Source organism: Phascolarctos cinereus, unplaced genomic scaffold (genome assembly GCF_003287225.1).
Source record: "Phascolarctos cinereus isolate Bilbo 61053 unplaced genomic scaffold, phaCin_HiC Scaffold_4;HRSCAF=312, whole genome shotgun sequence".
NCBI classification, from domain to species: Eukaryota; Metazoa; Chordata; class Mammalia; order Diprotodontia; family Phascolarctidae; genus Phascolarctos; species Phascolarctos cinereus.
Genome location: NW_027555847.1, coordinates 52,164,829 through 52,226,022, shown reverse-complemented (window position 1 = coordinate 52,226,022; position 61,194 = coordinate 52,164,829). Strand labels below are relative to the sequence as shown.

The window sequence follows — 61,194 nt, the reverse complement described above, 5'->3', positions numbered from 1 at the left end:
GTGAAGCTGGAAAATAGGGAGGCCAGAAGCAATCGGCCTGGTCTAGGGCATTTCCCACCCGGTCCCAGCCAGCACAAGGTAGTAAGCAAGGAGAAATAAGAGAGGAGAGGGGAGATTTTAATTTGAACCTTTATTCCCTACACTACATATGTCTGTATCTGTATGTATGCATGTATATAAATATTTTAGCAACCCCAAACGCTAAGAACAAAAAGGGGACAGAGGAAAGGGGGTGTGCCAGTACCCTAATGATGATAGACCATAGATTTAGTGAGAGCACAGGCCTGCAGGCCTAGACAAGAACCAGAAGCCTAAGGCATTATGGGAGTATTTCTTTGTCTATGGTTTTCCTGCTAGGATCCATTTTGATTGAGATTGAGACTTTGAGAGGGCAAGATTCAAAAAAGGACTGGCCTCGGCAGGAATCAATGAGTCAAGAGAGAATGCCGCCCATAGGCATCCAGATGCTAGCCACTTAAGCTACTTAGTTCAAGCTCTATGCTACCTCTGACACCATCAAAAGCAATGGTCCAAGCTTTGTTCCATACCTTGATGTTTGGGGGGTAAGAATCACAACTTCGCATTGATCTGTGCCATGGAGTTCACAGGTTCATAGAATCATAAAGTTAGAGTTGGAAGATCACTTACACACCATTGGTTCTGACTACTTCATTTTGTAGATGAGAGAACTAAGCCTTATGGATGTTAAGTGACTTGCCTAGGGTCACACAGCTAGTAAGAGTCTGAGGCAGAATTTGAATTCAGGTCTTTTGGACTCTATCCACTGCACCCCCTAAGTACCATCAAAAAACCATCATGAGTGCGATTGAGCCACCATCTTTCAATTAACAGCTGATTGCCCCACAAAGACATTTTTGCTAGAGTTCCAAACTAAGTTTTAGAAGATGGAAAAGGTGTGGAAACTTACAACCAATGCATCTCTTGACTGAGAGATGAATGAGTGAAAGCCCACTTCTTAGTTATAGTCACAGACTTAGAGATCATATGATTTTTAAAAAATTGTATTGATACCTTTTGTTTGTACATCACCTTCATTTCCCAGTGTATCCCCTACCCTCTCCTTCCAGGGAGCCATCCTTTATGATTTGCAGAGACAAGCACTTAGCATAGGATTTGTGCTTCTCTGCTCCCCTCTTCAAAAATTCTGAAAGCTGCTGCTAATGCAGTGGCAGCTGCCCTGGGGAGCAATGGAATGGAGTGGGGAGGGAATAAAGAATTTTTTAAAAGGAAAAAAAAAGTTCAACAAAATTGACCAACATATTGAAGAAGTCTAACATTGTTCCATACCCATAGCAGCCCACCTCCATAAAGAAGGGGTAGGGGAGGTTCTTTCTTACATCTTTTCTTTGGCCAAAACTTACTTATTACAATCTTGCAAGATTCATTTTCAGTTGTACTGTTGCTGTTCTTTTCATTTACATTGCTATATGGTTGTTGTGTATATTGTTTTCTTGATTCTACTTATATCACTTTGGATCAATTCATTTAAGTCTTCCCATGTTTCTCAGTCTTCATTGTAATTATAATTTCTTACATCCCAGCAATATTCCATTACATGCATGTAGCACAATTTCTTTATCCATTCTGCAATTTATGGACATCTGCTGAATGGAGCTGGAGGAGATGATGAATTCCTGTTGACTGGATTCACTGTGAATTTATGTCACAAAATTTCAACTGGGACCTCACTTTGTTGTTCAGTCATTCCCAACTCTTCATGGCCCCATCTGAGGTTTTCTTGGCAGAGATACTGGAGTGGTTTGCCATTTCCTTCTCCAGCTCATTTTACAGATGATGAAACTGAGGTAAACAGGGTTAAGTGACTCATCCAGGGTCACACAGCTAGTAAGTATCTGAAGCCAGATTTGAACTCAGGAAGATGAGCCTTCCTGATTCTAAATCCAGCGTTCCATCCACTGTACCACCTAGTTGCCCCGGCACCTCATTGAAGCAAGGCAATTCTTTTGTGCCTTCCTAATCAGTTCACCATCCCACTCACCATAGCACCTCATCCAGACATTCTCATCTCTCCTCAAGTCCCCCATAGTACCCTCTCCCTCCCCCTCTCATCTGACAGCTTTGCTGCATACTTGACCAAAACAAAACACCAAAACCAAATCAATGCCATTCATGGAGAAATACTTATTCTCCCTTCCATTAGTCAGACATCTCCCACCCTTCCATCTCCTTCACACCTGTCTGAGCACTGGGCAAGCTCTTCTATCTGCACCTTTGATCCTATCCCCTTTCAATTCTCTAGCAGGCCATCTACTACATTATCCCCCTACTTTCTATAGTTTTTCAGTCTCTGCTGTTGCTTCCCTGCTCCCTACAGACTTGTCTATGTTTCCCTCAACCTAAAAGAAACTGTCACTTGATCCAACTATCTCTGCCAGCTACTGTCCTATAGCTTTCCTTCCGAAGGTAGCTAGGTGGTGCAATTACTACAGAGCTAGGCCTGGAGTCAGGAAAACCTGAGTTCAAATCAGACACTTACTAGTTGTCTGCCTTAGTTTCCTCAATTGTAAAATGAGGATAATAACAGCACCTGCCTCCTAGGGTTGTTATCAGGATTGAGAGATGGCATTTGTAAAGCACTTAGCACAGTGCCTGGGGGCACACAGTAGGCACTTCCTTCTCTTCTCAACTAATCTCTATGAGGTAAACCACCCACATTAGGGGCTTATATTTCTCTTCTTCTTCTCCTTCTTCTCCTTCTTCTTCTTCTTCTTCTCCTCTCCTCCTTCTGTCAGGTTTAAGTGACTTGCCCAGGAGTCACACACCTAGGAAATGTCTGAGGCTGGATTTGAACTCAGGTCCTCCTGACTCCAGGGCCAGTGCTCGTCACCTAGTTGCCCCACTTTCATTTACTTTTAAACTCTCTGCAATCTGCTTTCTAAGCTCATGATTTACTAGAAACTGCTCTCTCCAAAGTTATCAGTCATCTCTTAATTGCCAAATCTAACAGCCTTTCCTCAATCCTTATCATTCTTGACCTTTCTGCAGCATTTGACACTGTCGATCACCCTCTCCTGGATGTTTTTCCTAGATCTTCTTTCTAGGTTTCTCAACTTTGCTTTCTCCTCCTACATGCCAGATCATTCTTTCTTAGTTGCCTTTTTTGGTTCATCTAGCTCACAACCACTAATTATAAGTGTCCCCCAGTAGTCTATCCTAAGTCCTTTCCTCTTCTATCCCCTATATTCACTCTCAGTGATCTCATCAGCTCTCATGAGTTCAATGATTTCTATTCCAGTGATTCCCAGTCCTGCATATCGACCCCCTAGTCTATCCTCTGCCTTTCAGTCTTGCACCTCTGTCTGCCCATTGGACAGCTCAAACTGGGATGCCCCATAGACATCTTAATCTACATATGTCCAAAACAAAACTCATTGTTCCTTCCTGCTCCTGCCAAACCCTCCCCTCTTTCCAACTTTTCTTTACTGTCAAGGTCACCACCATTTTCCCAGTCAGCCAGGTTTATAACCTCAGTGGCCATCTACATTCACTCACATATCCAATCTCTTGCCAAGCCTTACTGTTTTTACTTTCCCAACATGTCTGGTGCATATATCCCCTTCTGTCCTCTCACACTCTGATGCAGACCATTATCATCTCATGCCTGGACTATTGAAATAATCTTCTGCTTGGATGCCTTGTCTCAAGTTTCTCCCCTCTCCAATCCATCCTTTGCTCAGCTGCCAAAGGGGTTTTCCTAAAGTACAGGCCCGACTTTGTCACCCCATTGATTCCCTATGCTTCAGTGGCTCCTTATTACATCCATGGTCAAATAGAAAACACCTTGTCACTTAAAGGTCTTCACAACCTGGTCCCTTCCTCCTTCTCCAGTCTCCTCTCCCTTAACTCCTCTCCATGCACTCAACAATCCAGTTACATTGGCATACTTGTTCCTTGCACAGGGCAATTTATCTCACATCTCTGTTGCTTTTTTTCTCACTGCCCCCATGCTTGAAATTCTCTCCAACTTCATGTTTGCATCAGTTTCCCTAGCTTCCTTCAAGGCTCAGCTCAAATCTTACCTTCTGCAAAGGGCTTTTACCATTCTCCCATTGCTAGTGTCTTCTCCCTGAGATCTCTTTCCATTTACTTTGTGTGTGTGTGTGTGTGTGTGTGTGTGTGTGTGCATTGTATATGCATAGTTTTTTGCACATTGTCTCCCCCATTAGAGTGCTAGCCACTTAAAGGCAGAGGCAATGTTTTTGTCTTTGTATACCTAGTACTCAGCACAGTGCCTGGCAAATAGTAGGTTCTTAAAATGTTTGATTGACTGACATCTACTTTTTCCATTCATTTTTTTCCATTATAAAAATGCTGCTATAAATATTTTTATGTATGTGGACCCTTTCTTTTTGTCAAAGCAATGGTATGATGACTGAATGTCCTACCCTGCTCCAGCCAGGAATCGTGCCCTGCCGCAAAATTTTGTTGCCCAAGGAAAACACAAGATAATAGACTGGTGAGGAGCTATGCTATATTAAGTAGATGAAGGATTAAGTAATCTGCCATGCTACAGATAGCACTAGAGAATGGTTGGGAACCCTTCAAAGACGACATATGGTAACCACCTGATGCCTAGATAACCAGAGCAATAGAAAGTCAAGGAAGTGGGTTCCAAGAAGGGTACTCTTTCCTGTTGTGGGCAGAGGCTAATAATGGCCTCTAGGGAGATCTATTTATATAGTGGTTTAGATGGTGAGAAAACTATAATTTAGCACCCTTTTAAACCTGCCAAGATTGCCTGAACTGAGGAGGATCTTTAATCAGGAGAGGGCAAGATGGAAGGATTTTCCCTTCTTGCCTAAAATTATACTGATGTGCAGCTAAGTAGTGCAGTAGATAGAGTGCTGGGTCTGGAGTCAGGAAGACCTGAGTTCAAATCCAGCCTCAGACACCAGCTGTGTGACCCTAAGTCATTTAAACTTGTTTGCCTCAGTTTCTTCATCTGTAAAATGATCTGGAGAAGAAAATGGCAAACTTCCAGTATCTTTGCCAAGAATACCCTAAATGGGGTCATGAAGAGTCAGATACAACTGAAATGACTGAACATACATATATCAATGGGAGTCTCAAAAGAAAGGAGGACACCCATAGAACCTGATTTACTAGGGGCTAGAAACTATAATAGTCAGCCTGGGCTCAAGATTGGGACTGTAAACCAGTGGGGCCTAAGGATATTGAGATGACAGAATGGAGAGTGGGATCACCACAGAAGTGTCAGGACTTGGGTCAGTGACAGGCTGAAACCTTGAGCTATGCCTATAATGGGAGAAGAGGTTACAAAAACAGCCAGAAGACGTCTATTGCTGGAGTGTACATGTAGACTTTGTATGTGTGGAGCTGCACAGCCATGTACAAGTTCCTCAAGCCTGTTTGAGTTCACCATCATTGAACCACTGCTCACAGGTAAACCTCTCCAACCAGACAGAATTTATTATATGATGTCGTAGCAATACAAAAACATTTTTACTTAACATCGAATGCTCTATATGTAACAAGAAATAAGCATCAAGCAAACAACATGGCACCTGCTCTTTTCCTGAACCCTGATCTTCCAGGCTTCCAGGGATTGTTAGGTTGTGAGTCCTTTTTGCTTCCATTCCTGTGTCAGTTTTCCATCCTGGCACTGAAAAGCCATGAAAGGAAAAACAGGTTTTATAAATTCACTCTCTCCACATTCCCTAGTTCCTCTGCCTACAGGCATGGCAGGCAGGATCTTAGTGTAATGCTCCCAACAGTAGCATTGGATACACCACATGTCTCAGCATAGGAACCTGACTGACCATGGAATCTGTAGGTTGTGCCCTCACTGTGATCAACGAGGTCTAAACGTGGTCATGGCAATCCCATTTCTGGAGAGGGCTTGGGAACAAGAGGCTCAGGATGTTGAATCAGATCTTCGTCTCCTTTCATCTCTCTTCACCACTTCCCTCCATCTTTCCCTACCTCACCATTCAAACCAATTGGACTTAACAATGACATCAGAGGGTGATGTCTTGACTTGCAATTGTTTCTGTTCTGGCCAGAAATTCTGAGGGTCTTCCTGCCCACATTGATTCTTTTGTGAAGGCAAACTAGGCCATCTTTTGTCTCAATTCTTACCTTTAACTACTGAGTGGGTACAGCCTCAGACAAACTGAGACCTGGGAAAGACCTTAGCTTAAAAAGGCCAGGGTCTCCAACTGCATCTGGGGCTATTGCCATTTGTCCTGACCTATGTCTTTACACATTGATTCTGATGACTCCGGAGTTGTTGAAAAACTGATGACCTTGCACAATGTTGACTCACTTAAATCCAATTCACTTGCAAGTGAAGACGTCACCCTCCTGATGTCCTTGGTCCTCTTTGAGAATGAAGGACGAGCAATAACAACTCAAATGAACCTACTTCACTTCTTCTAGGAATTTTTTAATACATTTATTTGTTTAGGGCAATTGTGGTTAAGTGACTTGCCCAGGGTCACACAGCTAGTAAGTGTCAAGTGTTTGGTCTGAGGCTGGATTTGAACTCAGCTCCTCCTGACTTCAGGGCCAGTGCTCTATCCACTGCACCACCTAACTGCCCCTTCACTTTTCTATCAAGACTTCGGTCTACCTCCTTACTGGGATGTTGAAATTACTCATCCCCCAGTCATCTATGAGATACCAAAGAGTCCCTTTATACACCAAGCCCTAACATATTCTGTACTGCATATAACTTTTGCTCTTCAACCCTAATATGTGATGCTATATTTTACAAATTGCATATAGTATTTACAACTCTAAATTGGATATAATATTCTGCAGTTAACCTATGGATCTGGGGTAGCTGCCTGTGATTATGCTATACACACATTAATAACTAGTTTATGATGTCTGCTGATAGATGTTATTGCGCACTGGGGGAGACTTTTTAGGTTTCTTAGGCAACTAAGGAAATTACTTTAATAAGTCAAATCTTAGTTCCTGGAAGCTTCCGAGATGGTTTCTTTGCTTTTTAAGGAAGCTTAGGGCACAAGTGGTGAATTTCCAGTCATGTAATGGGGTCCACTGTCATGGTTCCTGACCATATTGAGAACAGATAGTACTCCTACCACAGAAGCCCAAAGACATCAGAACTTCTGACTAATGTCTAAATGGAAGAATTGTGACAGAAGATGTGGGAACAATAGAAGAGAATCAGAGAGAGGAAGTGTTCATGGCAAGACCCAGCAGATGATGGTGGGAGTGGGGAGGGAAGGAGAAGGAATAAACCATCTATGTATTTGACTTTTTAGCAGTCAAGAGTAAACTGAGGGACAGGCACAGTGATACACTGTTGGTGAAGCTGTGAATTGATGCAACCATTCTGGAAAGCAGTTTGGAATTTTGCTAAGAAAATGACTATCCTTTGGTCCAGAAATGATACTACTAGGACTATACCTACAATGAAGCCAATAAGAGAAAGAAAGGTTCCATGTGCACACAAATATTCACAGTAGCAGAAACAAAGTAGATAGCTATTGATTGGGAAATGATTAAAGAAATGGTGGTACATGAATGGAATGGAAAATTACTGCTCCATAAGAAATGATGAATATGAAGAAATCAGAGAATGTGGGAAGATGTAAAGATCAATACGGAGTGAAGTAAACAGAACCTGGAAACAACGTAAAAGATGACTACAACAACATAAAGAGAAAGAACAAAAGCACCAACAAAAACCAGATGTTGGGTAATTATGATGAACAAGAGAAATGAGAAAATGTATCTCCTTTTTTTCTTTGGAGAGGTGGAGAGCTATAGGTGTGGAACATCACGTATGCCGTCAGATTTGGTCAACATCATCGTTAATTTTGCTAATACTCCCTCCCCCTCCAACTTTTTTTATCCTATTGCGAGGGATGGTTTGTTGGATAAGGTGTGTGTGTGTGTGTGTGAGAAAAGAGATACTTTATGGAATGTAATTGATGCAAAAATAAGAGATATCAATAATAATTTAAAATTAAAAGCAGATTAAACTGAGGGAGCTAAGATAAACTGAGATGACCTCCTGCTATACCTAGGAATGGAATTTTGGCTGAAGTAAAAAGGAAGAGATACTGCATGGATGAGTCAGTAATGGCATCCCAGCGGATCTAGTAGCATCCTGACAACCCTAGAGCCAGCGAAGCAAATGACAGCTTCCAAGAGGAATTTTCATACTAGTTACAAAGACAAAGTTGGGAGGAGAGAGGAAACTATTCCTTCCTCACTTCATATGTGCCACACATCTCCATGGCAATTTCCCACCAGTGTCTATGGGGCATTGCATCTATTTTTTTGCATGGGTGTGAGGGAGGGGGCTGCGAATCATTCTGTTGCCCATTTATTTTTCCTGTTAATTATTTTGTTATTCTGTATCAATTTAGTACTTTTCTCTTTGATTTAGGGTTCCTGTGTAGTTTGTGAATAAGGAATATACACTGAAATAAGGGCTTGAGTTGTATTTGCATAATTAGTATTGTCCAACACCTCCCTGGCATGCTTAACCTGGAGTTATTTAGGGACCCTAGAACAGGAGGAGGAAGGTTGTAAAAGAAAGGGATTGAGGAGGCGTAGGGTTGATGCCTTTGTGTAATTCTGCCTCACTTAAATTCAATTCATGCTCAAACCAAGATATCATCTGTGATGTCACTGGTCCTCTTCAAAAATGAAAGATGAACAACAATCAGGAGAAAACGCAGGGTAAAAGACTTGGGATTTGTAGGCGTGTTTGCTAGCAATAGAAGAGAGGAAGTAATGGTTGGGGGTCCCACTCTCCAGTGTCCTTTAATAATAATAATAGCTAAATGTATATACTACATTAAGGTTTGTAAAGTGCTTCACATAAATTATTTTATTTGATCCTTGAAACAACTCTCTGAGGTAAGTGTTATTACTATCTCTGTTCTGCAGATGAGGAAACTTTTCCAGGGTCACATAACTACTAAGTGTCTGAGGCAGGATTTGAATTAAGTTCTTTCGAATTTCAAGGCTAGCACTACCTAGCTGGTCCTCTTCCCTGGCTCTATACACAAAATAATAGTAATAACAATAATGGCTAGTTTACATAGTACTTTATGGTTTCCAAAGAGCTGTACCAACGTTATCTCATTTGATAATGGGTACAAGTAGCAGCAGCATGCGCCATGCAGATACTAGGGAGCCAACAGTAGGGGCATCAGATAGTTCAGGCTGGGTTTCTGGCTCAGTAAATATTTAGTGGCCAGATGTTCAAAGGCTGAACTTTATCCCTACATGGCACAACTTTGTAGCCTTATCAGAAGATGGCTGGTTAGGAATCATACACAGGATATAGCCCCCATGTGAAGTCCATACATAGCTCTCCAATGAGTCGAGGCCATGGGGGTCCATATGACACTAGGTATGGTGGTAAAGTCCTAGGTCTGTTGTTTGAGGTCCCAAGACCCTGTTATAATTCTGACAACTATGGAAAGCGGTAAAATTCTTATCTGTCTGTGAATTAGAGGAAACTGTGAGACTAATAAAAATAGACCAAGTTGATTATATAAAAATGAAAGGCTCTTATATACTTAAAAGGAAGATATCCAGAAGAAGAAGGAAAGATCCAGATTAGGAAGAAAAAACTTTCACATTAAACATTCTGATAAAAGTTTCACATCTAAAATTTATAAGGCATTGATTCAAGTGAGAGCCATTTGCCAAAAGATAAGTGGGCAAAAGCTATGAATAAGCAGTTTTCAGAAGAAAGACAAACTATCTGCAGCCACTGAAAAAATATTCAAGATCACTAATAACCAGAGAAATGAAATAAATGAAAACAGAAACCGACGACAACAACTCTGAAATATAACTTGGCATCCGTAAAAGTGGTAAAGACAGTAAAAGACTGTGAAATTCAGTACTGGTATGCCTGTGGTAAAATAGGTACACAAGTAAAATGCTGTTGGTATTGTGAATTGGTTCAGTATTTCTGGAAAGCAATATGGAGCTATACAGTGAGTGTAGCATGGTTCATGGGGGAGAGGGGAAGGTTCTGTTCAATGTGATGAGTTTCCCTAATCAATTAATGAGATTTACAGGGCATCTCCCATGGAGGTTGATGTGTGTCTTAGCCCCTTACGGAGATATACATCTGTTTACGAAAGGACCACTGAAGAAATAAATAAATATTAAGTGGATAAAGACTTGGCGGGCCAAAGAACAAAACAGAAATAATAGATAATTTAATTAAAGATAACAATGAGGCAACCAGAATTTTGGGGATGTAGTCAAACCAGTACTTAGTGGAAAAGTTATATTTCAAAACAATTTCATTGACAAAAGAGAGAAAGAATAGATAAATAGAACATATATTTAAAAAACCCCACAAATCTAGAAAAACAACAAAATTTTAAAACCGCAATTAAACTCCAAATAGAAATTTTGAAAATCAGAGAAGAAATTAACAAAATTGAAAGCAGAGAACACATTGATTAGAAACTATTGGACATTGCCATTCTTCCATATTAACTGTTGTCAACACTTGTTCAGACAGTGCAAGTTGAATAGGAAATATTTGTTCAGCATTCCCACAAAGGATCTTTACCTTCTGGAACTGTATGATGAGTATAATAGTTTATTTGAGTATCTTATGTTTAAGTGTTATATTCTGGTTAGTTAAGGAAATTCGGCTGTACTCTGCAGGCTTTTTATAAAACCAGCAAGGCATTTCACATCCAGGCACATTTGGTAGCTTAGTGGTAAGGCATGCAGTGGTAAATGTTTAACAACTGACTCTGGGGGAAAATGTATGTATGACAAAACTTTAAGTTTAATTTGCATTGTTAACATTTCTCCTCCTTAGTTTCTTAAATCTAGAAATCAACAAATTAAGCCTTGATTTGTAGTGTTTGTCAATTTCTGAAGTATAAATATTCACCACATTTAAAATTAAGTTGGCCCTAGCATAACATCACTTCCCTCCCCTCCTTTTCTTTTTTTTGGCCAGGCAATGGGGTTAAGTGACTTGCTTAGAGTCACACAGCTAGTGTTATATGTCTGAGGCTGGATTTGAACTCAGGTCCTCCTGACTCCTTGTAAGGCCGGTGCTCTATCCTCTGTGCCACCTAGCTGCCCCCCTCCCTTCCCTTTTTCCCTAGAGAAGGATCTTATGAATTTAAAAGGATCTGAAAGATTTTGGACTTTCCATTAGCATTCTAGCACTATCCCAGAGCTCCTGATGATGGTCAGGAGTCAAGGACAAATTATATACAAAGGAGATGAAGTTTCAAGACTCTACAAGGAATCTAGCCAAAAGTGATACCATAAGGGACTCCAGAAAAAGGACTTCCAGGAGCTATGAGCTCCTCTTCTTTTGCTCCATGTAGTCTAAGCTTGAGACGGTTTTTCCCTGGACTTTGTATATATTTGTGGAAGAGTGGGTCACGTACCTTGGGAGGATGTATTTTGTACCAAGTGTTCTTGCCATATCACCTTAGTAAATAACCCTAATGAAATCTCGATAATTGCTATCAGCTGATAATCAATGAAGGCAACCCTTTTGGGAGGTGAGGGGTGAGGTGGTTGTGAGTTATAGTATTAGAAAAACATTTCTCAATCCCTAGAAAGCTGAGGAGAGAAGTAGCAGCCACCTTCTAGGGCTCTGGTCTGCCAGTGCAAATGGAGGTTTGGAGAGTTTACCCCAGAACAGGTGCTAGCTACCTCTGTATTTGTTCAGGTGTGTCTGTGAGTTCTCAGTATTTCATGCAATTTCCATGGCGGCAGAAATGAAAAGTCAGATGTTTGTATTACACATTGAGTACCTTTGTGGGAGTGGACCCTGTTACCTAGCCAGACACGAGTTCCACCTAAGCTTTGTGGCAGAGGCAGAGAAGGAAGCTGGCCCCTTTAGGCTCCAGAACCCCAGGACTGGACCTGGGTCTGTGTGAACACAGAGTCCCTTGTGGGCATTGCTGGGACTCAAGGTGCACTCTACCAACTGGAGAAGGGGAGGGAAAATGTAGCTGATATTTAATGTATATTGAAGTTGATAAAAGTCTCGATCTCATCCTCACCATGTTAAGGGTTTACTGTGTATTCACGAGCTCTGTGCCAGTAAAACTCAAGTCTGGCAGGTGGTACTAAGCTGGAAAGACTTTCAGTAGGGACCCAGGGGGGAATGGGGAAGGGAACAAGAATTTATAAAGAACCTGCTGTGTGCCAGACACTGTGCTAAGTGCTTTACGAATATTATTTAAATTGATTCTTACAACCACCCTAGGAGGTAAATACTATTATTATCCTCATTTTACAGATGAAGAAACTAAGGCAGATAGAAGTTAAGTGACTTGCCCATGGGCATACAGCTAGTAAGTGGTTGAGACAGGATTTGAATTCAGGTCTTCCTGACTCTAGGCACAATACTCTGAACACCTGGCTGCCAGTGTCCATCATCAAGATGGAGGGATGACGGTGTTGCTGGTGGTGGTGGTGCACTTATCAATTGATCAGAGAGACTAGTCTAAGCAACCCTTCCAAATACAAGATACAAAAATGTTTGCACTCAATGACCTCACTACTAGGACCACACCCAAAGATTTTATTTGAGAGAGGGGGCAAAAAAAGACCTATCTGTACAAAAATACTCCTAGCAGCACCATTTCTAATAGGAAAAAAAAAGGGAACAAACTAGGTGCTCAACAACTGGGGAATGGTTGAATAAGTGATGGTATATGGATGTAATGGAATATTACTGTGCCATAAGAAATTATCAATATGAATAATTCAAAGAGATACAAGGAAATTTTTATGAAGAAGATAACAGAGGCAGTGACTGCAACTATGTAAATAAAGAGAACATTGAAAAACAAAATTAGTGCTAGGCACAGGGCAACTTTGTTACTCTCTTGTTAAAGTTGAGAGGCTCTGTTTTGGGGTCTTACAACAAGTAATAAATAATAGACATGTATGGTTACATAGACAATCGTTTACAATCCCTTTCTTGGTATTGTTTTGTTTGGTTGGGTTTTTTTTTAATTTGTTTTGTTTTTACTTGTATTTTGGAGGCTTATGTTCAGACAATAAAATAAAGTTTATTACGGACAGTAAGGAAGTCCCTGTGGGAGATCAATACATGTCTCTAATACTGTGTAGTGTGAATGAGTTTATCGGATGCAATTGAGAATCCAGGGCTGGGAGAAGGAGATGGAAGGGAACAGAAAAGGGCCTCTGGGGAAACCCTGAAGACCAGCTGCCAGCCTTGACTGCTTCTCATTTCCCTAACCCTTGTGACCCTTGTGATTTTTCTATATTGCCCAAGTTCTGATGCTTCATTGGCTAATTCTTCCCCGCCCCTCCAACACCTGGAAATCATTGAGCACATGTCAATAAATAACAATCAACAAAAAAGTGTTTACATGGTACTTGCTGTGTACAAAGCTCTGGGCCAGAGGCTACGGAGGATGCAGAAGAAATTTAAGGCAAAGTATTTGCCCTCAAGGAGTTTACAGTCTAGTTGAGAGGAAAGAGAAAGGAAGGGAATAAGTTTTATATGTTGTTGCTATTCAGTTATATAAATCATATCTGACTTTCCGGCCCTCTATTTTTTTTTTTTGGCAAAGATACTGGAGTGGTTTGACATTTTCTTCTCCAGATCATTTTACAGATGAGGAAAATGAGACAAATATGGTTAAGTGACTTGTCCAGGGTCACACAGGTAGTAAATCTGGTCTGAGGCCAGATTTAAACTCAAGAAGATGAGTCTTCCTGACTCCAGACCTGGTACTCTACCCACTGTGTGACCTAGCTACCAAGTTTTATAGAGCACCTACTATGTCCCAGCAAGCACGTCACAAATATTATCTCTTTTGGTCCTCATAACAACTCACCAAAGTAGGTTCTTTATTATCTGAATTTTACAGTTAAGGAAACTGAGACAAACAGAGGCTTGCCATTTCCTTCTTCAGCTCATTTTATAGATGAGGAAACTGAGGCAAACAGGGTTAAGTAACTTGCCCAGGATTTGAACTCAGATCTTAGGGCTGTATTCACTGCACCACTTAGCTGCCTCAAGTTGGGAAACTGAGAATAAAAACTTAAAAAGATAACTTTTTAAAAGGCAGCTAGGTGGCACAGTGGATTATTTGCTGCCCCTGGAGTCAGGAAGACTCGTATTCAAATCCTGCCTTAGATATTTGCTAGCAGTATGATCCTGGGAAAGTCACTTAAACTCTCTGGGCCTCACTTTCTTCATTTATAAAATGATGGGACTGAGCTTGATAACCTCAAAGTTTCCTTCAAGCTCTAAATCTATGATACTAAAAATATAACAATCATTTACTTTTATGTAGCAATGCATATCCTTCCCAATAACCCTACAAAGTAGGTAATTCAAATGTATTATCCCCATTTAATAGATGAGAAAACTGATGCTCAGAGAGATTAAATAATCTGCCTGAAGCTATTAAGGGGGCAGAATGAACCTGGGTTTTCTTATTTGAAGTCCACTGTTGTTGTTTTTTTCCCCCCCTTGTATAACGGATGCCTCATACTTGGCAGTTTGTACCAAATGTCAAATGAAAATTACAGAAAGTGATTTAGGAGTTAGAAGGAGGGAGTATTCATTATGGAGAAGGTGGAGGCATTTGGATAGACAAAGAAAAGAAGATAGTAGTGGACGTTCCAGATGAGGAGAGTATGAACAAAGACTAGGAGGCAGGAAGGAGAAGGGAGAAGTTGGAGGATTCTGGGAGAAGATACATCTAGTGGAATCAATGGGTTCTTAGCAGAAAGTGCCCCAAAATAAGTCTGAAAAGCTATGTCAGGACCTGAATGCCAAGGGTCTTGAATTAAAGACAACTCAAGCACCAACTTATACCCAAGGCCTTTCCTGATCCCTCCAGTTTCTAGTGTATTTCTTCACAAACTGCCTTGTCTTTATTTCATATATAGTAAATATACATATATGCATACATATGTACTAATACATAATACCTTACCTGTAAATGTGCACATATATTAAATGCGTAGAGACACACACATGTACATTCAGACATGTATATCTTGTCTTTTTTTTCAGAATATAAACTGTGAGGGCAGAGATGTTTTGCATCCTTACTGCTTATCACAGTTCCTAGCACATAGGAGGTACTTAATACATTTTGTTTGTTTACTAGAATTTCATCAAAGGGCCCAAGTTGTCAGTGTTGAGGAGACCCCAGTGAAGAAAAGCAAGGGGAGTGAAGAATGCCCCACAGGCTAATTGGTAAATTTTCCAGAGGATTCAACAAGAGTTAGCAGCATTTTCCATGTGACCTGAGGAAAATAACTTACTTTTTTTTTTCTTTTGGCTAGGCAATGGGGCTAAGTGACTTGCCCAGGGTCACACAGCTAGTAACTGTTATGTGTCTGAGGCTGGATTTGAACTCAGGTCCTCCTGAATCCAGGGCTAGTGCTCTATCCACTGTACCACCTAGCTGCCCCTAACTTACCTTTTTTTTGAATCTCAGTGTGCTCATCTATAAAATGGGTTCATTGATACCTGTAGTACCTACCTCATCGAGTTGTAGTGATGACAATTCTATTCAACAAGCATTTTAAAAGTATTTGCTATGTATACATCACTTTACTAAATGACAGAGTTGCAAAGGCAAAAAGCAAAACAATTTCTACCTTCAAATAGCATATTCTACTGGTAGGAATATGATGTATCTCTAGATAATTAAATGTAAAGCTTATATAAAGTGACAGAATAATTTCAAGAAAGAGAAAGTGAAAAAAATGTAAGGGGGGAGTGGGGCAGGAATCAGGAAAAGCAGCCTGGAAGAGATGTCTTCTGAGCCGTGCTTTCAAAGATGCAAGGGATTCTATGAGGTAAAGGTAAGGAATAAATTCCAAACCTAGGGGACCACCTGTACAAAGGCATAACTGCTGGAAATAGATTGCTGTGATGGGAACCAGTTCTCCAGCAGTTTAACCAGGAGAGGGAACACATAAAGAGTAGTAATATGAAACAAGATTGGAAAAGCAGGTAGGAATCATATTTTGAAGGGCCTTAAATGCTAGGCCAGGGATTTCATGTTTTATTCTGGGAGCAATAGGGAGCCATTAAGGATTTTTGAATAGGTGGATGACATGGTCAGATTTATGTCTTATTAATATTAACCTGGCAGTTAAGCAGACAGTGGATTGGAGAGGGAAGAGATTGGAAACAGGAAGACAAATTAGGAGACCGTTATAATAGTCTGTGTAAGAGGTCCTGAAGGCCTGAATGGCTAGAGAGAATGGGACAGATTGAGTGATTCTGTGGAAATAGGATCAACAAGATTGGGCCCCTGATTTGGATATACAGAGTGAGGCAGAGGGAAGAGTCAAGGAGAGATTGCCACCAAAATGGCAAATCTGAGTGACTATGAAGATGATGGTGCCCTCAACAAAAATGAGGAAGTTTGTGGAAGGGATGAGACCTTTCTTGGGAAGGATAAAATAGGATGAATTTCATTTTGATGAGTTTGAGGTATTGATGGAATACCCAGTTGGAGAGGTCCAGCAGGCAGCTGGTTTTGCAAGACTGAAGTTTAGGAGAGAGATTAGGGCTGGATACTCACACTCACTCACACACATATACACACACTCACTCACTCACATACTCACACATACATATTCAAGACTCATCTATGTAGAAACATTAATTGAACCCATGGGAACAGATAAGATCACTGAGAGAGCATGGAGAGAGAGAAGAGGAAAAGGTCTAGGATGGAATTTTAGGAGAGAATCATAACGATCTCTCAAAGGAGACTAAGAAAGAATAGTCAGCAGGTAGGAGGAGAAACCAGTAGAAAGTAGCTTTATAGAAGTTGGGGAGGACAGAATGTCCAAGAAGTGGGTGTGGGCAACAAAACTTCAGAGAGGTCAAACAGAATAAAAACTGAGAATAGATCATTGGATTTGGTACTCAAAAGAGCATTGGTAACCTTAAAAAGAGTAGTTTCAGTAGATCAGTGAGGTTAGAAGCTAGATTAAGAGAGGCTGAGAAGTGAGTATGAGTTAAGAAATGAAAGCAACAAACAGATAAGCTTTTTGTTTTTTGGAGTTTGACTGTGAATGGGAGATAAAAAGAAAGCTGGAGGGGAGAAAGGTCAAATGAGGACTGGGGAACTTGGGGATGACTGTAGGTAGCAGGTAAGGAATCAATGTGAAAGGAGACATTGAAGATGAAAAAAAGAAAGGAAATAATTTGGAGGCAAACTTCCAAAGGAGGTGAGAGGAGATAGTCCTTAGCAGGTTGAAGGACCATCTTTGCTTCAGAGACTCAGAGGAGAGAATGGGGGATATTGATGAGACGTTTAGAGATGTAGAACAGAAAAAAGATGGTGATCATGGCAGGTGGTCTCTATCTTCTTAGAAAAGTAGAGGACAAGTTCTCCTGAGAGGGAAAGGTTGGTAGTGGTGGTGTAGGTGGTTTGAGGAATGGAGAAGTTTTAAGAATACCTTCTGTGGAGAATGTGACAGACTTAGAGAAGAATAAAAGAATTATCATGTAGCAAGGGTCTAGTTGAAACTATATAGGTGAATCTAGTCAGTAGAATTCTCCCACATTCTACTGCATCATTGATCAGTATGATCAGCATCCACCAGGAGAAGGAGAAGGTGGAGGGTAACACAAGCCTGGGATCTGGCAAGACATGAGTGGTAATAAGACAAGGGGTAAGAGATTAAAAGGTAGCTGGTAGTGTTAGATTGAATTAGTCCACCATAAGGTCAAGACTAGGGAAGGATAGGTGGCGAGGACAGTGAAGATATAATAGACTGGGAAAACAGAATGGTGAGATGACTAAAGGAACTATTGAAGGAAAGGAAATTATAATCAAAGAGAAGGGTTTCCAAATCAGATTATGGAGATAGAACAGTTCTAGGTGATAGTGAGATAAAGGGTATGACCATTCCTGTGCATGGCTGAGGTAGAGTGAAAACAGAGGTCATGGCAATTTAGGAGGTCAGCAAAATAAAAAGCCAAATCTCCAGGAAAGGACCCAGCTTGGTATTTTTAGGTCTCCAAATATGAAGTCAGTGATTAGGGCAGAGAGAAAGATTGAATTAGGTAGTAGACTCTTGGACAAAGAAGTCAGCATGACCTGGTAAAAGGTAATGAGGATTGAACCAGATGATAAAGAAGGATGGAGTGAATCACCTAGAGAAGTTGCTGAATGAAAATGGCCAAGACATATTTTGTGAGCAGAGTTGAGGAGAAAATAGTATGCCTACTCTTCTTCCTGGACCATTGCTTCAAGAAATAGGGAGAAGGTGTCCAGGGATGCAGGCTTTCTGATGAAAGCCACATTTCTTTGAGCACTAACAACCAGGGTGTGAGGAGATGAAGTCTAGGGACAACCATCAACAAGAACTGATACTGTCTCCTTCTTCCTTTTAGGGTTCCTCTCCTTCATTCTCTGCGGTCTTGTTTTCAGCTTGATGTCCACCAGTAATCACTATAAACTGTTAGTTTCTTACATTTTGCTGCCACCTTATTATTCTACAATCTAGAGACACTGGCTTTCACTATGTTCCTAGAACATGACCCTCCATTTCCCTTTTCTGGGCTTTTTCACTGGCTGTCTCTCATGCTTTTCCCTCCTTACCTCCACCTCCTGACTTCCCTGGCTTCCTTCAAGACTACATATAAATGTTATCTTCTTCAAGATGTCTTTCCCAGGGGCACCTAGGTGGCATGGTGGATAGAGCACTGGCCCTGAAGTCAGGAGGACCCGAGTTCAATTCTGGTCTCAGACCAAACACTTGATGCGTACTAGCTGTGTGACCTTGGGCAAGTCACTTAACCCCGATTGCCACACACACACACACGCGCACACACACACACACACACACAACATACACATACACACACACACACGATGTTTTTCCTAGTCTCTTTCTTCCTCCCCATACTCTATACCTGCCATGCATTTCATCTGAGATTACCTCCTTTTTACACTGTATGTATCTTGTAGGTATGTCGTTTGCATATTACCTTCACCATTAAAATGTGAGCTGTTTCAGGGCAGGAATCATGTTTTTGCTTCTCTCTATATCTCCAGCATTTATCATAGTACCTGGCACATAAGCACTTTTTAAATGCTTGCTGTTGATGAAGATAATGATGATGGGTAAGTGGTTGCTCTTTCCGGAGGTATTCGTAGCATCACAGGGAACTGTGGAAGACCAGCAAGCCTTTAAGACCCCAGGGAACAAAGCAGAATTTCTGCCTCCATAGCAGGTGATGGGGAAAATACAACCAGGTCCCCGTTAGTACAAATAATGAATTCCCCCTTAGCGGTCACATTATTTGAATTTGCATTGAATATTTTCATTGATATGGAACTAATGACTATGTTTTACATAATTATAGCTTCAAATAGTGCAAATCTGAATACATGTAATCCCTTCAAGGGATATGTTATTTGAACTAATTGGAGCCTAGCAGTAATTTGGGGGTAGGGTAGTCTCTTGCATCATAAGAAGACAGCTTTATGCTTACTCTTGAAGACAGCTCTATAAACACATTCAGTTTCCAGTGGGTGAGTTGGTGTGATTTAGAGAGAGGCTTTATATTAGGGTTAGACTACCTGGGAATATTGGATGGTAGTTTCCAGGGTTCTGTGTCTCAGCAATCTCTTGAGCAAAGCCCTTCCCAACCTACAAACTCTCTCAAATCCCATTCAATTCTAGATGAGGAGCAAGATGGGTCTTACTTCTCATACTGCCCCTCAAATACAAGTTGGATCCACCAGTATATATATATTCACTGTGTATATTACCAACCATGTGGGCATGGGGATACAAAGAAAGGCAAAATAGTTGTACCTGCTTTCAAGGAGCTTGTAGCCTAATGGGGGAGGCAAATGAAATGGAGATAATCAGCAGAGGATAAGCATTAGCACTAAAGAGACAGGGAAAGGATTCCTGTAGAGGGTGGGATTTTAGCCAGGACTTGAAGGTATCCAGGAAAGCCAAGATGCAAATTTGAGGAGGGAAAGAATTCTGGATATGGGAGACAGCCAGCAAAAGGCGTGGAATTGGGATATGGAATATCTTGTTTGAAGAATGGCCAGGAGGCCAGCATTACTGGATCACAGGGTATATAGGTGGGAGTTAGCTGTAAAAAGTTGAAAAAGGTTGGAGGGTGCCAGGTTTGAATGCCAAGTAGAGGATTTTGTATTTGATCCTAGAGGTGACAGGGAGCCACTGGAGTTTATTGAATAGAGGAATGATCTATGCTTTAGGAAGATCAGTTGACAACTGATTCTTGGATGGACTGGAGTGGAGAGAGACTTGAGGTGAAGAGATCAAAGGGGCCGTTTTGATAGTCTAGGCAACATTAGAGGAGAGAAGGGAGCATATAAGACAGATGTAATGAAGGTAGAATAAATAGGACTTGGAAATGTATTGGCTATGAGAGGTGAGAGAGAGTGAGGAGCTGAGAACGATAACTATGTTGGAAGCCTGGGTGCCTGAGAGGATGGTAGTATCCTTGACAGTAACAGAAAATTTAGAAAAAGGGGAGGGTTTGAGGGAAAAGAAAATGAGTTTGGTTTTTTGGACATGTTGAATTTAAGATGTCTACAGGACAATAAGCAGTTGGAAATTCTAGTCTAGAGGTTAGGGGAGAGTTTAGGGCAAAATAAGCAGATCTGAGAATCATCAGTATGGAAATAATCACTGAATCTATGGAAGCTGATGAGATCACCAAGTGAAATAGTATACAGGGAGAAGAGAAGAGGTCACAGGACAGAGTCGTAGGGGATATCCATAATCAGTAGGAATGACTTAGCTGGAGATCAAACAAAGGAGACTGAAAAAGAATGGTCAGACAGCTTGGAAGAGATCCAGGTGAGAACCGTGTCATAAAAACCTAGAGAAGAGTAGCAGGGAGATAAGTGTGATTGACAGTGTCAAAGAGGTCAGAGATACCAAGAATGATTCTTGTTTCCCAGTTTCAGTTGTGGGGGAGAGGGAGATCCATCTAATCTAGGGTTCCTGAGCTCACTGGGAACTATGGTTCAGTTCCCCTCCCCCCCAAAATCAACAGATACTCCTTTCTTTCTCCTCCTGCTTTCTAGCACTTCTTTTATGATGTCTTTCCCTATTAGAATGGAAGCTTCTTGTTTCTCTTTGTAGCCCTAGCACTTAGCACAATTCCTGACACATTTCAAGCTCTTAATAAATGCTCCACCTAACTAGTTCTATCTATTCTATCTATCTATCTATCTATCTATCTATCTATCTATCTATCTATCTATGGCTAGGGCTTTCTCCCAGATATGCCATGGGGATGTCATTGTGTGGTTCAAAGAAGGCAGAATAGACATCCCTAGCTTCTTTTCCTCCCACTCTTCTTCAAGGAAGAATTTAATTCCTGCCAGAATCGGAAGCAGGAAGTTGGGGAAAAAGGTCATCACTTTGCTCTCTTCAGAAATAGGAGGTACTGGGCCAGAATTATATCTTCTTCTTTAAATGTTGTTATTCTAGGGGATGTATTTTTCAGGTTCAATCTAACTTCTGATTGCTTTTTCATTAATAGGGGGAAAGCAGGATCCTAAGCTTTATATCTAGGTCTTGACCCTTTTCACATCAAATGAACAAATATGAACAAATGAACAAACAGCAAAGAAACCCATTTGTCCAATCTTGTAGAAAACAGAAATCAGAGAAAATATACATGAGAGTGTATACCAGACAATACAGAATGAAGGCACTTTCCCTTTGGAAGCAAAGTAACTCAGATTAATCAAGAAAGAATCCTTGATCTCACCCAAGTAGAACTTCCCTGAAATCTCTGATGTAGAAAGTTGGGGATAAGGACATGATGGAGACTGCCAGTTCTTCTCATGTCAGCTTCTTCCCAGAGTCTATTCCTTCAATAATTTGGAATGGGGTTGGCATCTTCCATCATGTCTCTCAAAGCTGGTACCCAGAAGTGCTGGCAGTCCAAAGAAATTCAGAGACTTGAAGAAAACTGAAGAGCTTGAAGAATACTGAAGAGACTGAAACTCTCTGCATTCTATACTAGTGCGTTCTGGGACTAGAGTCATATATCAATTTGCCATCTATCTCTCATCATTTTTGTAATGCTCTTAAGATGATATTTATATTCTAATTTGCCTTTTATTTATCTGTTCGAATATCTTTAGTTTAATTTGTCAAACATTTATCAAGTTCTTGCTATGTACAGAGTATTACATTAGGCCCTGAAGGTATACAAAGACTAATAGTACACTGTACATGTCCTCAAAGAGCTCACAATCCTGGGAGAGGAAGAGAGGATGTTATACAAACACAAATAAAGACACTAGCAGTGTAGTTCTGGATAACTTAAACTTTCTGAGGCTCAATTTATTCATTTGTCAAATGAGGTTAATAATATTTATACAACCCCTCCCTCACTGGGTTGCTGTGAAGAAAATGCTTTGAAAATTTCAAGTAGCTATATAAATGTGAACTATTGTAATACAAAGTAGATCATGACAAGTGCTTGGGAGGTCAGAAAGATTACCACTGCTGCATTGTGAGATCCCTAAGGTAAGGCAGACACTTCCCACAACTCTCCCTTCCTACACCCAGTACCTAGTACAGTGCTCTGCACATAGTGATCAAGAATTGTTGAGTGAGCAAATGCATGAATGAATGAAATGAGTTGTGGATTGCTCTCCACACTGACTAGAACCCAGGGAAGAATAGTAGGAAGAGTTCTGAACTTGAAGGCAGAAGAACTGGGTTCAAGTCTCAGCTCTACCATTCACTAGCTGTATGACCTTGAACAAATAACTCAAGTTCTTTGCACCTCAGTTTACTCATTTGTAAAACAGGGGAGTTGGACTAGATTTATAGTCTTTAAGGTACCTTCCAGCTCTGTCATTCTGTGATTCTAAGAAGCCCATTTTGGACAATCTCATTTTCCCAACAATCCCAAGGACCAGATAGACCCACCCCTGCGAAGGGGCCTGGAAGGAAGGACTCAGCTCAGTCTGGGGCTCCAGGGAACATCTCAGGTTTGCTGAGGAGCAGAGCCCAGTCGAGGGGCGGGGCAAGCTCCAGTGAGAAGACTGCCTGTGGTGGTGGGGAACCTTTTCAGGATTCTGAGACTACGGGGGCTTTGGCCGCACCCCTCCCCGCTACTCTGTGAATGGAGAGAGCGAGGGTACCTGGGGGGCCGTGGAGAGGTCGGGGGTCTGCGAAGGTGCCGCTTTCCTGTGGGCAGCCCAGGCCCCTTCCTTTCTATCCCCTTTCCCCCAGGCGCTGTTAGACCCAAGAGGGCCAGAGGTAGGAGCCTACCGGCAGAGCCAAGGCCGAACCCCAAGTCTAGCCCTCCTTACCCTCCTCTGCTCCACCTGCACCGGACAGGAGCGCGCCTCCGTCAGGGGCGCGCCTGGGGAGGGGGGGTGGCGACGAGGACGCGCTTCGGCGCGGGAGCGCGCCCCCAGGGGAGAACCGGAGCAAAGATGGAGGCCGGGCCGAAGCTGCCGCCAACGCTGAAGCTGCAGCCGATGCCGCCGCCGTCGGGGCCCCGGAGCCGAGGTGCTTAGGGTCCTCCTGCCTCTGGGCCTGGGTCGGGCGCACGCGGTCCCCCAGCCCAGGCCGGCCCCCCTCCGGAGCTCCAGCCGCCTCCTGGAGACTAGGACAGGTTCGTCTCCCGGCCCGGCCCTGGCCCCGGCCCCGGCCCTGGCCCCGGCCCGGGGCCCCGCAGTCTCCTCCGCCCGGCCCGCCTCCTCGGGGCTCGTGGCTTGCTGCTGCGCTGCTCCCCTCCGGGCCTGGTACCCCGGAGCCCCTGCTCTTGGGCCGCGCGGCCCCTCGCTCAGCTCGGCTCAGCTCGGCCCAGTGCCTGCCCGGCTCCCCACGCCTCCAGTCCCCTCGCTCTGGCCTCCCCCCAGCCCCCAGCTTCTCCCCATCCTTTTCCATTCCCCCCAGCTCCCTGCCCCCAGCATCTTCTCCCCCGGGAAGGCTTTGGGCCTGGGCCCTGGGGCCCCCCCTCTCCCAGCCCCAGCCCCTCTAGTCTTAGGGCCCCTGCCCCGCCTCCCCTGCCCTTCCGCCCCTCACTCCCACCCCTCAGCCCTGGGGTTCCAGGCTCTCAGGCCTTCATTTCCTTAGCTCCCTCCCCGTCTCCCCCGCCCACCCCTCTCTCAGTTCCCAGGCTCCTAACCATCAGGTTCCTGGCTCCTGGTCCCATAGCCCAGTGCATCCCCGCTCTCACCCTCTATCCCAACCCCAAACCCTGCCACCATGCTGCCATCCCAGGAGGCCTCGAAGCTGTACCATGAGCATTATATGCGGAACTCGCGGGCCATTGGGGTGCTGTGGGCTATCTTCACCATCTGCTTCGCCATCATCAACGTGGTGGTCTTCATCCAGCCCTACTGGGTGGGCGACAGTGTGAGCACCCCTAAACCCGGCTACTTCGGCCTCTTCCACTACTGCGTGGGGAGCGGGCTGGCTGGCCGGGAGCTCACCTGCCGTGGCTCCTTCACCGACTTCAGCACCATCCCGTCTGGGGCCTTCAAGGCGGCTGCCTTCTTCGTGCTGCTGTCCATGGTGCTGATCCTGGGCTGCATCACCTGTTTCGCCCTCTTCTTCTTCTGCAACACAGCCACAGTCTACAAGATCTGTGCCTGGATGCAACTGCTTGCAGGTAGGAGGGTGGAGGTGGCCATGGGAGGAAACCTGGGGGACCCCAGGGCTCATGCACAATGGACTTGAGGGTTCCTGTCTCCCAGACTCCCTTCAAGTCTGCTTGTGCTGGCCTTGGGGGTAAGTAGAGGTCTCTGGCTCTATAAGAGGGAAGAGACAAGGACTTACAAATACACGTTGTCCAGGGATGTCAGTTTCACTTCATAAAGTCCCTTCACCTCCTCTACCTGATCCGGTCATCCAGGATCTGAGAGTGGGGTGCAGAGATTACTTTTTTTAAAGAAGTTCTGTTCTTTAGGCTCAGCCTTTAAAGTTGTATTAGAGTATGAATTAGAGTATAACTGGTGAGCATTATTTTACATAGCAATAGCCTGTATTTGTGAGTTAAAGTTATGTTAGGGGATGGCATGGGGGAAATGAGTGTAGAGTGTATATGTGTTTGTATTTGTGTGTAGAATATATGCTGAGAATGCATTTCAGTGTGTGACTGTGGAGGCTGTGAGAGAAGTGTGTATTTGAAGGGTGTGAATGTGGAGGGTTATGCAGTTAGGGAGATCTCTTAAGCATCCAACACACACTTGGGACACACAAGTTAGAATGTATCACTCATCAAAGTGGTTCTCTGGGTCTTGTCTTCTTCGAGGAGGGTTCTGTTAGCTTACAGAACCCTCTGAAATGTCTTGCCAAAGCATTATCCCTAGCCGGAGAAGAGGCTGTTGGGAAAGAGGACTGATTGCTGTGAATGTCTTCCAGAATCCATTAGAGTTACCCTTTTAGACTGAAGACAGAATTTGAAGACTCAGCTCCTCCCTGCATTTGTCTGAGTGCATGCATGGATGGAGGTGGGGGTGGAGTAGGATGGCGGAATTGGGAGGTGGGGGAAGAGGCATAGGAACAAATGTAAATGGTTGGGGGAACCCCATCAGACTGGGGTAGATAGGATGAGAAGGTATGACTATAAGTGATGGGTAGTATTATTTAATAAAGAGACCAGAACTTCTCTAGTCAAATGAGGACTGTCCCCTTCAAAGCAACCACCTCAGGAGGCCACACACATGAGTCTGCTATTGCTCAACATGTTGTGAGAAATTCCTTTTTGGGAGCTGCCTTCTGAGCCTATGACACATTTTAACAACATCTCTATGATGATAAATCTTGGTCCTTTGAGGGTGGATTTTACTTTTGGAAGTAAGACAAAGTTAGTTGAAGTCAAAACTTATAGGTAATATTGTTGAATAAGCTGGAGAATCGTGGTGTATGAATGGTGTATGTGTGTTTGTATATTTTGTATCTGTGTGTCTGTCTGTATACTACAGTACTACTGATGGTAGTATTGATGATAAAAATGAGAAAGGAGTATAACATGAGGTAGATTTTCTTGTGTAATCTGACTTTGAAGATGATTCCTCAAGAAGGGTTACAACAAAGTTATAAGGAGTGGCAATCTTAGAGTAAGTACAAAGATCTCCCCCCTCTCCACCCAGTGACTACTTTGGTGTAGATAACATATCATAAATCCTAATCTGTTAAAAAGAGAAGTCATCACTCTGCATTTATCACTCATATTACTTTATAGACATTCTCATGCCTTTAAATAGGCCAGTGTAAGGATAGGCAGTGTCTCTCTATGTTTAGTTGTCTAAGTGGGAACCTTTGCAGTACACAGAATAAGGATTCTGACTTTATCATCCTTTTTAGATTTGCATTTCATCCTCCCCCCACCCCAAACCCCAGCCAACCCCTCAGTGGCAATCTGGACAATGGCTATAGAGGGTTTCTAGGCCTAGCATTAAAGTCCTCAGCCATTTTTGGGGAAGTTTTCAATGCTTTAAAGATTTACTGCTGATTTCCTGGTCCTCAAATCCCCCATAACCCATGGAAATTTAATCTTGAGGATTTGACATTTTTTCTGATTTGGTTGCTGCTATCCAGGCTCTCTGAGCAATCACAGATTTACAAAACATTAGGACTAGACGACACCTTAGGGATCACCTGGTCCAACTTCCTAATCTTACAGATGAGAAAAATGAGGCCCTAAGAGGCATGACAACTTGCCCCAAGGTCACACATATAGCTCCTACCAGAGCTGCCACCAAAACCCAGATCTCTTGAGTTTCAGCCTTTGTGCTCTTTGTACTGTGAGAGCCAAGGAGGGGGCAGAAAGAGCTTAGGAGCTTGATCCATTTGCTTGAAGGTATCTGGGCTCTCAGAGGCTGTTTAATTGATAAATTCCATGTCCTGGGACACAATTTCATCCAGACATTTTGCAAGTCCCCTAAGAAGAAAAGGATCCAGTCATTCTTTCAGAAATTATAGCCAAGGATATAATGCTCATCCTTGCATTGGTGTGTGGTGCTCTATAATCTCTAAAAGGATGTTCGTATCCATTTTATTATTCTGTCCTCATCACAGCGCTTCACAGCATACAGGCACATTATTATTGGCTCCATATAATAGATGAGGAAACGGAGACCTAGAGACCTTATATGCCTTGTCCAAGGTCACATAGAAAAGGAGTGGAAGAATCAGAATTAGTACCCTGATCACTTGACTGGCAAGGCAGTGGGCATCCATTTATTTAATACATATTTATTTAATAAATATTTACATGTGTATAGAGGTTTATCATCTGGTGGGCTGCAGAGTGTTGAAATTTTTGTCCATGGCAATTCTTAAAGTCTATCTACCAAGATTTAGAAGGGCTGTGATCTGTGTCAGTGGAGGGTTTTCACATTGGTGAAATCATAGGCCCCTGAAATATTGAAGTATCGAAGCTGTTTCTTGAAGTATGGGAAGTAGTCATTAAACGGATGGCATTTATATTGCACTACACAGGTTTCAAAGTATTTTACTTGCATTAGCTCGTTTGATCCTCATTATAATCCTGTGAGGTCACTAGTATGAGTATTAACACTCCCATTTTACAGATGATAAAATGAAGGCTCAGAGAGGTTAAGTGATTTGTCCAAGGTCTTACAATGGTAGAGCCAGGACTAGAAAGCAAGTTTCTTGAATCCAAGTTCAGTGGTTTTTTCACTACATTATACTGTTTTCCATTATATGAAGATGTTTTAAGATCACTCTTGCCCTCAATGCTTAGTTGAGATTCATTATGAGTATGTGTGTGCATGATATTTGTGTATATGTGTACATATGCTGTCTTGCAAGTCAAGAGACCCAGGTTCATGCACATATGCATACACACATATACATAAATATATTGAATGTATATGTGTGTAGATATATATGTTTGTATTTGTTCTATACTGGTGATTTCATTGATGTTGAGAGCTTCCAGGGAAGAAAGTTCCTCCATTAATATAGATCAGCACCTCCTCTTCAACTTACAGTCTTAGTGAGTTTCTTGGAACATCAAGAGGTTCAATTAAATACAATTCAATAAACATATATTAAAGTACCTACTATGTGTCAGGCACTTTGCTAAGTTCCGGGAAAATAAAAGAGGCAAATGACAGTCCCTGGCCTCAAGGAGCTCACAATCTAACGGGGGTGACAATGTGCAAGCACATATATGCAAAGTGAGCTATATACAGAATCAATAGAAATGAATTAACACAGAGAAGACATAGGAATTAAGGGGTTGGGGAAGGCTTCCTGTAGGTGGTAGGATTTTAATTGGGATTTAAGGAAGTCAAGGAGGTAAGTAGTCTGAGTGGAGGAGGGAGAGCATGCTAGGCATGGGGGGAAAGCCAGAGAGAATGCCCAGAGCCTGAGACAGAGTATCTAGTTTATACAACAGCCAGGATCACTGGATTGAAGAGTGTGTGTTAGAGAGTAAGGAGTAAGAAGACTGGAAAGGTAGGAGGGGGCTAGGTTACAACAGGCTTTGAATGCCAAATAGAGTATTTTATATTTGCACCTGGAGGCAACAGGGAGCCACTGGAGTTTATTGAGTAGGGGAGTGACATGATCAGACTTGTGTTTTAGGAAAATCACTTTAGTGGCTGAATGGAGAATGGATTCGAGGGAGGAGAGAATCCGGGGCAGGCAGACCCATCAGCAGCTATTGCCTGAGGTAATAATCAAGGCCTGAGGTAATGTGACTTGCTTATGGCCATGCAGCTATTATGTGTCAAGGTAGGAGCTAAACTCAGGTCTTTCTGAATCTACCCACTGTGCCATGCTGTATTAGACAGAATTAACTAAGCAGTTAAGGATGTGTCATATTAATGATGTAGTCAAAAAGTACCGTAAGAGGCTGGAGGAAGGAGAGAACATTTCTGGCAGACTGGGGTGGAAGGCCAAATGGAGAAAGCAGAGAATGGGGAATCTCATAGGATCTAGTCAACCTAAAGGGAGAATGATTTGAACTGAGCTTTGAGGAATGGGTCACGCTTTTATAGGGGGAGACACAGGCTGGGAGAATTCAAGAGAAAGAAAATGTCATGGCAAAGACCCAGAAGGAAAACCATAAAGCAAGTTTAAGAGATAGTGAATGGATCGCTTTTAACTGGAGTAGGGTTCATGTAGGGGGAAGGAGGGAAAGAGAAGTCTGGAAAGGTCTTTTGGAGGAAGTTTGTAGAAGGCCTTGGAAGCTAAGATGAGGACTTTGGGGTTTGTTTTTTCTGAAGGGCTGTGTGTGTGTGTGTGTGTGTGTGTGTGTGTGTGTGTGTGTGTGTATGTTTGTGCCATTCGAGGCTCTCAAACATTGGAGCGATATAGTGAAATTAGTATACAATAATTAATTTAGTTACAAAATATTTTAGCGGGGTCATAGACACTGAGCTGCTTGTCCTAGAGAGGAGCACGGTGAGAAACAGGAAGCCCTCATAAGATCTCTCAGCAACTGCAGACAGGATATCGTGGACCTTGAAAGAACTCTTGGATGCTCTCAAAAATCAATCTCCTGTGCCATTTTCTTCCCTGCATTGGGCCTCAAAGCATGCAGGATGGGCAGATAACATAGTCAAGTGGGCTGTGGGCTTTGACGAAAGAATGTCGGGGAGGGGCAACTTAGCCCCACAACCCATCCATTATTTGAATCTGTGTGTGAGGACCTGAGGGATATGCCTGAGAAATGAAGGCAAGATGAGTGTTAGGCAGAAGACAGCCAAAGGCATCAAGGTCAATTATTTGAACTCTTCCGCCATGTCAACTTTTGGAACAATTTACACGGTCATAGATAATGCTTGTTTGTGGGAAAGAAGGGACGACCACTGTTCATAAAGTCTGAGAAAAGCTCTGGGTCCCATTATTGGGGGATAGGCCTATCCCTACTGTGTGGATAATAATGGGAAAATGATAACAACAACAACAAGAAAAATAACCAGATTCATAAAGTGCCTACTATGTGCCAGGCACTGTGCTAACTACTTTACAAGTGTTATGTCATCTGATCCTCACAACAACCTTGGGAAGTAGGTGCTATTATTATCCCCATTTTACAGTTGAGGACACTGAGGCAGATGAAGGTTAATTGACTTTATAAACACTTGTGTTTCCCTTTTTAGGTTGTAAAGCACATTATCTCATTTGGTCCTCACAACAATTCTGTGAGATATGTACTGCTAGTGTAGTTATCCCCATTTTACAGATAAGGAAACTGAGACACAGAGAGGCTAAAGGATCAGAGGGTGGATTCAAACCCAGGCCTCTCCTGATTTCAAGTTCAAGCACTCTTTCCACTATACCACATGAAGCTGATGAACATGGACTGAGGGAGGGATAGAATCAGGGAGAGGAGAAATAAGAGGCTTAGGTAGCTATGCCAAGCAAGACATGAGATCAATCAATGTGTATCTAGGGATCTTCTTTTCTTTATATCTTGCTCCGAATTGTATATTGCCTATTTAAATAAAATAAATATAGATTAAATGCAAATAACACAAACATAATACTTAGTTAATTTATGCTTTGCTATTTTAATACAGAATTTTATTTTGTAAAAGAAAAAAAAAAGGAAAAAGAACTAAGGTTCATATAGTCCATCCATTTCCATTATCACGAAAGGACTTTGTTCCCAGTAACACCATCTCCTCCCCTTCTTTCTCACCTCTCAGGTGTTCTGTTCTCTTTTTATCATAAGGCTGCCCTTGATGTTCGTTTTTCACATGATCTCATTGGATAAGCATACTGAGGGGGTGACTGTGTGATTTGTCCTAGTCCTTGCTTCTCCTGGTCCCTGCCTGAGAGGGAGAGGAAGGGGAGGGAGGGCGGAAAGGAGGCAAGAGGGAAAGTTGAGAATTACATAGACTGAACTAGAATGAGGAAAAAGGGCCAGGGAAGGAATAAAACAGGGTGGTCAAGCCATTAGGCTACTAGGCGCCTGCTCCACCTAATTTCTGGAAACAATGGCACAACATTCTAGAATTTTGTGAAACTAAATTAGATTTCTAGAACTCTAGAGTTCCAGTAAATAAATAAATAAATAAAGCATTTGAATTATCTTCCTCCTGATCCTTTGGGCAAATGCCTCAGCCTAACTAATGACATCATTTTAGGCAGGTCAAAAACCTCTTTGGGCCTCAGTTTCCTCATCTGTCAAATGAGGTTAGATATTAGGGGTAGGCAAACTATGGCCAAATTTCTGCCCCCAGTTCCCACTGCTGCTCCTGCTGCTGCTGCTGCTGCCTGTTTATGTGTAGCCTGGCAAGGTAAGAATGGTTTTTACATTTTAAAATACAATAAAACTTTATTTAAAAATGTAAAAGCCATTCTTAGCTCCTGGAGCCCAACAAAAACAGGCCAGACAGCATGACCTCTAGGGTACTTTTCATTTCAGAGATTCTATAATTCTGTGATTCTAATGGATTGGGATAGGATTAAGCTAAGGCTACTACCTCAGAGCATCTCAACTGGACTAGTGTGCTAGGGGCCAAGGGAAGTCTCCGTAATTAGAATGATGGGATGAAGAAGGGGAAAAGGATTATTATGCACTCCTAGGCACTGTGCTAACTAAGCACTTTACAAATATTATCTCATTTGATCCTCACCAAAATTCCACGAGGTAGGTGCTATTATTATCCCCGTTTTATAGTTGGAGAAACTGATAAAGACAGAAGTTAAGTGACTTACCCATAGTTAAACAGCTATTAAGTGTCTGAGTACAGATTTGAACTCAGGTCCATCCTGGCTGTGGGCCCAGTGCACTGTCCAATGTATCGTCACCTAGCTGCCTAGGATTGTGTGCAGGGACTGAAGCATTCCTCAAATCTCCAGTCATTGCCAACCTTATCTGGGTGACCTCAGGCCCGTCCAGCACAGCCTAGAAGGCACAAAAAGACAGCTTGGAAGAGTGAAGGATGAGGTGGTATTGAAAGAAGAGGTACCTCCCTTTTGTTTTCATGGTATATAAATGGGGAGAGAAAGGAGACAGAAAAGTATTGATTTATGATATATATATGAACTTCAGATCTATCTTATTTATTTATTTTATCTATTTATGGCACCAGTTGGTAGGGCCACTGTTATCTTCCTCACTGACTTCTGAGTTGATGAAAGACCCTGGAAATCTAATTATCTGGGGTTTACAATCTGCTGTTCCTTAGGAACGGCTCTGCCCTGGCCCTTCAGGATATCTTGCTTTGAGTCCTGGATCTAACGCTTATTACTTGTGTTACCATGGACAAAACACTTTCCCCTTCTGAGTTTTTTCATTTGTCAAATGGGAAAACAACACTTGCCTTACCCACCACACAGCATCATTGTGGGGAAAGCACTGCTCTGCTACATCCTACCTTGATGATCTTGGGCAAGTCATGTTATCTTTTTAGATGTTTCCTCATCTGCGAAATGAGGTGGTTGGACTGGGTAGTTTTGAAAGCCCACTCAAGCTCTAAATAGGATTCTCCAGGTACTAAAATGTGTTATTATTAGTAATAGTATGATAGGTCCTGGGCCCTCTTCTAGCTATACTTCCACTTGGTGACCTCATCAACTCCCATCAGCTCCTCATCATCTCTAAGTAAACAATTCCCAAATCTCTATATACAGCCTCTGTCTTTCTCTTGAGCTCTGGTCCCATTACACCAATTGCCTATTGGACATTTCAAACTGGATGTCTTATTGACATCTCAAATTGAGCATGTTCAAAACTGAACTTATAATCTCCCCCCCCCAACTCACTCCTTTTCTAAATTTCCCGATCTCTGTCAGTCTTTGCATAGGCCATCTGCTGTGTCAAGAATACACTCCTTGTTCACCTCTACCTTGTGGAATCCCTAGCTTCCTTCAAAGCTCAGCTGAAAAGCCGCTACACCTTTTCTGATCTCTCTTCAATGGCTAGTGCCCTGTCTCCCTAAACTACCTTGTATTTATATTTATCCTACGTATACTTATATTTATACATGTTGCCTCTCCTGATAAAATATTAGTTCCTTAAGAGCAGGGGCTATTTAATTTTGTCTTTGTATCCTCCAAGCTGCCTAACACAATGACTGACACATAGTGAGTGCTTCATACATGCTTGTTGATTGGTTAATTTATCAAGTCTGGTAGGGCTCAAGTGGGCCATAAGCTGTGGGCACTGGTAGACATTCACCTGCTTCATCTATCCTGATAGCAATTTCCCATTTTCACTTGGAGTTGCTCCATGATATGTGAGTAACCCTTGACTTCTTCCCTCATTCTGGGATGGAGACTAGCATTCATCCACCAAAAGGAGATTACGAGAGGGGAAGAGTTCAAGGAAGCTGGAAAACTCAAGTTTGTAGATCACACAGACTTTGTGGACATAGCCTTCTGAGGTTAGGTTTGTTAAGGCTTCACAGAAATCCTGAGCTTAGACAATCCCTCAGGAGGTCATGACATAGCCTTTCTAGAAGGGCCTCTGCTCTCTACCATAAACATGGAACCTCCCATCTGCCTAGCTCAACCATCTTCATAGTTTAGAATAAGAGTTTTCACATGGTCTTCATCAGTTATGAAATGAAATGCACAGAGAGGATTAGCAAGCGAGTCAGCACAGTGTGATAATAATCCTTTACATCTGTCTAGTGTTTTAGACTTTGCCAGGGCATTGTCCCACTCATTATATATACCATTTGATTTACACTCTGAGAATGGTCTGGGCCTTAGTTTCTAGATAATATCCAAGATCCCTTCTAACTCTAAATTAAATGATCCTAGAAAGAGTCTTTAGTCATATTGTTTTCATTTGACAGATGAGGAAATAAAGGTTCAGTGACTTACTCAAGTATATCCAGGTGCTGTGACTTGCCCAAGGTTACAAAATAGTAGCTGGTGCAAGATTAGACTCTAGGTCTCTAGGTTTTAATCCAAGAACTTTTTGTCACTAGACTCTGAAAAAACAAAATCCTAAGGAAAAGTTCAAGCTTCTTTCAACAGCAACCAGTTAGGTTAAACCAGGACTGGTCAGGGCAAGGAGTCTAGTTAAGCAGGAGGAATCTGCCAGGTTCTGCAGAGTGAGTGTGAGGGCAAGCCATTAGGCAATGAACAAGTGGTGCCTATGAGTTTTAGGTGGGGAGACAGAGCCCAGAATCTGGGAATTATTCAGATAGAGGAAGAAGCAGACTGGCACATGGGTCTAGGGAGGTGACTTTAGTCAGAGGTGTAGCAAGGATGACAAAGGAGTTCCCAAGAACAAACTGTTGAAGAGCTTTTTAACTCTTGTTCTAGGAATCAGGTTGTTTGCTCCATGCCCTGGTTTTGTGCTCCCTGATGTGTGAGGGCAGGCAAGGGCTTATAAATGTTCTTCTAGCCGGATTTAATTACACTAGAGGCATCTGGGGAATGGAGAGGGCATGACTTGATGGGAAGGAGTGGGAAGGACATACCAAGATGGGAGAAGACTGAGTGGAGGCTCTAGAGAGTCAGGCTTGTTTGGGCGTTGGGGAGCAAGTAGGCTTGGCTGGAGCAGAGACTGGACCTGGAGTTTGGTTGAGTGATGAGTACTCTTGGGTAGTGAGTGAGTGTGAAGGAAAGTTGATGTAAGATCCTTGGAGCCCAGGCTAAGGAGTTTAGATTTGACAGGAAAGGTAGCTGAGGATTGCACAAGTTCCAGAGGAATAGCATAAATAAAAGGGTATTTAAAGAATATTGACTATGACTGCAGTGTGTAGATGAACTGGAGGTGGGGGAGGCCAGAGACAGGGAGGTCAGCTCAGAGCCTAATGAAGTAATGTAGCCATGAGCTGCTTTGGGCTTTGGTCAGGATGCATACAGCTGGCCAGATATTTGGACTGTGGCCACTTTAGAGCTTTAAAGCAATGTTTCCCATAACCCCTAATTCCCAGTAATTCTGTGTGTAGCTATACTGTTCTCATTTTATTTTGTTTGGGTTTGTTTGATTTCAGATTTGTTTTGGGATTTCATTCATTCAGTGAATATTATTGAGCATTTATATGTGCCTGTTCCTCGCACTGTGGTAAGTGCTATTGGGTGTGCAGTTCATTTCCCCCCCAGAATCTTAAGAATTGGAAAGGATCAGACATCATCCAGTCCAACTTGTATCTGGCCAAGGTTCCCCTCCACAACATTCACAATAAGTGGCCATCCAATCTTTTCTCAAAGACCTCTGGTGATGAAAAGAGCCTATTCAACTTTTGGACAGCTCCCCTTTGCTAGGATGGTTCCCCCCTCAACCCCTGCCCCCAACATCAAACCTAAATCTGATTTTTTACATTTATCATTTACAACCAGTGTTCCTAGTTCCTCCCTTTGGGGCTAATCCAATCTCTCTTCTATATGACAGCTCTTCAAATATAGCTGTCTACCCCATACCCAACCAAGTCATCTCTTCTCTAGGCAAAACGTTCCCTGCTTTCTTTAACTGATCCTCATATGGCATGATCACTAGGTTGCCCTCCTACGTCATCCTCCTCTGGGCACTCTCCAGCTTATACAATGTCCATTCTAAAATGTAATACTCAGAACTCAACATGACAAACCATATGTGGTAGACCGATTCTGGTAGAGTGAGCCCATCACATCCCTAGTCTTGGATGTTAGATTTTCTTAATGTTGTCTAAGATTGCTTTTTTGGGGGGTGGGGCTAGGACTGTTATATCACACTGCTGATTCATAATGGGCTTACTGTCTTCTAAAACCTCTAGATCTTTTTTTTCAGATGAAGTGCTATCTAGCCATGCTTCTCCTATCTTGATTTTTTTTTAGTCCAAGTGTAAGACTTCACAAGACCCCTTATTAAATCTTATTAGATTTGACCCAACATGCTAACCTGTCAATACTTTTTTCAGATCTTGGTTATCATACAGCATGTTATCTATCTCTCTTAGCTTTATGTCATATTAAAATTTCATAGGCAGGCCACCTATTCCTTTATCTAAGTCATTTGTAACGTGGTTAAGTATAGATGCTAGGGCATTCAACTAGATTACTCTTTGGGTCTGATCATTCAACCAGTTAGAAATAGACATATTTGTATTTTCTAGCTCGTGTCCCATCCACAAGAATAATAGGATAGATTTTTTTGAAATATTCCACTAAAATCTAGATTAATTATATTTACAGAACACCTCTAATCTATCAGATTATGGTAATTCTTTCCAAAAAGGAAATGAAGTTAATATGATCTGTTCTTGATGAAGTCATGCTGACTCTTTGTTATTGCTGTTTCCTTTTCTACAGGCTTACTAACCATGCCTTTAGTAACACATTTGAGAATTTTGAAATGAATAGAAATCAAGCTCACTTCTATAGTTTACAAATTCCATTCTCTCTCTCTTTCTCTTTCTCATCTTCTTTCTTTCCCTCTCTCTGTGTCTCTATCTTTCCTCTCTCTCTCTCTCTCTCTGTCTCTCCTTCCCTACTTCTGTCTCCTTTCTCTCTCTGTGTCTCCATCTTTCCTCTCTCTTCTCTCTCTCCTTCCCTACTTCTCTCTCCCTGTCTCTTCTCTGTGTGCCTCTATCTTTTCCCTCTCTTCTCTTTCTCTCTCTCTTTCCATTCTCTTTCTCTCTCCTTCCCTACTTCTCTTTCTCTGTCTCTTCTCTCTGTGTGTCTCTATCTTTCCCCTCTCCTCCCCTCACCTCCCCTCACCTCCCCTCCCTTCTCCTCTCCTCTCCCTCTCCTCTCCTCTTGTCACTCACTCTCTCTCTCTCTCTCTCTCTCTCTCTCTCTCTCTCTCTCTCTCTCTCTCTCTCTCTCTCTCATATTTGTCCTTTTCCAGTCTTCCATCTAGAGGACCTCTCTCGTTCTCTGTGATTCATTGGTGGTGGCTCAGCAATCGTGCTTTTCAGTGATCATGCCAGTTCATCCTGTCTTGGGGTCTTAAAATCAGCAGGGCAGTGAAGTGTTCTTTTAAGACCTTCCCACTTATCTTGATTCTCACTGCACTGTTAGGCATTTTTTTTCCCTGCTCTTTTCAAGAATAAGAGTGGGAGAGGGTAAACCTAGCTAATTATCTGACCCCACTTAAAGTAACTGACAAAATGCCATGTTCTGATTCCTCAACCAGGTGATAATCAATCAGAAGTAGCAACTAGTGTGAACAAGGCCTGGCTGTCTCCATGGAAGTAGGTTTGAATTGGTTATGGAAATTTGGTCCTGCTCCGTGAGTCATCTAGAAAATAGTGAGCCAGTTTGGAATCAAGAGATTTGATTGTTTGACCATTGAGAGGAGAGCAAGTGGTCCCTGAGGAGTAATCACTGGAGCGGTGGGGGAGGAGAGCCCCTTGGCCTTAGCCTCAGCCTCTATCCCCCTTGACTGGAGGAGGACCTAGTGAATGTTGGGGCACCAGAAGGTTTGGAATTTTTCATTAGTGTTCTAAGCAGTGTCCCCTGAGACAGCAGTAGTTGGCCACAGGGTTTCCATCAGAAGCCAAGGATAGACTGGATGTGATGGGGACAGGCAGCTTCAAGGACCTACAAGGAACCCAGGAGAAAAAACAACACTATACTATACCTAAGGGTAGTATCTTGGAGACTCCATCAGAAGGACTGTCAAAGCTGTTCTTCCTTTGCCATGCATAATCCCTAATCCTGCGCCCACTTTCTCCTGGATCCTGTATGTTCTTGTGGAAATATATCACAGAATTTTGGGGTGCCATTTTGTACCCACTGTTTCTATTGTCCTACCTTAGTAAATATGCCTTCCTAAAAGCTAATTAAGTCTGACTGATGAATGGATATAAAGTGATAACTATGAAGGAAGGAGGCATACAGGTGGGGACTCATGAGCTATAGCATCAGAAAACCATCCTTCCTCTCCTCAGGTCTACCTCTAGAACCTTGAAGGGAGATGTAGTAGCTGCCTTAGCAGCCTCCCTCCAGTCAGTGTAGGGCACCATAATGTGGGTTGGGGGAGTACCTCTAGATCCCGTGCCCCACAGGCAAAGTTCATTCTCCTTGGCAGACAAAACAGAAGCAAAACGGGAAATGAATGACTCCTCTTCTCCATTGCCCATTGTCATAGTTGAATTCACCCTGAACAGGGGTGCTGTCTCTTCTGCTGTCCTTGTCTTTCTCTTCTTCTTGTTGTCCATAGCTTTTCTGACTAGGTGCAGCTCATTCTGAGCTTTGGGATTTCTGCTCTTCTTCCAGACCCCATCCTACACCATTCCATCCATCCTTGCTTCCTTCTTTCATTTATACCTTTTAAAAAATTAAGTTGGGTGAAGTGTTCTCTGGGCATTTATATATGCCTTTTTAGATAACTGCTCTCCCTTTCCTTATTGGAATTCTTTCTCTTTGTATCTTCACAATTTCATTCTTTGTGGCTTCTCATCCCTCCCTGGATGACTTCCATTACAGAATTTTATTCCAGGGGACCCTACTTATGCTGTCTTTGAAGCCTTTGAAATCTGTTCTCCTCAAATCTAGCGTGCATGTCAGACTATATACCTGGTTTCCTCCTCTTTGTCCATCACAAATTTTAAGGGAGAGAGGTCACTTTCCTTCCCCCCTCCCACCCCCAGGTTGCCATCATTTTGATTTCTTCCAGTTCCTCTTAATTGGTAAGAATCATGGACCAGAATTACAACCCCTCTCCCATTTAGTTCCTTCATTTTTTGAAGGATGAAATTATCATTAAAGCAAGTCAAGAAATGATTAGTTCCTCTGCTTTCAGCAAAGTGAGAGTTCCAGAAGATGTATGGATAATTAAGGTCCCTTATTACCACTACTAATAGTAGCTAACATTTATAGGGTGCACTTTACAAACATCTTACAACTCTCTGAGGTAAGGACTACAAGTGTTATTTATTCCCATCTTAGAGGTGAGTGAACTGAGCCTTGGACAGGTAGACACACCACTACTAAATGTCAGAGGTGGGATTTGAACACAGGTCTTCCCGACTTCAAGGCCAGCAATTGTCTTCAAGTACTATATTACAACTCCATGCTAGTTTTGTGATCTGTTTCCTAAAATCTTCGTCTGTTTCCTTATTCTGTCCAAGTAGTCTGGAGTACACCTCACTAACAATATTGATTCCCTTTTTCTCTTTTGACCTTCAGCAAATCTCTCTACTGTGCTTCCTTATCTGGCTCCTGGATTCCCTCCTGAGTAAAGTATATCTTTAGGTAGCCTTTACTCATTCTGTCCCTTTTGATCCAATGAGCTCTCTTGGATTCATCTTTCTTTGTTCTACACCTCTCGAGTGCACTTACCAAGTAAGGCTGTAAAATATTTGTGTTGTTTCCTCCTGTTATAGGATAAGCTCTACCAGGGTAGGGACCATGGCGTATTTAAACTGCTTCTCTCCTTTCCAGCCCCCTTGCTCACTGCTGCTCCTTACTCATAAATGCTTAGTGAATGTTTGTTGAATGAATGAAAATAGTTTATCATTATCATCCAATAGGACTGAAAATGACAGCACCTGCCTTTGATACTGGGGACTATTATGAATTATGAAAACATGATCTCAGCCCTTGGGAAGTTTAGCTACCCACTGGCAACCAATATTGTAGCCTCACACTAAGAGTTCTTAATCTAGAGTCTATGAACTTTAAAATATATATATATATATATATATATATATATATATATATATATATATGACTTTTTTTCTTATCATAGGTTTTCTTTGCAATCTTCTACATTTTATTTTACTCATTTCAAAACATTCTTCTGAGAAGGGGTCCATAGGCTTCCCTAGACTAACCATGGGGCTCATGACACACAAAAGGTTAAGAACCCTTGCCTTGGACTAATCCCTGGGCTCAGTTTCCTTCCTTGAAAGTGATGTGGTCGAGTTAGATGTTTTCTAGGAACCCTTCCAGTTTGTGAGGCTCAAATGAAATACTAACTGTAAAGCACTTATCACAGTGCTTATCACACATAGTAAGTGCTAAATAAATGTTAGTATTATTAATAACAATGTCCAAATAAAATAGATTTGTGAATGCATGTATATCCATGCATATGTGTATATATATATATGTATATATATATATATATATATATATATATGTCATAGAATATCACTTTAAGTTTTACAAAACATCTTCACAACTATAATTTAATTCTTATAATAACCCAGGGAGACATGCTTATTTTCATTTTATAGATGAAGAAACTGAGGCTCAGAGAAGGCATAATAATAACAGAAATAATGATACTCATATTCATATAGTGTGTTAAATTTTCAAAATGCTTTTCATGATTAATTTCATTTGAGCTTTCCAGCTACCCTGTGAAGGAAGTGTACTCCAGGTAGTATTAGGCTGGCACAGTCGCCTAGGGACTGCTATGCTAGACTTGGTGTCAGGGGATTTGAGTTCAAATCTCACGTCAGATCCTTTCTAGCTGTGAAATTGTGGACAAGTCACTTAATATCTAAAAAGCTCAGTTTGCTCATATGTAAAATGGGATTAGTAATATCTACCTCACAGTATTGTTGGGAGAAAGTGCTTTGCAAACTTTAAAGTGCTATTCAAGTGTGTGTTATTATAATGAAGATCTGAGGCAGAAGCATCTGGACTCTGACCCAGGGCTTTGGACTCCTAGTCTGATGCTCTTTCCACAGTGCCAAGTTCTCTCTCTATGGTTTATATCTATAAGATCATAGATTTTGAGCCAGAAGAAATCTTAGAGACCATTGAATACAATCCCCTTATTTTACAGATAAGGAAATTGAGGTCCAGAGAGGTTAGGTGACTTGGTTATGGTCACACAGTGGTGAGTGGCATGTTCCAGGCATACAAAGGAAAAAAATAATATTTGAGAACTCTCCCTGAGAGTTCAAGAAAAAAAATTTTGGTGCTAGGATCCCTAGCATTGGTCCTAAAGCTGGTTACCAATGTGGCAAAATTTGAGGTGCATTAAGAAGACCCTCTTGACCCTAAATATATCCATCTCTAACCTCTCATGGTGCTTGAAATTTCACCATTCAAGATCTATTCCTTTGGGTCTAGAAGCTTTCCAGGTTCCACTAAGAGGGAACCTTAACTACTATGATCAGCCAGGACCTCAGTTGCAGTCATAACCAGCACAGGACAAATGGAGTTTTTACCCAGGGCAATGACACGTGCAGACATACTTCTTCCTTAGCATACAAGCATCATGATTATCTCTGTGGCTTCAGCCCTCAGTACTTGTCACAATATTGGCCCCCTCCTGGGGCTCACTTTGCCCTCTTTCCCATCCCCCAGCATAAGAATGAGGGCTGGAAACTGGGAGATGGGTTGCCTTATCTCTTTTTGCCATTCCTCCAGAACTGAATTTCTAGTTCCAGTTCTATTTAAGTTAGTTAAGGTGAAAGAATTTCTAGTTCTAGTTCAGCTTAGTGGGGATTATTAGTCAGCTGAGAAGAAGACTCCATGGAATGAGATACAATATAGGTACCAGGATGAGGTGGCATATCAGTAAAAAGTAAAAGGTCACAGAAGAAAGAGGCAAGAGGGTATCTAAGACAAATAGTGTCTGCTATCAAACTGCAGAAAAAGGTCAGAGCTGAATGCAGTGGTAAACACCATCTAGCCCAACTCCATCTATTTACAGATTAAAAGATTCAAGCCCAGTAAGGTGACACAGTCAAGGTTACACAGTTAGTGATGGCACTAGAGCTAAAATCGGGGTCTTCTCATTCTAAACCAATTCTCTTTGCTGATAATAGCCAGCCCCGATTGGCCTCACAAATCTACTGCTCTTGGGAAAACTGAAGACAGAATGTGGGCTGAGGGAAGTGTGTGGGAGCTTGGCATGTTGGCAGTGAGTGGCTGGCCTTGGGAGAAATCCTTGAGCCAGTGAGGGCAAGGGATGCAGGTCCTAGCTTGTTTTCCATCTTGGCATTGATTTGACCTGATGCAATTTAATTCAATTCATTAAAGATCTTGGAAAGAGCATTGGACTTAGGAGGAAGCTTGGTACAGTAGGAAGAATGCTGGATTTTAGAGTCAGAAGACCTAGTTTCTACCACATTTTACTTGGGTGACCTTGGGCAGGTTGCCTGCCCAGCGCTAGGACTCCGTAAAACGAGGGTGTTGCTCTATGACCTCTAAGATCCCTTTCAACTTGAAGTCTTCAGATCAGAAGTCCTGGGTTGGAGTCCTAGCTCTGGCCCTGACTGGCTGGCTATGTGCCCTTATCTATCCAAGAGGCATGAGAATTCATGCCTTAATTGTCAGGGTTTTGACACTCAGATGAAATGATGTTGATGTAGCTTGGTACAGTGAACAGATCCCCTGGAAGGAAATTTAGCCTGGAGTCAGAAAGCCTGAGCTGAACCCCCAGCTCAGACACTTACCAACCGTGTGGACTTTGGTCGAGTCACTTTACTTCCTTGGGTCTTAGTTTCCTCATCTGTAAAAGGAGGGGGTCAGACTCAATGGTCCCTTGAGGTCTCTTCTATCTTTGCCTCTAGGATCCTGTATAAGCAGAAGACATTTGACAATAGGAAGACCTATAGACATAGAAAATGCTGTCATCGCCCTTTGTTATTTGGTGATGTTACAGAACTAATTGACATTCTTTTGGGTAGGTGACTTGGAAAAGGGCAGCTGGAGACCCTCAAAGGGGCCTGGGAATACATATAGGTCTGAAAAAGTAATAGTTATTTATAGAGCACTTAAGTGTGTTACAGATATTATCTCGTTTGATCCTCACAACCACCATGGGAGGTAGGTGCTAGCATTATTATTCCCATTTTACAGATGAGGAAACTAAGGCTGAGAGCGGCTAAGTGACTTGACCAGGGTTTCACAGCTGGTCGGGCTTGAACTCAAGTCTTCCTGCCTCCAAGCCCAGTGAAGCTTAGGCTTGGGCTTCAGATGAGGCAGTGATTTTCTTCTTTAGGTGTGTCATTCCTAACTCGTGGAGTAGATCACAGAATTACAGATCTGAAAAGGACCTCAGGGGCCATGTAGTCCAACCTGACCAAGAATCCCCTCGTCAACATCTCCAGCAAATGGCCCTCCAGCCTCCACTTGAAGACCTCCATGAGGAGAAATCCACCACTTCTCAAGACAGCCTTCTACTTGTGCATAGTACTAACTACGAGAATCTTTGTTTCCATCAAGTCAAAATCTTCCCCTCATTGCTTCTAGCTCTACCTTCAAGGGCCAAGCAGAATAAGGAGTGATCGATCCCTTAGTGGGTTCCTCATGGGTGCGGAGATAGTTCTATCTCAGGGTATCAGATTCTACCTCCCCACCCCTGACACACCCCTCTCCCTTCTGGTTTGCCTGTTAGCGAATCCAGCCTGTGTATGTGTATGTATGTGTATGTGTAGTGAGTGGATGCTGCAGTTAAGACGGCAAGACTCGAATTCAGAGTATCAATCCACCACTGGAGGCACAAGTCAATACATGTCTAATATCAGGTCTAGGTGTAGTAACATCCTCATTAGTCATTCCGTCATAGTCTGGTCCCAACCTAACTTCTCAGTCCTATTCCCTCCACTCTCCTTCAGTCTCACTGTTTCACACACACACACACACACTCTCATTCTACCTGAGATTTTGCATATACTATTCATTCATTCACTTGTTCATAGAGTGACAGCAGTTAGGTCTTAGCATCATCACCTTAGAAATAACCTAGTCCAACTTCTGTTACTGATAAGGAGAGGGTTCTAGAAAGTGGACGTGCATTGCTTGAGGTCTCACAGGGTGTAAATAACAGGCCCAGAATTCTAACTTATGCTATCAGACTTCAAATCTAGGGCTCTTTCACTTACTTTGTTTGTTTTAAATCAACAAAAAGTCCACCCTCTCTTCCCTCACCCATATTGAGAAGACAAGAAAAACAAAAGTCCTGTTATAAACATGTGTAGTTGAGCAAAACAAATTCTGCACTCTATTTCCAGTGCTCTTTCAGAGATAACATGCTAATTAATGCAGTAAATGTGGATTGAAAGTCTACTATGCGTATTACTTGAACACAGGTTAAAGATGAATTTCACAAGTATAAAATGGAGCATGGCTAGACAGAAGTTCATCTGAAAAAAACATGGGGGTCTTGGATGGTAAGGTCAATATGTGTCAATGGTGTGATTAGGAAACTAAGAAAGTATATATAATTTTAGGTTACATTAAGAGAGACAGAAATTCGGGGACTCGGGTGGAACTATCTGTCTGACTGTCTCTGCTCTGCTCAAGTCACAGCTGGAGTGTCATGTTCAATTCTGGGTACTAAGGACATTAATAAGATTGGGAGTGTCCACCTAAGGTGGAGAGGAGGTCCATCAGGTTGGTGAATGGTCTCAGGTTCATGCCATATGAGTTCCTGTTGAAAAAATGGTGGATATTTAGCCCAGAGAATATAATATTAGGAGAAACATGGTAGCTGGTCTTCAAGTCTTTGAAGGAATGTCACACAGAAGAGGATTTAAATTTATTATGTATGGCTTCACAAAGGAAGAAATAGGAGCAATGAGAAATAGTGGAGAGGTAGATTTAGGCTTGATATAAGGAAAAATGGCCTAACCTCTCACACATAAAAACTAAATGAACAAAGAACATCCATTGTCCATACTATGACATACAGGTGTATGACTACCTATAGAGCTCACCCATTAGTATCTCTATCTTGAATTGACATTGCAAATGGACAAAGGAATCAGGCCCAGAATTTAACAGAAGTAGGAGAGACGGCCAGATTGTTTGGGAAATTGCAAAGTTCTTTGAAATATTCCAAATTCTTCTTATAAAAACAGACCCATATTTATAATGCCAATTTTTTTTCAGTGATACTGTATGACTGCAGATGAAGAGACAGTATAGACTATAGTTTTTCTTCAAATTATCTATTTACTTGTATACATGTTTTATCTCTTTAGAAGAATATAAGCTGCCTGAGGGTAGAGATTGTTTCATTTTTATCTTTATATCCCCATCATCGAGCATAATGCCTGGCACATAGTAGATATTTATTTGATAAATGTTTGTTGAATTGAATTAAGTTGAAAATGTATAAAATATCTAAAGATGTTAATAAAAGGAGACAGGTATAGAATATAGCTGTATGAGGGAAATATAGTTAATGTTTGTTGAATTGAATCAAGTTGAATATGTACATAATATATAAAGATGTTAATAAAAGGAGACAGGTATAGAATATAGCTGTATGGTAGAAATATAGCTATTGATATAGAATATGAACATATGATCCAGGTGTACATATGGGTTGGATATGTGATGGAGATTATGTGGACATAGACTGGATATATGATGGAGATAAGGATGGAAAGGTAGACTGGGGGCCAGAGCATGAAGGGCCTCGAATGTTAGGCTAGGGACTTTGAATTTAATTCCATAGGCAGCTGAGAACCATGAAAGGACTTTACCACTAACTTGCTTGAAATACCTTCTTCTGTCTAACTCATCTGTTGAAAGAATATTCCTTCTTTAGGGTTCAATTCCAGTGCCCTGGTCAGCAACAGCACCCATCTAGACATTTACTTTTTTTTTTCTCTATTAATCTTTACTTGTATCAAGCATGTGAGTCCTGATTCCTTCAACCAGACTGTGAGCTCCTCGAGGGCAGGGACTATGTCCTACACATCTCCTGTCTCTCCCACAATTCCTGTCAGAGGGCTAGGAACCTAAGAAGTGATTATTGAGTTGTTGAAATTAATTAACTGAAATTTACAAAAATACATAGCCCTTGCCTGCTGGGAGATGACAGTACCTATAGGGAGGTAAATGTCTTACCCATTTACTACCAGCAAAATCCTGTACTAGGCCCTGAGGGGGAAGATGCCACATAGAAGGCACAGAAGCATTTTTAGCCTAAGGAGGGATGGAAGAACAAACATGAAACAAATTGAAGAAGGCTTATCAGAAATAGCAATGAACATAGAATAAACTAGTGTCACGAATGCCTGGCAGAAGGAAAGGATGCTGGATTATGTAGACGTGAAAACATTCATTCATTTAATAGATTCATGGCATTTTAGGACACATCAAGTTCAACCCCTTAATTTTGCAGGTGAAGAAACTGAGGGTCAAAGAAGGAAAGTAAGTTTTCCAAGGTCACCAAATGAGCCAGTGGTAGGGCCAGGACTAGAACCAGGAATCTGGGGTTTCATTACACCATTCGTTCATTTAATGACTATCTAACACTTCCTATATGCAAAGCCTGCTACCAGGTGCTATGGGTAAAAAGAGAAAGAACCAGAAAAGGCCTGGTTCCTGTCTGCAAGGAAATATAATCTAGGAGGGAAATCAGTTATATATACATGTATATAAAACATATACAAATGTATGTATATGTATATATATATATATATATATATATACACACACACACATACATACACATTGTTTTTACTGATTGTTTAGACTTAAAGCGATATAGAAAATGTGGTTAAACATATATTAGCACATACATGTTTGTATACACAATGCGCATGTGTGCATAAAGATGTATGTATATACACATAAACACGTGTATATATGGAATAGTTGTCTTTCAAGGCCTTACAGGATGATGGCCACGTGTATAATACAAAATGCTACACCAGTTCATCGGACACAGAGAGAAATCCCCTCTAATTAGGGGTGATCTAGGAAGGCTTTGTGGAAAAGGGGCCAAAGAAAGAGGAAGGAGTGAGATGCTGCTGTAGGTCATGGGGAAAAGGGTGAGAAAGTAATGAGTAAGGGGAGAACTAAAGATGGAACACTATGGAGTAAGCAGGAGTCCTGGGGACAGGAAACGATCTGCTGACCTAGGGTTGCAGATGGAGTTCATACCCAGTCTCCCTGTTTGGTGCAACCCGCTCAGCCCTGGGACCACCATTGTCATTGAAACAGAGGGGATCCCAAAGGTCTTAGTACAGTTTTAACCATTAAACCCTCTTTATATTTGGGGGTTACTTCAAAGTCTACAGACTGGTTTACTGACATTATTTCATTATGAGATGAGTACTCTAGGTATTCCTATTCCCACTTTACACCTGAGAAGATGGAGGCTCAGAGAGATTCAGTGCTTTGCTCATGGTCACACAGCCACTAAGTGTCAGAACCGGGATACTGCCCAAGGGGGTGCCTTCCACAAGACCCACATTGGACCTTTACACTGTAGATTTATCCCTCTCTGAGCCCCTTCCTGCCCTCTTCATAACTTCCCCATCCTCTGTCTTCTTCTCTACAAATCCTGTTCTCTTCCATAAACCTGCCAGTCTGGGCTATGGTGTTCATTAGAAAGGGAGTTCATGGGGGGATGTGGTGTTCTCCCAGGTCTGACCTGGAGCATTGTTAAGCCTTGGTTCTGTCCTCTCATAATAGGAGAAAACTAGACTAGATGTTCTTTTCTTTTTTTAGGCAATTGGGGTTAAGTGGCTTACCCAGGATCACACAGTTAGTAAGTGTCAAGTGTTTGGTCTGAGGCCAGATTTGAACTTAGGTCCTCCTGACTCCAGGGCCGGTGCTCTATCCACTTCACCACCTAGCTGCCCCTAGACTAGATGTTCTTGAAGGTCTCTTTGAGCTCAGACACCGTATGGTTCTTGGATTTCTTATGCATGTTTTAATGGCGGCTTTCTGATAGCAACGCTGTAACTTGCAGGTGAGATTACTTTTTTGTTTTTTTTCGGGGGGCTAGGCAATGGGGTTAAGTCACTTGCCCAGGGTCACACAGCTGTAAGTGTTATGTGTCTGAGGCCGGATTTGAACTCAGGTCCTCCTGAATTCAGGGCCGGTGCTCTATCCACTGTGCCACCTAGCTGTCCCTACAGGTGAGATTATTAAGGGCTGACACCCACAATTCACCAAATATATGTTAAGGATGTGTAAGGCCACACTGAGTTCCCAGGGCCCCAGGACCTATCCCTAAGGAGCCTACAGTCTAGTAAGGGAGGTAAGACAGGTACACCAATAATTGTCATAGACAAGATACTGCCTGCACTTGATGACCTCTGGGTCACTTTCAACTCTTTGATTCTGAGATTCCAGCTCTATTACACAAATCAGAACATTGCTAACTTTAAAGGAGAGATCTTAACAAAGTGCTATTAGACTTGGGGAGAGAAGAATCATTTCCACTTGGAGGTGATCAGAGAAGGTTTCATGGAGGAGGTGATAACTGAAGGAAGGGATTTTAACATGACGACGGTTGTCATCATTACCACCAGCAGCAGCAGCAATAGCATCACTACCACTACCACCATCATCCTCTCCTGGCAGTAAGCAGGATTCCAGCAAAAGGATCCTAAGAGTTGGGCTCCCCAGGAGGAATACAGTCTCCAAACTCAAGGCTATTTGGGTCAGGGAGAAGTACCTGCAGGTCTGTGATGGAGGACAAGATGTGAGCCACAGGGCTGTCTATCCTGGTTGAGCCCCCAGTGGATTGTTTCAGTCTGTAGGAATCTTGGCCTGGCCTGGGTCATCTCAAGTCTGGTAGGCCACCCCAGGGTCAAGGTAGTGCTGGGTTCATTGTCTAAGGGGGACTGGGGCTCAGGTTAGGAGCTAGAGCTAGGCTCCTTCCTCTCTCCATCCACCAAATGTTCTCAAAACCCAATAGGGAACTTGGGGGCCACTGTTTACTCCCTGAGGCACTACAGATGAGACAAAGAGAAACAGAAACACAGACATGACTGGAGCTGGATAGAGATGATAGATAGATGAAAGAGAGGGGAAAGGAATGGAGGAAGAGGAGAGGGAGAGGGAGGAAGGGAGACAGAGAGAGAAATAGAAACTCATAAAAAGACAGAGATATTGCAAAGAAAAAGAGACAGTGATAGAGAAATAGATAAAAATAGGGGGAGAGAGAGAAATATTAAGAGATCAGGGGAAGGAAGTGAGAATTCATTCCACTGAGAGACAAGACAGAGAGATGGAAAGGAAAAGACTGAAGGGAGTGATTTGAGAGGGGGAGGGAGAGAGGGAGGAGAAACAGGGTTCAGAAGGAGAGGAGTTGAATGTGGAAGCCCAGCAGCTAACCGACCCAAGCCTGTAAGCAGGGAGTGAGCTGGCAGCTGTTTCCATGGAGATAGGAATTCACTCACTAGGAGAGTGATGAGTGACTGCAGCCCCAGCCCTTTACCTCTGGGGCTTGGGGTCCTTTCTTCCTCCAAAGGATCTTGTTCCAGCTCTGCCAGCCCACTCTAGCCCCACCCAGCCCAGGCATGGGGGCATGGAGGATTCGTGAGGAAAACAAGAGTGGGGATGGATGGATTGAGGAAAGGAGATGAGAAGGGCTGGGGTGTATGGTGTCTAAGGTACGCTTGTATGAGGCCAGCTTTGACTGTCCCCTCCTCCCCTAGGACCCATTCTCTCCAGGACCAGGAGTCTTCCCTCTCCCCCCTAGGACTTGGTGACTTTGGCCTTGAGAATAGGAACGAAGGAGAGCTCTCAGTGTCCAATCTGGGAAGGGAAGAGAAGCAGTGACAGGTAGGGGAGGCAGACAACACACCATGTAGAGAGCTAGAGGAAGGGTGATGGGGAGAGGGGAGGTGGGGAGAGGAGAAACAGGGAAGTAGAGGAGAGGGAGGGTGGGGCAGAGAAGAGAAGCAGGAAAGGAGGGGGGGAGAAGCATGGCCAGGAGGAGGAAGGGAACCAGGGAAGAAGACGCTGAGGAGGCAAACATGGCTGCTTGCTCTTCTTTCCAGCCTTTGGTTCTGAAGCTTCCAATCCCACTTCCCACCAAATGACCTTTACTTTTCTGTTTCTAAGGGATCTGACCTCTTCTGCTCCCAACCCACACCCTATTATCATGAGTGGTGGGGGTAAATGCTGGTGGGGTAAAAGGAGGCCTCTTAGGAGACCTCAGGGGACGTTGTGGAACTGGAAAGGATATCAGGGGTGGGGGAGGGGTGTATAAATAAATTGACTTCTTGGTATTCTTATTAGGTTGAAGACCCCTGGGGTGAGCTATAGGGGACAGAAGTTTTGTAGGTTGGGGATAATGACAGGTAACTTTAAAGTGAGCCTGAGGTTGGGGGCATCTCCTCTTTCTCTCCCTTATCTCCGGATGACCAGAGATGCATTGGATGGATGTGAGTGTTCGAGGTGGGCTAATGGTTCTAAGAGGGATTGGGGGGAGTCCATAGGCTGCCTTATAGAAAGGAGCCCAGTACTGGACTCAAATCTCCGCTGACTGTCTCCATAACCATGGAGAGCAGGATTGCTGTCCTTGGCACTGGCCAGAATCAAAACTATCTTCCTCTTCCTGCTCCTTTTCCTTCTCTTCCTCATCACTGTCCTCTTCATCCTCATTCCCAAAAGCATTTGTGAAGGGCCCTTGGTTTTGGGGAGCTTCTATTCTAAGACAGAGCCAGAACGACAGAAACAGGAAACCAGGGGCTGTGCATACACAGGCAAGCAGGTTTTAAGTCTCTTAAGTCCCTTTCAGGATGAGGATCTGACTAAGGTCAAGTGTTTGGTGGAGAAGAGGGGGGAGATTTCCACAATCAGAGTGGATGGGGTAATGGCAGGTTGTCAGTTCTTCTCCGGTCAATCCAGAACAACATCAAGAAACAGGAGATTTCAATAGTCATTTAAATGAGGTGAGGTGAGTTGATAACAAAGGCTTTGCAGGGTCCACACAGGTTTCTGTTCCTAGAAGTCAGTTAACAAACATCTATCAAGTGCTGACTACGTGCCAGATAATGGGCTGTGTGCTGGGGACACATAAAAAAGGCAAAAACATGGTCCCTGCCATCAAGGAGTTCACATTCTAGTGGGAGAAAACACGTACACAAATAGGTAGGTACAGGATATATAACAAAAGTAAATTGAAGGTGCCTAGGGAAAGGCAGCTCACTGAATAACCACTTCCCATGAACTGGATGGAGTCACGCCTCCACAGTTTGAAGAGAAGGTTCTGGGGTGACTCTGGCCTTTGGGAGTAGCAGAGGTAATGAATCTCTTTTCTCCTCCCTCCCTGGCTGCCTCGGGGACCTGGTCCTCCCTTTCCTCCAGCTCTATGCCTGGTCCTGGGCTGTATGATCTTCCCCGATGGCTGGGATGCAGAGACCATCCGGGATATGTGTGGGCAGAAGACAGGGAAGTACTCTCTGGGGGACTGCTCTGTGCGCTGGGCATACATCCTGGCCATCATTGGCATCCTCAATGCCCTCATCCTCTCCTTCCTCGCCTTTGTGCTGGGTAACCGGCAAAGCGACTTGCTGCAGGACGAACTCAAGACAGAGAGCAAAGGTGAGTGGGCAGGGACACATGGTCTGGGGCGCTCGCCACTGGCCGAGCTATTGTCGACGTAGAAGGGTTAATCTGTACTCCAGGAGCTCTGAGCTCTGAGGAGAGCTCAGAGGATAAAGGTGGGAGGGGAGTAGGGGAGGTTGGGGAGTCGGGCCATTCATGTAGCGCTTGTCTGCCTGCCCAGAGATTCATTTTAGAGAGGAAAACAGTATGTCTCCCTCGGCCTGACGAAGGTAAGCCTAGGGGGGGCTTGGATCACTTGTGCACTGGGACCATCCCCGCTCTGAGCTCTCATCTGAGGGGGGCGTAGCAGCGGTGCCCTGAGGCTCTGTCTTAGGGTCTGATCAAAAGGCCAGACTAGTCCCCGGAATGGAAATGTTACCACCTTGATTTGTGAGTCCGAAGACCCGGGTTGGGATCCTGGGTTGTCCCATTGACCGCTGTGATTAAGTCACTTCCCAGGATATCTGCAAGGGACCTTAGAAGTCATTCAGCCCACACCCTTCATTTTTCAAATGAGGAAATGCACATATACAGAGAAGGAGTGATGTGCCCGATGTCACACAGTGGCCGAGCTGAGATTTGAACCTAGGTCCTCTGACCCCGACACATCTCTCTTTTCTTTGGACCAAAGCTGCTGCTCTCTGGGCCTGCTTCCTCATCTGCAAAACAGGAATAATAACATCTGCACTACTTATGTCATAGGCTCAAATAAGTGGTTGTGATTTTTTTTTCTGGACTAGTGATTTCATCAGAGCAGGGAACTCGATGTGAGAGAGCTCCCCGTACCAAAACAGCTAGAACACCTCTGTGACCCCGAATCTTTCCAAGTTGTGTGGGGACACTGGGAGGGGAAGGGACTTAAGGTCACACAGCCAGTATTTGTCAGAGGCAAGACTTGAACCCAGGTCTTTCTGACTCTGAGGCCAGCACTCTTATCGATTGCACTAGGCTGCTTCTCCAATGTTGGCTCTCAAATGACATGATGTATGGAAGCAGAAGGCTCGATAAACCTAAATGCCAAGAGAAATGGAAGCTATTATCATCACAAGATTTCTCAGAAAGGGTCGGTAGGGTCTATCTCATTCTAACCCAGGACGATCTGGTTTTGGCCATCTTTCAGGAGAAGCCCTGGAATCCTTCTAGTCACTCACACCTGAGATTTCTTTGCCTGGAAGCTGAGGCAGAATGGCTGAGCTAAATTTATCCTTTGTATGGACTCTTCTATCATCTTAGCTCTCCTGGCCCACTGAGTCTCCTCTTCTTCCTCCCCACTCCTGGTCTCCAAGTGCTTAGCTGCTCTGGCCCACAAGTCAGCCATAGACAGGTCCTGGTGTTCCCTCTTGGGTCTCTCTCCCTTTCCTATTCTGTAGCTAGTTTTATCCGTGGGCTCACAGCATATTCACTTTCCACTCTGACCCAAGCTACCTTTCCTTCTCCTAAGTGTTCAATCAGCCAGCCAGTCCACGCAGCTTCAGCAGCCCCTAGACACTCTGTCCACTCACCCTGCACCATAATGGACTTGAAATCGTGAGCTATCTCCTCCAAGAAGTCCACCAAGCTAACTCTTGATTCTTTGAACTGACATGGCAAAAGGGACATGGGCAATCCAAAACCCCAGATGAGGAAAAAAAAAATAGATTTGCTTTTGGAATGGAGTGAATTATACCTGCTGGGCCTTGAAGCATAGAACATAGACCATTAGAGTTGAGAGTGACCTTAGAGATTGGCCAGTGAATCCAAAGCCCTCATTTTATGGATGAAGTATTGAAACCCAGAAAGAAGTTATTCAAGTCACTGAGTTAATTAGATCTTGATTCAGCACATACCTCACCATCCATTCTCCCTCTACCCTGAGCCTCACCCAAGCCTCTCAGGATCCTCCCCAACTATTTTTTTTATTTTGGAGGAGTAGGGAAGGTTTATTAAATATATTATACAACAAAAGTCAGATTTTTTTTCTAAAATAATCTTGCACCATTAAATAAATGAAACTCCAAAAATGTCTCTTCTGCAACACAGAGGAAAACTGTACAGTTACTCAAAGCTGCTTCTGCTCATGTCACTATTTCTATAAAATGACATATCCCCTTGTCAATATTAGTGTACTTAGATATTTCCTCTGGACGGTGGAAGGCAGGGTCTATACAATCTCTGTTCTCTATACTAGATATTCCTTTTAGATGATAATGGTTGAGGCAGGGATGTGCTGTAAGTGTTTAACAACCAGCTCTATGGGGGGGGAACTACATTCTACACACTTTTATGTTTAATCTGCATTATTATTTTCTCCATCACTTTCCCAAGTCCAAACAACAAAACAATAAATCTAGCCGTGATTTGTGGTGCATGCAGGTTTCTGAGGTGCAAAATGCTTACGCTGAAGATTTGACATTGGCCTGTCCAATTTGACATTGGCTCCAGCACAGGCCTGGGTTGAAGGGGAAGATCACCAGGACAGCCCTCCTTGGGGATGGGTTTAGAAGAGAATGACTTCCTCTGGTGTTCACCCCTGAATTGCATGTTCAGGGCCAAAGCCAGCTGTGGGAATTTAGAGAAGGGTCCCTTGAGCTTATGTAAAGGGGCTACGGCCTAGAGAGGAGACCAGCTAAATAGGCCCTAGGGACCTAAATAGGCTGGAACCATTGGGGAATGTGACAGAGCTGTCTTCATTTCCCCTGCTTCCCTCCCCAGCCTGTAGTACAGAGAGTCCTGCAAAGAGAATTAGAAGACCTGGGTTTAATTACTGGATCTGCTCCTTAGTAAACTGTGTGGTCTTGAGTGGGTTACTTTCCCACTCTAGGCCTCAGTTTCCTCACCTGTAAAATGAGAGTGTTAGTCCAGATGATCTCTGAGGGGAATCAATGAACCTGTATTATAAGAGGACTATTGCTGAGAGACAAGATTAGGGACTAGCCCTTCCTTAAATCTGGGGAATTTCTAGCACCCATTCTAAAGGGCAAAGGTTGGGCTGGGGTAAAAGAGGAGAATTCTTATCCTTCCGGTTTCTAGTTCAGAACCTTGGCCCCTACAGTCCTGCCTCCCTCGTGGGGGTCCTGAATGTCTAGTTTCATTTGAGAGCAGAGCTGGGATGAGGCTCAGGAAGTCTTTATCTAACTCTTTGTCTTTGTCTCTTTCTGTCTGTTTCTCTACTTCTCTTCTCTCCCCCAACCCCATCCTGACCCCGCTACCTTGCAGATTTTGTGGGCTCTGCGGTAAGTTCTGTGTTACGGCCTGGTGGGGAGGTCCCAGGGTGGGGGGTCCTCCCCTGTCCAGTTTCTCACTCACAGGGACCCTGAAGGGCAGGATCTCAAGCCAGACAATGATATGAGCTCAACTTGTCCAACTTTCCCTCCCCAATCCCTCCATTTGAACCCCTGGGGCAGACCCTGACATCAGACTACTCTCACAATTGGGCTGCCCTCTTGCCTTTCCCTGCCTACCTCCCAATCTCTAGTCCTGGCCAAGGGAGCAGGTGGGGGTGGCTTCCTGACCTCACACAGGCCTTTCCCTCTGGACCCAGAGAAGGCCTGGGTTCTGGTTCCCAATGACACTGGACTTTAAAGAGAACCAGACTTCCCTTGAGCCTCTCTGGGTTTCCTTTCCCCATTGTCCACTCTAACTTCACTGAAGGCATCAGGGCCATATTAGGCCTCCTCCCAGGCCACAAAATTTGCAATCACCAGTGGTGACTCAGTGACCAAACCTTTTGGTTCCAGATCATAGGGGAAACCCCTTTATCCTTCTGGGGTTCCTTTTCCCTCTCCCTTCCTGGCACTGGCCCTCTAGGGTCCCCACCCACAACTGCAGGTTCAGTTCTCAGTTTGGGGGCTGCCCCGCCTGGTGCTGACTCCCTCTGTCCTGGCCCCCCTTCACCCCCCCCCCCCCCCCGAACATAACAGAGATGCTGCCACTGGGCCTTGCCCTCTCTGGAGGCCCCGGACTGGACTCTTTCCCGCCTTTTTCTGCCAACGACGGTTCAGTGACGTGCACCTCGAAGCCTCAGATGCTGCCAACCTCCCTCGGGCGGCCTCCCCGAGACCCTGCTCTCCCCACCCAGCTCACCTAAGATGAAGATGACCTGCCTGGAGGGAGGGAGCATGGAGTCCTGGGGTCATTCACCCCCTCCTCTCTTCACCCACCATCCCACTGGCCACTGACCCCACTGCTTTCATGGGGACAATTGCAGCTTTGTGTCAAGACAAAAAGATCAACTGAATTAACTGCCAAGATTCAGAGATCCTGGGGAAAGGTCCTGGACAGCTTTTCCCCCGTCTCCCTATGTCCAGGATCCCCTGTCTCCTTTTCTTGCCCTTTCATGCTGAACAAGAACAAGGACCTGGGCAGGGAGGGAAGGGGGTTGCTTTCATTCTGGATTGGGCTCCAATCTCTTCTTGACCCCGTCTCGGGAGGTCTGCTCCACAGACTGGGCCCAGCCTCAATGCCTCTCACCTGCCCCCTGGTCTGGGCCCGTTTTGTACAGCACAGAATTCTCAGTTCTTTTGTTGGCGGGGATGGGGGAGGGAGAGTGGAAGAGGGGCCCAGAGACAACATTCCTCTCCTCCATCTGCCAGTGGCAGAAACTGTCCTGTTTCTTTGATACTTTTATGTGCAACTTGAACTTGCAGCTCACCTCCAAACAGGGTACTCCCCATCCCACCCCCCAAACCTGCCCCCCCCCATATCCCCATCTTCTCTCTGCACCATCCCCTCTCCAACCAGGGGACTCCACCACTACCACTTTATGCTTTAAGCCCATTGTTTTGGAGACTTGATGGGGCTGTAAATGGGGCCAAGTTAACAGGTGAATGTGTGTGTGTGTGTGTGTGTGTGTGTGTGTGTGTGTGAGCACTAGAGGTAGTCACAGAGAGAATGGGCTTCTTGCCTTATCTCCTTCCCCCATCCACCCACCCTCTGCCTTTCTTTCCAGAGTGGAGAGATGGAATGAGTGGCACCAGGGGAAGTTCACGGGGTCCACTGGGTTGTAGGAACAGAGCCACTAGCCTTGGGGACCTCAGTGGGGTTTGAACCCCTTCTTTCAACTCTTTCCCCATTCCTCTCCAAAAGAGTGGGTGTCCCCATTCACTCTCTGTCCCATTGCTCATGCCCACGGGATTTAGATTGGATTATGAAGATCTCTCAAAATAGCCCGTCACAGTGGATTAGAACCTTTGCTTATCCCCTACCCTACCAGGAAAAGACAGAGCTCCTGTTTCCATACATCCAAGTCCCATCCCCTTTCTAGAGCTAGGAGGCTAGGTCCTGGATGGTTTGAGATAGGGGTTGATTCTCAGAGGTCTTAGACCTTCTCAGACCCTCTTCTTTCTTTCCCCACCCAGGGGAATCATTCCATTCATACACCTCCACTCTGGCCCCAGCACTGTGCTCCCTTCTGACTCCTTCCCCTCCCCTCCCCAAAGAACTTCATAAAAAAACTCAACCCAAACCACACAGCAATGCTACAATACAGTTAGAATGAAAGGGGGCATGCTGATTCCATGATCCAGTGAAGCGACAGGATGCCACCATCTACATCCCTAAGGTGAGGATGGACTCATCTGGGGATGGGAGTGGTATGCAAATGAGCTCTTTGAACATACACCCCGAAGTTCAATAGAAGGCTCCAGGTGAGGGGAAGGCACATAATTGCAGGAAAATGTAGAGACATGATGGAGAGAAGGGACCTAGGGAGCACAAAGGCTACAAAGAGTGAAAGGAGAGGAGAAAGAGAATGGTGGGGAAAGGAATAGGAGGATGGGGAGGGAGGGAGAGGAACACAGATTTGGAGAGAGAAAGAAAAAAGGGGATAGAGAGGAGAAAGGTTGACAATGGCAGAGTGAGGGAGAGGAAAACAGGTGGATAGAGAGGGAAGGAGACATTTGGAGAGAGACAGGTGATGGGTAAGAGGGAAAGAGAAGCAGAGATGAACTGAGGCAAAGGGAGACAGATGGAGAAAAGGAAAGGCTTACAGAGACTTGTAGAAGAAGAGGGAGACAAAGATGGGAGAAAAGGATAGGAAAGCAGATCTGAAGAGGGAGAGATGGGAAAGGAAGAGGGGTACAGAGACTAGAGAGAGATTTGAAGAGGAAGGAGGAAAGGCTGGAGAGTGGGAAAGGGCAACAGGTGGGGAGAAAGAAGGAAGGGGAGTTAAAATTGGGGAGAGAGGGAGAGGGAAACAAGGACAGGGAGGGGGGAAAGATTTTGAGAGAAGGAGAAAGAAACAGGTAGAGAGGCAGAGATGGAGAGAAACAAAAGGAAACATGGAGAGAGGAGACATTTAGAGAGTAAGAAAGAGAAGCAGGAGCAAGGGGGACAAAGTTGGGGATAGAGGAAGAGGGAAACAGAGAAGAGAGAAGGAAAGGTAGAAACTAAAAGAGGGAGAGAAATGAGTGGAGAGGGAGAAGGAGGCAAAGATGGGGAGAGACAAAGGGAAAAGGAGAGGAATGCAGAGATTTGGAGCGAGGAGTAGGGAGAGACAGGGAAAATGGAGGTGGACAGAGCTGGAGAGCAAGAAGGAAAGAGAAGAGGGAGACAAATGGGGAGAGGAGAGGAAGACAGGCAGGGAGAGACAAAGACAGACAGATGGGAGAAAAGAGGGAAGCAAAAAAATTTTTTAAAAAGAAAACCAGGAAGCAGAGATGGGGAAATAGACACTGAAATAGATGAGGAGAGAGGAAAATGGAGATGGGGAAACAGGAGACAGAGATAAGAGAGACCAACATGGGGAGGGAGATAAATAGAAATGGGGAAAGATGAAGAGGAAACATTGGGAGGGAGAGGGACAGTGGGGAAAGGAAACAGCTGGAAACAGGGAGGCTTAGGTAGGGAGAGGAACATGGGGAGGGAAATGGGAAGAGACGGAGAAGGAAGCAAGAGCAGAGGGAGAGAAAGAAATAGGAAGAGGGTAAAAGGGAAACATGAGAAGGAGGAGGAAACTTTGGAGAGTGGAAGAGGGAGACAGAGATGGGGAGAGGGAGGTGATGGGAAGAAAGGGAAACGTGGAGAGAGCAACATGGAGGGAAACAGATGTGGAGGGAGGGGGAAGGAAAGGGAGACAGGGATGGATAAGAGAGAGGGACAGATGAGAAAGGACAGGGAGTTGGATAGGGAGAAAGGGAGTGGTCATCATATGAGGAAGGAGAATGACAGATATGGAGAGATGGAGGAAGGGATGGGGAAAGTGACTATTACTGTGAGGAGAAGAAAGCTTACACCCAAAAGGTTGAAAATTCCAATGTTGCAACTGAAGAATGAGGATATAAGGCCCCCTGTACATCTCAACTAGTCAGGGTGGAATCACTTGCCTGAGCCTGGGCTGTGGTTGGGGATGGGGTGGCATACAGTGTATCCACCCTCCCCAGAAAACATAGTTGTGCTTTCCTGAGTCTTTCCTCTCCAAACACTCTGGGACAGGGTTCTGCTGGAAATCCAACCCTAACAGGCTAGAGTAGAGGGGCAGGGAACTGAGGGCTGTTTCCTTTTGCTGAAAGAGTAGGGAATGAGGCGGCATAGTGAGCTTCATCAGAGGACAGAGCTCCTATTCTGACAAAGCTGAGCCTGTGGAGAAGAAGGGAGGTTGGATACCCAGAAGACAGGGCTGCAGGGAAAGAAAGAAAGGATGGTCTAGCCTCTCTGAAGTTATAGCCCAGGGCTTCTCCCCAGGGAGACATGAGCAGACTGAGAGGATCTGGGAACGGGTTTGAGAGCAGGGGAGGCTGAGGGACGGTAGGCTCTCATGGAACACTGCAGTGATACCTGGCCCAGGAGAAGTTTCTCAGACATCTGATCAGGATCACCAGGTTGCATCAGACATAATGCTTTGGCCAGCATTATATAAATGGGGCTGACGCCTACCCAGGGCCCTCTTCTTTGGCAGCCCATAAACATGAAAGAGTTGTTGGAGTACTAGAGGAGGAAGGGGGTAGGCTTGCTTGGGCTGATTCATTCATAGGGGAATGAGGGGATAGAAGCAGAAGGGAACTCCATCCAGTGTCTAGACTTAGGAAGCCTAAAGGGGACAGCTAGACCTTGGGCTCCAATGAATGAATAAATGAAAAAGCATTTATTAATTGCATACTCTGGGCAAAGCATTGTGCTAAGTGCTGGCAATACAAAGAGAAAATCAAGACAGTCCTGCTCTTAAGAAGCACACATTCTAATAGAGGGAGACCACACACATAGGAAGTTTCAGCTGTAAATCAGGTGAAAAGGTCCCTTGTCCTTAGGGTGCAGCATCTATACAGATGGTAATGCCTGTTCTTCAACAATGTCTTCTAGGCACCTGAGCAGTATAGGGTGGCAGCCATATCTGAATGAGTTGTCTCCAGAGACAATCCTGGAAGCCTGTCACTTCTGATTGGGACTGAACAAGTAAGGCCAACCTAAGCCGGAGGTTCTTAATGTGGGGTTATTAGATTCACAGATAAATTTCAGGGGGTCTAATGAATTTGGGTGGGAAAAATTGTATCTTTATTTTCACTAACCTCTAACTGAAATTTAGCGTTTCCTTCAATTATTTGAAAACATGATTCTGAGGATTCCATAGGCTTCACCAGACTGGCAAAGGGGTTCATGGCATGAAAGTTCAGAACCCCTGTCCTGAGCAGAGGCACTTCAACTTTCCCCCACTCCTCTACCCTGTCCCAGAAAGACTCTGGGAGCAGGAAGTGACCCAGCCTCTTGGACATGCCTAGGTAAGGTTTACCGAGTCAAGGTGATATCTATTTACCCTGAGTTGGGAATTCTCAGAGGGACTGACTTTAGTGGAGGAAAATTCCATCTTTTGGAGACCCAGTGGAAAAGACTGTTCAGTCAGGGGGTTGACAGATAATAGGTTTCAGGCAGAACCTTAAAAACTCCACAGAGGTCATCTATTGAGATTCATGGCCTAGTGATAGTGGGAAACCAGAGACAGGGTGCAGGTTCCAGGCTTTCATGTTAATAGAGGAAGGAGGGATGGTTATGTCAGAGTTCAACAAACCTCTGTAAAGAAGTGCCCTCCTTCAGATGGGACTGGAGTGAAACTTGGGAAACGAAGACAGGAATGTCCTTTCTACAAAAGCCATGTCCAGTCAGTATCTCAGCCAAGTTGGCCCTCCCTCAGATGCCACCCTTCCTCCTGGCCTGGGGTTCCTGCCAGGTGGAGTTGGGGTGGGAAGGGGGAGCTCCAGTCCCCACACGGCTGGAAGCTTTGTCCTCAGTGGTGGTGGTAGTGGTGGCGGCGGCAAAGGTCCTGTGACATCTGTTGTTAGCCTAGCTTGGTCTTGTGAATACTTCATCAGTCAGTATAGTTTGAGTGTTATCTCCACTCTTTGTTGTTAAGACATGGCAACCTCAGTTTAGGTCCTGGAGCCCCTTTGATGCTGGACTTTAGCTTCACAGCAGGTGGAATGGTGTTCAATAAAGGAATTTACATCACCAGTTTGCATTGCTTATTCTGATTGAACTACTCTCAGAGAGCTCAGTGAACCATGGAGTGGCATCCTTAGTGGGGTTTTTTTGGGTGTTCACAATACTTCCGCTTTCTAAACTAGCCAGCACCAGTGCCTGGCCATCTCTAAATTTGTGCTGGCAAAAATCTACCTTTTCATTATACAATAAGAGTCACAAAGCTATTCTTGCTCCTTGACTCAGTGATCCTACTTTTAGGACTATTCCCTAAGGAAGATATTGACAGAAGAGAGACCTAACTATGCATGAATATTTGGAGGCAATATCTGTGATATGAAAAAACTGGAAATAATCATTGTTATCTAGAGACACTAAGATAACTTGGATAATCCATGGCATATGAATACAGTGGGGTATTATATATTTGTGCCATAAGAAATTAGAAGAAGGGCAGCTAGGTGGCACAGTAGATAGAGCACCAGCTCTGGAGTCAGGAAAACCTGAGTTCAAATCTGGCCTCAGACACTTGACACTTACTAGTTGTGTGACCCTGGGCAAGTCACTTAACCCCATTGCCTAGCTCCCCCCACCCAAAAAAAACAAACAAAAAAAAGAGAAAAAAATTTTTAAAAAAAGAAAAGAAATTACAAGAGAATGTGACATAGTGGAGAG

At 43.6% G+C, this 61,194-nt stretch overlaps 1 protein-coding gene across 1 annotated transcript; it reads left to right on the top strand.

Annotated features, from left to right (window-relative positions):
• Positions 1-23,454: 23,454 nt before the first annotated feature.
• On the top strand, positions 23,455-60,549 carry LHFPL4 (LHFPL tetraspan subfamily member 4). The gene is made up of 4 exons (XM_078152178.1): positions 23,455-24,661; positions 50,896-51,132; positions 54,331-54,345; positions 55,023-60,549. Exons 1-4 carry the CDS (start codon positions 24,256-24,258, stop codon positions 55,199-55,201), a joined length of 837 nt encoding a protein of 278 aa, XP_078008304.1. The 5' UTR covers positions 23,455-24,255; the 3' UTR covers positions 55,202-60,549.
• The last annotated feature ends 645 nt before the right edge of the window (positions 60,550-61,194 follow it).

Bases quoted from the DNA above. Each gene is read 5' to 3' on its own strand.
- LHFPL4 (XM_078152178.1), top strand. From the start codon at position 24,256: ATGCTGCCATCCCAGGAGGCCTCGAAGCTGTACCATGAGCATTATATG. The intron at 24,662-50,895 runs GTAGGAGGGTGG...CCTTTCCTCCAG, and splicing joins CTGGATGCAACTGCTTGCAG to CTCTATGCCTGGTCCTGGGC.